This window comes from Ruditapes philippinarum, unplaced genomic scaffold, assembly GCF_026571515.1.
Source record: "Ruditapes philippinarum isolate M1 unplaced genomic scaffold, ASM2657151v2 ctg5177_1_1_1_1, whole genome shotgun sequence".
In the NCBI taxonomy this organism is placed as follows: Eukaryota; Metazoa; Mollusca; class Bivalvia; order Venerida; family Veneridae; genus Ruditapes; species Ruditapes philippinarum.
Genome location: NW_026856062.1, coordinates 1123 through 73211, shown reverse-complemented (window position 1 = coordinate 73211; position 72089 = coordinate 1123). Strand labels below are relative to the sequence as shown.

General features: G+C 32.2%; 3 protein-coding genes across 4 annotated transcripts; 1 reads left to right on the top strand and 2 right to left on the bottom strand.

The window, feature by feature from the left end:
• Window positions 1-240: 240 nt before the first annotated feature.
• LOC132745301 (O(6)-methylguanine-induced apoptosis 2-like) lies at window positions 241-12990 on the top strand. The gene is made up of 9 exons (XM_060734189.1): window positions 241-396; window positions 2656-2777; window positions 3732-3830; window positions 5565-5750; window positions 6414-6528; window positions 7818-7921; window positions 8245-8309; window positions 8736-8926; window positions 12877-12990. Exons 1-9 carry the CDS (start codon window positions 309-311, stop codon window positions 12942-12944), a joined length of 1038 nt encoding a protein of 345 aa, XP_060590172.1. The 5' UTR covers window positions 241-308; the 3' UTR covers window positions 12945-12990.
• A 14306-nt stretch (window positions 12991-27296) lies between these two features.
• Window positions 27297-30297, bottom strand: LOC132745298 (neurensin-1-like). Its single transcript, XM_060734185.1, has 2 exons — window positions 30137-30297; window positions 27297-28306 (listed from the first exon to the last, which is right to left on the bottom strand). Exon 2 carries the CDS (start codon window positions 28253-28255, stop codon window positions 27521-27523), a length of 735 nt encoding a protein of 244 aa, XP_060590168.1. The 5' UTR covers window positions 28256-28306; window positions 30137-30297; the 3' UTR covers window positions 27297-27520.
• Window positions 30298-33134: 2837 nt separating this feature from the next.
• On the bottom strand, window positions 33135-53409 carry LOC132745299 (elongin-C). Of its 2 annotated transcripts, none has more exons than XM_060734186.1 (4): window positions 53261-53409; window positions 46501-46689; window positions 39825-39873; window positions 33135-35476 (listed from the first exon to the last, which is right to left on the bottom strand). In XM_060734186.1, the coding sequence occupies exons 2-4, from the start codon at window positions 46667-46669 to the stop codon at window positions 35335-35337; spliced, it is 360 nt and encodes a 119-aa protein (XP_060590169.1). In that variant the 5' UTR covers window positions 46670-46689; window positions 53261-53409; the 3' UTR covers window positions 33135-35334. The 2 variants fall into 2 exon arrangements, with proteins under 2 accessions (XP_060590169.1, XP_060590170.1); XM_060734187.1 differs by having other exon boundaries at window positions 53280-53393.
• Window positions 53410-72089: the final 18680 nt, after the last annotated feature.

Genomic DNA, 72089 nt, shown 5'->3' with positions numbered 1-72089 from the left:
TTGAGTCGCTTTTACTTTAAATGATTTCCATAATGAAATAACATATAACCTATGGAGAATGGGAATGACCAGCAATCTGTCCTAAGCAACAGAACTACTTTTAATTATATATGTAGTAATTTTTGATAATTGTAATACAGATATATAAGATCATTTCATTAATTTTGAATAACGTAAATAAAAATATCATCATCTATTAAACTTTATTTAAGTTATTAACGTTCTGTTAATTCTTATTGGGATGTAAATTTAGAACTCTTTGTTATCGTGATCACTTCCTACCGGAAGTGTCAATCGGTTGTTTAGATATGGCTGCCACTGACAGTATTCGGGTTGTCGACGAAGATTATGTGAGAAGAATTCATAGCAGAAACCCGTCGGGGCATCTTCATAAAGGTGGTTACATCTCATACATGATTATGTTCATTCCTTTTCATCACTGTCAATTTTCCATTGGCTTTCAAATAGTGTTTAACGATAATTTCCCGGTTTTTCAAGTTGTGAAAACTGGGCAATTTGTAGTTTTGGTCTCCAAAACTTTATAAGCCGCTCTTTTAAACATATTTTCTTTTGTGTGATGCGGCATTGAAGTTTTGGATCAGACTCGTTATGAAACCTAACCAGAGTAAGACACGTTTGTGAAACCTTGTTTAAATTTGCAAATTTATTCTAGTCCAATATATCAGACTTTACGGCTTGTTATAGTTTAGTCGGTCAAGCCCAGAAGCAAAAATATCTCAGAGTGACGTCATATTTATAGGTGTCGTATGGTCATTTTCAGATGTAGGAATGGTCTGCTTATGCCTGTAAGGACATAAAACATACGCCTTGATAAATAAATAAACAAGATAAACAATTTCTGGCGCAAACCAAGAGAAATATTTATATCAAAGTGCGCATGTGTGAGGTGGATTTTCCGGGAAGTTTGTAAAAATGGAGGCCCGGCATGCATATAGTTAGAACATATTTGTTTTCAATACTCAAGACTTCAGTTTTATTTAAATTTTTATTTTACAGTTAAATAAAATAGTAGAATGTATGTCTTTATAATTATGTAAAAGAAAGTATTTTGTAAAATAAATTAAAAGGACATGGCATTGTTATCATAACTGTCCAAGCATATTTAAATGAACCTGAGGTCAGTCTCATACTCAGGTGATCAAATATTTTGGCAAGATATCACAACGAAAGTACATAGAAATTGCAGACTTGGTTTTATTGAGTTTATACCTAAGCAATAACGAAAAAGTGCAACATCCCTAATGCCTCTGCAGCGGCATGGACAAACCCCCCCCCCCCATTAAATTTACACAGGACAAAAGCCCCTCCATCAAAAATACAGGCATGACAAAAAACCTCCAAACAAATTGATAGGGCAAAAGCCCCCCAAGTTTTATAGACCAGACTGACTACGTTCTTTTTTTAAAACACCCAGGTGCTCAAATTCATCAAGGTTCACACTAACTTTTAGATAAAATTACCAGAATTTGTTTTTAATGTTTATTTATAATGTTCATATTGAAGTCATAACAAAGTATATGATAACAGATGAAATAACATGCATGCGATACTAAATTCATAGCTTTTCATTTACAAAACATGGGCCAGAAGAGGAGTAATGTTTAACACTTTATTTTGTAAAGGGATCAATATCCTTAGCACTACATCCCCTACATGTGATGTCCATACAATATTCTTTAATATTAATAATATGTTTTCTATTATATTATGTAAATTTGTAAATTTGATGGACCGGGGGTAAATTTCATGGGGGGGGGGGGGGGGGCTTTTGTCCACCATGTCATTTTTTGATGAGGTTGGGAGGCTTTTGTCAGTATGCTGGAACCAATGATCCCAAGGGACCAGAACCTGCTGTTGTGATGGAGAGAGAGTGCAATATGTTGAAGCTATAAAGTTTTAATTAAAAGATAAAATTCTATTACAGTTAGAAGTGTTCTAAATTATAGCTTGACTTCAAATGGCATTTGCATAAGACTGTTTAAAATCCTTCATTTACAATTTCACTTTTGACAGGGTGCGAAATCTTTTATAAAAGGGACATTTGTGAACTATTTATGTGACATAATACTTAACAAAAAGCTCTTAAGTCAAGGTTCTCAAGGTCTTACTATTGATTTTTAATGACTTTAGATATTTCAACAATATGTTCAATTATGTTCTTTTTTCTTTAATTCAACAATCCATCGGAATAATTGAAACCTATGGCGACAAAATAACATATTAACACATTTAAATTCTAGACCCTAAATAAAAGAACAGACCAATGCCCTCAAGTATATGTCTAGAGTGATATCAGACTGTTTATATTTACTATATGTCTAGAGTGATATCAGACTGTTTATATTTACTATATGTCTAGAGTGATATCAGACTGTTTATATTTACTATATGTCTAGAGTGATATCAGACTGTTTATATTTAGTATATGTCTAGAGTGATATCAGACTATTTATATTTACTATATGTCTAGAGTGATATCAGACTGTTTATATTTAGTATATGTCTAGAGTGATATCAGACTGTTTATATTTACTATATGTCGAGAGTGATATCAGACTGTTTATATTTAGTATATGTCTAGAGTGATATCAGACTGTTTATATTTACTATAGTAAAGTTGTTTTCTTTTTCCAGGCCATGGAATAGTGGCAGCCACATCTTCAATTCCTAGTAAATATCAAACAATAGTCACTGACAATGCAGACAGGAAAGGCTTCAATGCTCAAGCTAAACGTTTTCAACCAGAGGGTCATTTTGTAAGCTTTTTTCTTTATTTCATAAGACAGTTATATTTATGTTTATTTTGTTCATTAATGATAAAATTGTTTGATTTAACTAAGAAGGTCAGTTAAGTGATTTTTTTAAATCATAAAAAGAAATGCTAGGTACAATGACCTTTAATTATTCAATTCATCTGATTGTGTTTATTATCATAAGTTTTAATGCAGTTATATTTTAATAGCTAAGAAGTTTTATCCTATAGTTTTTCTTTCATTATGAGAGACTGATTAGTTTCTATCTGTCAGTGTTTATGGCAATATTACAAGAGAAAACATGGAATGAAATGTGTTATTTAAAAAGACTGTCTGACATATTTTATTGTTTATGAAAAAAAAATCATAAATTATATAACTGTAGGTGAACAAAAGAAAAAAATGGTTATGCAAGCCAAAAAAAAAAATGGTTATGTAAGTGACTGTTCTGCTTCATTGATTTTGATGTTATACAACATGTCAATGATAATAAGATAATCACTGTGTCCCCTAGGGGGCACTTATATAAGTTGTGATAAGTGAGAAGATAAAGGAGCTGTATACATAAACTAACATACTGATAGGTTTATTGACCACATCTCTTTGTTAAAGGTTTTAATCTTATTTAACTACTGTGATGAAATTATCTCAGCTATGTGCTTGATTTATATAACTATTTTTTTTTTCAATTTACATAATTCTCAAATTACATAATGGAAAATTTCATTATATAACTGTTCTGTGTTAAAATAAGGAAAGTTTTTAAGGTGCATTACAAAGGACAAATGGTATAATACTGACTATGCTCATTAGTAAACAGTGACTAAATCTAAACCAGCAAACTTTAGTCAAATTCCTTTATTGAAATATTGTCAGTCTGCAATCTGTTTGTTTGTCAAAAGTTAAATTTTAATACTGTTTTAAATTTTAATATTATTGATATTTTTATGTTAACAGACTGATGCCCCTGGACCAGGAAGCTATATAGGACATATTAAAGTAGACAATGGCAGTGCATCTTTTTCAAAGAAAGGAACTGGTGGATTTGCCTCAAAGGTATTAAGAATAAATTAACTTTTTTGTGTGTGCCGGTATTTATTGACTTTTACTTCAGCTGTACTGTTCTGTTCTGTTCTATAATTATAGAGGGCTTACTTTCTCAACCTTGCATAGAAATCTTGTTTCACAAGATGAACAGAATGATGTTAATATAAATTTTTGATTCAAATACATTATCAGTTTTACTCTCTATCTTTGTTACGTACTTAAAGAATTCTTATCAGATAAGATGAACTCAATCTTTCCAGCCTCACATTTGAGAGAGCATATAGTCATTGCCTTGTCCATGATCTTCTATAAAACCATCTTTCTGGCACACTCTTGTCTAAGAGAAAAACTTGAAAAGTATAGAAAGTATTTGATATAAACTTTACACTACGATGGAGATCAGTGAGGGCAAGTGCATTGCCCAAGAAGCACACCTCTACCTTGATTTATTGATTGCCTTCTTTAAGTTGGGGGGGGGGGGTTACATCACATCAACAATAGAGAGGTCATATAGCGACTTTCCATTTTAATAGTGGAGAAAGATCTCAGATGCTTTAGAGCATAATTTACTACAGGCAGGAATGGGCATCCTGAGTAGAAATGATATCTCATTAAAACCCAATCTATTTATAAAGACTAGTGAGAGGGAGTGCAGCATTTAAGAGTCATATCTCTACATAGCTTAGTTTTTTTAATATGTTCATTTGAAGTACTTAATGCTTGCCTGGAGAAAAAACTGAAAAGTATTAAAGGAATTACATAGTGATAGAGATACAGTCTATAATGTTTCATTGAAACTTCACACAGTTATAGAGAATAGTGTAAGAAAGTGCAGTGTCAAAGAACCATAACTCTACAGAACTTTATGAATTATGTCCCTTGATTATACAAAATGATGCTTGTCGGGAGAATAACTTGAAAAGGACTGAACTTTTTTATTAACACATCAGTGGAGGAGGCCAGAAAGAAGCAGTGCATTGCCACAGAACAATAATGCTACCTTACTTGGTGTTTTAATTATCTCCCTTAATAAAATGTAATAATGCTTGTTACATTTCAGCTTATACAGCCCTTTATTGATTGACTGATGTCTTTCATATTTGGTAGGAAAATACCTTTGGTGATCTTCAAACTTTGGGTCTAGTAAGGTTAACATACTAAAAGAAATCTGTTTGCACAGTCTTGCTCATGCAGTCTTTATTTATTGACTTATGTCTATTATATTTGGTTGGTACAAGTAAACACCTTGGTTTGTCTTCTAACTTAGAATTACTGGGATCAAAGTCACTTGTGATTAAACTAGATATTTACAATTATGCTTACTGCCTTATATTATTTAATGACATGCATTGAAAAGCATTGACAAATTAGCAGGTTCTGGAGCATCCATCACCTAAGCAATGTTTCTTGTTTAACCATTTTTTTATTACTTTTCAGATATACATAAATTTTAAAAGTAATTACTTTTGTGTTGTTGTTTTTTCTTCTTTTTTTGAGCATTCATAATCCCCCTATACTGATAAAGCATAATGGGGTTTGGGGGATTAAGACCTTCATAGAGAGGGACATTTTCCATTGTCATGCCTCTCTTTACTATTAAGATTATCCTCTGAAAAAAATGTAAGTAATGTTTGAATGAAATTACAAATCTATTTCATTTACATCAGCCAGACAGTATTATACATGCATTTGAGATTTATATTTTTTAATCATGAATATAATGTCTATGTACTATGATTTCAGACAAAAAGGCACACAAGATATTTGATGTCCAATGCACCAGGTCCTGGAATTTATGCATTACCTAGTTTATTGACAACACAAAAAGATTTTAACAAGTCTGGAACTTCTGGTAACTTTCACAAACCTATAGCTGTACCCATAGAAAATGACCCAAAACATGAAAAACCAGCGCCAAATGCTTACAATGTAAGTTATGATTTTGTGATATATGCTCAGATTACATTTGCATTGTTGTTGCCATTTAATTAGGGAATTGTTATTTTGTATATGCACAGGTATGTCATTATACTGTGCATGCTGCTTATTTATAAAAGGCAGCATAATCACATCATTTTAAAGCTTGCAGCTCACCTTAAATGGATGGGATGTAGATAGTTTTATCAGCATTGTTCGAAACACTATAAACTCTAGTCTAATAAATAGTTGAAAATTTTGTGAAAAATAATAGAATATAGAAATGCACAATATTTAGAATGAAACAACTTTATCTCTAGTTTAGTCCCTAAGTCACAATAGGGACTGGATGCAGAATAAAGCAGCTAAATATGAAAATCATTATGGATATCTTCGCTAGAAAATAGCACTAATGATCTCCCTTATTTTGCTTTTTCATGGTCAGCTAGAAATAAAATCAAGTGTTGTTGATCAGCTATTTAACATGTATTTGTTATTTTGACATGAAAAACTAAGAAGCTCATGCATATGGCCTCTTACGCGTCAAAACTCCAAACCAGTGTTATTAAAATAGCCAATAAACGCCACTGAGACCAATATTATTTTGTAAATTTTATATAAAGTACTAATAAAACAATGTAGTATTTTTAAGGAAATTTTATGTTTATAATACAGGTACTAAGAAGTAAGTTAGGCAAGGCAAACAATGTTACAGCTGATGCAGCGTTTAAGTCACAATCAAAGAGAGAAATGATAAATATAAAACATACAGCCAAGATGCCGGCACCAGGTAATGTATTGTTTCATTTAAGTATATAAGTGTAATGAATGTATTTACTTTTTTTGCAAGTAATATTTAAGCATATGTATATATATACAATGCATTTGGTTCAATTAAAAGAGAGTTGTAACAACCTTCTGGATCGTTCTGGAAATATTACAAAGATGGGCACCTTAGCCCATAATTATTAAACATTTAATTAGGAAATTATAAGAAGTTTTCAAACAATCCTCGTTTAAATATATATAATAGAAAAAAATGCCAGAACAAGAATTATACAAAACGAATAAATAACAAATAAATAACATTAACTGAGTTCTCAGTTTAAAAAGTTGCCAACCCATTTCTATCATTAGTATGTATATATAATTTGTAAACTTAAGTAATAAAGTTTGAGCTTAAAATACTTTTTTATGCCCCAACAAAGTGGGGAGCATATAGCGTTGCACTTGTCCGTCTGTCCGTTCGTACGTCTGTCTGGGCGAACATCCAATGGTCTATGAGCTTCATTCCGTCCATAATTTTAGTTAAAAAAGGAAGAAAATCCCATAAACCGACTGGTTTATGTGGTAATTTTACTGGTTTATGGGGAAAAGTGCCACATAAAGATCAAAGAAAAAGCACATAAACCCCAAATGTTGGTACGTCTGTCCCAGCAAACATTTTGGGTTAAGGGGCTATGTAACAGTAAAGAGAACAAAAGAGAACAATAGGTTCATTCCGTGATCAAAGGGTTTATGGGCTAGTAGCCCTTAAGAAAACAAAGAAAATAACAAAGAAAATAGCCCCTAAACCCAAAATGTTGGAACGTCCGTACGTCCCGAAATCTTGTGAATGCAACTCCTCTTAAACCGGATGGCAGATTTTGCTTAAACTTCCAGGGATGAACAACCTTAATGTGTAGATGGTAGTAAAGGAAGGAATTTTTGCTGCAACCAAATTTAACAGAATTATGGCCCTTTGTTGATTTTTTCACTATATACTATGTAGAAATTTTGTGAACCCAACTCCTCTTAAACCGGATGGCAGATTTTGCTTAAACTTCCAGGGATGAACAACCTTAATGTGTAGATGGTAGTAAAGGAAGGAATTTTTGCTGCGACCAAATTTAACAGAATTATGGCCCTTTGTTGATTTTTTCACTATATACCATATAAATGTTGTCAGTGGGGCCATCCGTGTCCTTTGGACACAGTTCTAGTTTTTGGTTTGTTTTACTTGCATTTAAAAAGGTTATAACATCAAACTTATCATAGAGAGTGAATCAGAATATTTGTAATGTTTTACATACTTTTCAGGTCAGTATGATGTAAACGACTCGTTACTACATGAGAACGTGAAAATTCCTTTCTCTAGTTTTAAATCAACATCTAAAAGACAAATGGCCCCTGATCCACCTAAGGTAAGATTTCCAGCATTGTCAAGGGAGATAATTAAAACATACATATTTACATGAACTTTTATTATTTCTCTTGACATCATTCTACTCTATTTTAAAACTATATTTTAAAACTATATTTTAAAAGTATTATGAATTGCATAGACTGTGAAACATCATAAGATTAAGTTTGTAAGTGTTAAGTATCCTATAAATGTCATAAAATTGGTATTTTTGTTTAAGAATTGTAACTAAAGATTGCATCATTGTAAGAAATATTGAGTTACTGAGAAATGATTAGTTTCATTCTTGTACAAAAAGATGAGTAATATAAGTTTGTGTAACAGTTTCCAGGACCCGGTGCCTACAAACCTGGGGAGGCTGTAGATCCTGCTCATAAACAACTTTTTCCGTAAGTACCTTTTTCATTGATAATTTGTTTTAGATTGAACGTTTAATGTACCCTCTATTGTAAGATGTCAAATATATTTTAGTGTTCTCAAACATTTAAGGCAGTACAAGATTTAGTGTTTCTGGCAATAAATTTCAGAGAGAGAGCAACAATTAGTGGAAAAATATGGTGCAAAGTACTGACTCTTATCAACCTGTTGTTAGACATCTGTGAAGTACCTGATCTATCTTTGATCTATGCTAAAATTTAACTAATTTAGATTTTTACAAGTAACTATTGTTTTTTTTATAACTATATATGATAACTTTTATGTTGAAGAAACTATTTTTGCGGCCAGTTCCTTCATTCATTGTATATTCAGCTGTAAGTGAAGTTGTTTTACACTCAGTGTTATATTAAACATCATCTGTTTGTTTATCATTTAAGGAGGAAACACTATTTATGTATATCAGCGCCTGCTATGCCATTGCCTGTGACCCCTCCGCCACCAGGCCCGGGGAGCTATGATGTTGTTGATTATGAAGGTCCACCAAGACATTATATGTCCGGAGCAGCTTTTGTTTCAACAACAAGTAGATGGACTTCAAATGCTAAACATCTAGACCAACCAGGACCAGGTAAAATAATAAATTATCAAAGTTGTTATATATGATTTATATAAAATATGAAGCCTTAAGGTTTATTATACGCTGAAGTCAAATTTCAAGTTAGATATAGTCATGGAAATTTCATATAGATTGGTATATTAGAAAGCTCACAATGCTGACTAGACCCTCCATTATCTACAAACCCTTGTTATCTCCAGGTACTCCATTATCTCAAGGCCCTCCATTATCTCCAGGCCCTCCATTATCTCCAGGCCCTATGTTATTTCTTGGCCCTCCATTATCAGACAAGTTTGAGCAAAACACTGAATGATTCAGTTTTATAATTTAAGGTTACCAGAACAACATGTTTCTGATGAGCATTGGCTTGTATTGGCTTTTTTAGTCTGTCTTGCTGCACTGATAATGTTGTTGTTTTTTTTCTGAAAGTATTTGTCAAATAAACAGCAAATTGCAGTGTAGTATTCTTGTGTGCTTCTTATTATCTAAAATGTTCCTCATACTATTACAATTTCAACATTTTAATCACCACATTTTCATTGCATCACTTATAGATCTATCAAATTTGTTCAAAATAAATTTGCTGTTGGCATCTATAGAGACAGCTGGATTTAAATGTAATACCTTTAAATATTTTTTTCTCATACTTGTATGTGAACCGATTTACTAAAGTTTTAAAGAACAATTGGTTGCCTCTTTCAGATTTTCTAAAAAGGACTTTGGTTGACCCTAATGGGGAGCTGTCAGATCTAAAAATAGTAAAATTACCTTTAAACAACTTATTCTGAAGAACTCACAGATGGTTTATTACAAAGCTCTGTCAGTAGTATTTTAGATGGTTTTCTAATGATTTAAGATATTTGATGAAAACACCATCTATTTGGCAATTTTTGTAAGATGAATGCACTGGTATATTCATATAAACTATTTGGCAACTTTTGTAGGATAAAATTAATGCACCTGCATGATTTTTAACTTTTTGGCAATTTTTAAAGGGGAATTTTGTAATCAAAACAATAAATGTACTTTCATTTTTTATTTTTTGGGGGTCCTTTGTAGGTAAAGTTTTTTTTACTATGTAAATTTTTTGGCCTTTTTTTGTTGAAAAATACCAGGATATTTTGAAACTTTTTGGCCCCCTTTAAAAAGGATAAAAGTATTTTTTAATGATGTTAATTTTTTGGGTCACTCTAAAAAGGAAAATTGTTACTGTAGGGTTATCTAAAACAATAGTCCCAAATTTGACCACTCTTGATAATTTACCATCAAATTCATTTAAACTATTTGGTCACTATTTTAAGATATTTATGTAACTGTAGGATCATGTGGACTATTTGGCCACTCTTGAAGGATGTACATACCTATAGGATCATGTTAACTAGTTGACCACTTGTAGGATAATGTACCATTAAATTCATGTAAACTATTTTGCTACTCTTGGTGGATAAAAGTACCAGTATATTAATGTGAACTTGTTTTGCCACTTATGTTGGATATATGCACCAATATATATGTTATGTAAACTATTTGCCTACTCTTGATGGACATATGACTTTATATTTCAAGGCATACAATATCAATGTATGGTCATAGCTGATTTAAAATTTAGAATTTTTCTTGCCCAAGGTGAATCTCAGTAACATTAAAGATTTGTTTCACTGCCAAATTGTGTATATGTCATTTTTAGCTCGACTATACGAAGTATATGGAGAGCTGTCCTACTCGTCCCGGCGTCCGCGTCCAGATTTCAGATTAAAGTTTTGGTGCAGTAAAATATTTTTCACTATAACTTTGTCATTTCTTATGGTATCAACTTCAAATTGTTCCTTATCATCAACCACATCTTATGTGACAAGGTTCATAACTCTAGCACCAATATTTTCAGATTTATCTCCCATTGAACTTAGAATTTTCCTCAAAAAATACTATTTTTCCTGTTACTTCTTTATTTTCTTAAGGGATTACTTATTTATATGTACTATCATCATCCCATCTTGTGTGTCAAGGTTCATAACAACTTTCAGATCTCCCTTGAACTTAGACCTTCAAAATATTTTTTTTTACTTTTACTTATTTATTTCTAAAGGGATAACCTCATACTTCAAATATATGTACATCCACACATCTTATGTGACAAGATTCATAACTCTAACACCAATATTGCATGAATTATTCCCCATAAACTTAGATTTTTTTACTAGAAAAATGTTATTTTTTACTATAACTTTTTTAGTTTTAAAGGTATCTACCTTAAACTTCAAATACTTATTCCTTATCATCAATTACATTTTATGTGACAATGTTCATAACTCTTAAGCAATATTTACAGATTTATCTCTCTTTGAACTTAGGATTTTCTTTAAGAAATATTATAACTTCTTTACTTTTTAAGGCATTTACTTCAAACTTCAAATATATATTTCTTATCATTACACACAAAATGTCATGTTGTGTGACAAGGTTCATAACTCTAGCGTGACTATTTCTAGAACTATTCCCCTTGATCTTGGAATTTATGTTAACAAATGTTATTTTTTTACTATAACTTAATACATAATTATACATAATTGATTTTTCTTTCATAGTTTTGTCCTCCTTACTGCGTCCAGTATTTTATTAGTCGAGCTTCGCTGTCTCCTGTGACAGCTCTTGTTATAAATATTCTTATGATAAGTAATTATCTATTATATATATGTCCTGAATATCAGATATCTCAGCCATTGAAGTTTAATCAGAGTTATGTGATATCAACACTCTTCTTTTGAAATCTGAAGGAAATTATTGGATTTCTGTAGAAACTATTGGAAACATTTAGAATCAATGGCAACAAAGACAGTATATGTCTATTTAACATTGATTTAAAAGCAGTGAGTTTGTGCCTGTTAGTGGCTAGAGATTGACAGAGAATCATATAAGTTTATTGATTATTTCTACCATGTCTTTGCTTAGAAAACAAGTAACCTTGCTCTATTTTTATTGAGAAATTATGCAGAAAAACAGTAGTTAGAGGTTTATAAGTTCATTGTGTTAAGCAGCCTATTTTCCAGAAAAATATAAACAGTATTTATAATCTTATATAAACCTTACAATGTGGTTTATTGGTTAATAATGGTCATGTGAGAATCCTGATAAAATTTCAAATTATATTCAGTATTAAAAACCTGATACTTTCAGATTTATTCTCAGTAAGTTCAATGAAGGTTACAAATTACATTTGGCAAGGTAGATTTAACTGACAACTTAATTACATTAGAACTTATAGTTTGCATTGCCATTTGAAATTATAAAGACAAGAATATTGGGTGTTTCTTCTTAGACAATATTTTGTACAAGGACTTGAAAAAAAACCACATCCTTCTTGATACTTTACCAACATGTTAACTGTATATTTTTTATATAAAAACTGCAACTAATTGACTCACTAATTAATTAAAGTTGTGGGTGATGTGAGGACTAAGATAATGCCACACTTGCAGTGTTTTGTGTGAAGGGTGAAGCAAATAAAGACAACAATAACAACAGTTATTAGATTACTACCCACACAGCTGGTTTGATATTCTCTTTTTTGACGTCATGGCTGGCATTTTACTTTTCCAATATGACTTGTTTGTCAAAGCCTTCTGTACAAGAACATGTGTGACTTTGAGGGGATAATAGAATAATATGTCAGTGTATTGACAGGTTATCAGTGGGAAGATATAACATTTTGGGTATTGATTAGAAACTTCATGGTTACATTCATGATAAATTACAGAGATAAGCATATTTTGTCCCTCTCTCCCTGTCAGTATTGTTTCATCATTCAAAAATATTAGAAAATCATATGATAAGATATTTCAGTGAATCTATTTCTGACTTTCTGTTTAGGGGACAGTTGTTTTATTTCAGTATTACAGAGAGAAAAAAACACAAACAAGTTCAATTTTCATGTTTTTATTTGTATTTTATTTTTCATATTTCAGCTCACTACAGACCAGTTAACATGGGAAAACAATCATTTATATATAATGCAGGTTCCAAGTGGATCTAATCAGAAACAATTTGAAGTGTTCATGCAATAAATGTTTAATAGTGAACTTTCCATCTGTCAACATAATCTATATTATTATTTTCTATGAAAATTAAAGGCACACAAAGCCTAAAAAAATGGTAATATTTATTTTTCAAAAGTTTTATATTCTTGGTGTCATGTTTCAGTTTCAAAAAAAGTAACTTATAGGCCATATAACTGAGTCATGTTTTGCTTCCTTTGCATTTATGCAAACTTGTATAGTTATATAGTGTTGTTGTATTCTGTATGGAAGTTAAAATACCACTTTGCGCCCTTATCAGAAGGTATTCCAATAAGTGCTTTTTACTTTAGGTAAGGACATTTTAAAAATGTTCTAAATCCCTAACTACAATTCACATGGTTTATCAAATTTAACAAAAACAAAAAATATTTTGGGGCTTACTGTGCCTTTTAAGTCCTTTTATATTTTAATTTTAGTTTTCCCGTTAATTTTTTTGTTTTCTCCTTTTTAAAATCTGTTATTTCCTTGTATGGATAAGGAACATTTTTTCTGATTTGACAGAAATTTGATTAAGGAAAAAAATAAAAAGCGTTTATCTCCCAATTTTAAAATGTAAGAATTTTAATTTTAAATGGTTGGATTTCCCGGGGAAATATTTCAGTAAAAAATTTTATTGACCTGTTTTTTGAAAAAAAAACAATATGTTTAAAAAAAACGAAAATAAGGGATTGAATATATAGATATGAATTGAATATGCATCAGTATTAGGGTTAGGGTGACTGTTATTTAATTATTCTCATATACAAATGCACATTTTTTTCTCATTATTTGATGTATTTTTTTGTAAAACTAACGCAGCTAGTATTTTAAGAATATTTATGATAACATACTTTAGTATCTACCAAAAAAGAACAATGTGTTACATTCTTTTTATCCATACTCTTATGACTATCTCACACATTTTCAAAGTTGTCAAGATGTAAACAATCACACTGTATCCAATTTTACAGGTCACATTATATTCTGTTAATGATTACCATATAACACAATGTTATTGTGAAATATTGTAGCTATAAGTTTGAATTTCATCATGCTGATTCCACATCCAAATTGATAAAATAGATAAGACATAAATACTAATGCTGTTCCTTCATTTTGATATCAGTACTGAACAAAAATTGGTATTGTGTTAAAGCAGAAGCTGAAGACCTGCTCTGAGGTCAAGCCTAAAAACATAAAATTTGAATTTTGTACATAGATCATGTGGAGCACTTACAATAGAAAAATGTAAAAGGATAATTAAGAAATATACTAAGATTTAAATTGAAAATCTATTATGATTGCAATCCTTAGTCTAATTCTTTTTATCTGTATAAATTAAAATCAATTACATGTACATATAAACCGTCCTTAATTGAGGCAGTATATTCATATAGTATTCTATTTTTATTTTTTTACCAAGTACATATTTGCTCGTTATTAAAAGCTGTGATGAAATTGTTAAGCATTTTTTATACATATTCTATTTATGTTTTGTATTGTTGTAATATGAAATTCTTATTTGTGTTTTTAATAAAATGAAAAAGCAACAACTTAAAATCTGGTTTTATTTTATTATCATTTGAAGATATCAAATATCTTGATTTAGTAAATGTTTTTTTCAAGACTTTTCTGTTCATCATCACTTTACCGAATACTAGTAAGTTTATATTTTACTTGTGTTCATTCCATAATAACTTGTGTGCTGTTTAAACATGGTAAAATGTTTACAAAATCGGATTAATTCTTTATATGCCTTATATACTTTATATATACTTATACGCCTTTTAGTTTAATTCCATTTGTTTGAAGTTTACTTATACAGTGTCAAAGACCTGTAATCATTGTTGCTATTTACCCTCCTCTCGCAGGTTGGACTTATCTACTGACCCATTGACCAGTTGCAACCAAGATTCAGCCGGCACGGGTTCACACTGTGCTCTGTCTGACTGTTCGATTATTGTGTATTATTATTTTTGAAATTTTCCCTAAACCTGGTGTATTGTTTTTGTTTAATTTGAAATTGGTGAAACAAGTCCATTAAAGATATTCAGTGTGTTAGGGTGACTACATTATAATGTGTGACCAATCATGACAGACTGTTATTTAACGTTTCTAACTACAGCTCAAACTTGGATAGATTTCAACTGTAGCATCAAAAACTTTTAACTCTTCAATCTATAACAGCACCAAATACTGTTTATCCTTATAAAACTTTGACACTTTCATCTGTAGCATTAATTTTGTTTAACGATTCCAACTAGAGTAGCAGATTGGATTGATCCTGTTGGAACCAGCTCATTGATCCTGTTGAAACAGTAATATTCGTGTGTGAATAGTTTTCGTAGTAAGGCAGACGGTAGCTTTTTGCAACCCAAGTCTTGGTCGCATGTACAGTTAAATGTGGATGGTCACAAAAGAGCTTATATTTAAAAAAAAGTTGAAATAGTCTTCTGTTTATAACATGTAATTTAATTGATCGATTTTTCTAGCAGTCAGCAATAACCACTAAATCTATGGTAATTGGGGAACGGCAAGAATAATATTAAATTATTTTGTAAAAAAGAAACATATCTGTCCGATTTAGTTTAATTTCTTCAATAATTGTTTTTTCAGAACATAATGTTTGACGTCAAGGTTATTGCTGTACATGTATATACAAACTATGCAGAGTTTTCATTGGACTGGTAGAGGATTGGATGGGAACAAGTTTAATATCCCCGGCCTCTGTTATTCCAAAACGTCATATAAAATAATTGCTTGCCTAAAATTATATCTAGGTAAAGATTTATTTTCGAATTACGGATTTCATTCTAAACCAAGGAAATTTATTGTAGGAATTATACCCGTTATTCCATTTCTCACTCAACCACATCTTCTTGAGTCACCTGAATTTTTTAACCGCACAAAGCAATCGGTCAATGTAAACGCACAGCATTGTCTTAATTGTAGCTCGTGTAGGCGCTCTCTTGTTGGAATATAGAGAAAATAAGTAAAAGTTCTGCTATATCTATATTATCCCTAATTATCGTATTCATAGGATGCTTATTTTCTTTTCTGGAATATTGACAAATTTAAAAGGATATTTGGTTTTTTTATTTAATTAAATTTTTAGTAATGTGATGTGTTTTTTGTCGGGAAGTATGGCGAGGGAAAGACCGAGAATTTTAAAAATTAAAAAGAAAAATCGTGGAAGGCTAAATTCCTTTTTTTGTTTTACAATAAGTAAAACGTTTTTACCCCTTATATTTAATCTATGATAGATCTATTGCGTTTTTTATGCACATCAAGCTCTTTTTTTTAAAATTTATGTAAAAATGATTACCGTATCAACACAAGTTGTTTGGAAAATAAACCCAATTATTGTCTGTGCACCATTTCAATTTTTCGATCTGCTCTTCTTTAATTGCACTGATACAAATTGCTGACGTTCAGATCGATTTACTTTCTTAGTTAATTTGCTAATGTCTATTTTATATCTAAACTTTTTTTACAATCAATATTGGTGTTCTTATAATGTTATCCTTCTGTCACCTATGTTCTCAACATTACACAAATGTTTATAACTGATCTTGCTTCCAAGATCTACTTTAAACTACTATAATGCACTAAGTAAAACAGGGCACCTTACCTTTAATTATAACTTGATTGAAAACAATACTGCTTTTAAAGGCATCGACCGCATCTTTAACTCGGCTATCTATATCCCATCTCTTTGATCAATGCATCATTGATGAACCTCGCTTATCGTTCTAAATTATTTTGCTTTTCTGAACATTGGTCTTTTTTAAATGAAGGCCATCATGTCTACTTTTAAACAAGACAAACTATACCGATATTCGGAACAGTACGGAATTCCATAAACGACAGCCTACTGTTTACTGTCAACTGCCTACTGTCAACTGCTTACTGTCAACTGCCTACTGTCAACTGCTTACTTTAAACTGCTTAATGCTTACAGCGACTGTTTAATGCTTACTGTTAATTGATAAATGCCTACTGCTACACCTGTCTAATACCCGATTAATTGCCTGAAAGTAAATGTTGACTTTTTATGTCCTTCTTCCAATGTGTTTATATGTAACAATGAGGCCGTTTGAAACAGTATTGGTCAAGGAATTATACTCAGTATCATCCATGAAGACTTTGACTGAAACCTTGGAACTTGTTACATTTATACATGTACATGTATAATTCTCGTTTTACTAAGCAGAAAAATAAAGTATATGTCTTTTGCAGGCATCTGGAACTTTTCCAAATCATAGACCTGTGAACTTCATAGAAATGTTAAACTAACCAAATATTACAATTTTTTTCCGTCATTAAAATCTTGTTCGGTAATTTTGAGCTACCAAAATAACTGCTTGCTTAATTATTTATACATGTATATCCCTGTTCAAGCTTAGATACATCTACCATATAACATGTGTATTATAATATTTGTTCATTAAATGATATTGACCCTACCATATAACTATAGAGCTTAATGGTATTTTTTTAACGGAGGCCTTGTAATGTCATGAACGTCTTTGTTTTTACATTTAAAATCACAATGGCCAGTTTTTAAGTTCGCATTTAAAAAAATAATGCTATGTTTGTTAAAAAATATCTAGGTAATGGTTCTCAAAAACATAGATATATAGATTTTCTCGAATTACCAGTAGTTTATTCTGATAAACGTTAAACACACTGGGAGAGTATACACACTTCATGGTCCAAATCATGGAACCGTTTATTTCTATCTAAAAAAGTTAATACTTGTTCTGGTGATTGTAGATCGTGCATTTATACCTTAATTCTACAAAGCCTTAGATTTGACTCAAGAAAATGTTACTTTAGTAGATGTTAAAAAGCATGATGAAGTAACATATCAATTTTTTTGTGTTATAATTGGAAAAGTCGATGCATAATAAAATCATTGAAAGATCATTGAAAGAGTTACTTGGGCATTATTATAATAATACAAAGTGTTGTTAGTAATTTGTTTATCGATATGATGAACTGCGGTATCCTAAATTTGAGTCACTGTAATGCCTTCCGCATGTAATTTCTTAGTTTTTGCAGTATTGCCTGTGTTACATTCTGATTTTTATCATTTATGATAAAGGCATTAAAACCACATGGTAGAAAACAGATTAATCAATATATTGCTGTACGGCCGTCTTTATATTTCATTGCCTTAAGAAAAGAGTGTTTAGGTTAACTTGTAAAGCTGTTTTGAAGAAATATTTTCAGTTAGTTTGCCACAGCTTCAGATGTATTTTTTATGGAGCTAATGATATAACGTAATCTTCATCTTCCTAATACATACTTTTCGCGATCCCATCCATTTAAATTTGATAGACTAAGACACTGTTTAACCCATTACCCGATATATCGCCTTTTAACGCCTTTTCACCCCCTTTTTTGTTGTCTCAAATGGTGAAAAATACCTTATTAAGGCCAACACTTGTTTTAGTTTGAGAAATGCTGTTTAAAAAAGTGACCACATTTTCGGCGCGGCCCCCAACGTAAAGATACATCAGGGGGTTGCCAGAAGGAGGCGCAAGAAAATTTTGGACTTTTGAGAGGCTCAAAATGACCCCAGATCGATCATAAGGTAACGTGTAACCAACGCTGAAAATCATTTGACTATCTCAATCCATTTAGAAGTTGTAGCATTTTGAAATCAATTTTGAAGGATAAAATCAACAACACAAAATAGTGATTTTTGGCAATCTTGAGATGTCCCGTCGTTGCCATGGTAACAGGAAATTTAAGCCTGGGCATGTTGTTACAAAGGCAATGGTCCAGTCAACATTTGTGCCAAGTTTGATTAGTATTGAAGCAGTTTTTATAGTTTTATAGCAATTTGAACTTGTAAATGGAGACTTTTCAATGAAAACAGCCATTTTTCACAAAATGCTCATGAAGTAATGGGTTAAATGTGGACAATGTTGAATATTGTTTTTTCAAATTGGTCATGTTACAACATTCAACAAACAATCTTTGCTTTATGGTTAACATATATATAACCATTTTCAATTCATTTTGTCATAATTTTGTTTTCCGGGGAGCTAAACATAAACAAAATTACAAGAAAATTATGATATTTTATTTTTAAAAAACTTTTTTATTTACAATTAAAACGAAAACAAAATACACTCAATAATGAGACCAGTAAGCTAATATTTTCTTGTATACACTGTTATTTAAAATACAAATTATGACACGCCTGTAAAAAATCAAAATCTATATAAAATATTTGTAAAGTTTCGGGGAAAGCAATTAATATAAAAGCAGAATTATAATTAAAAGTTCTGTTATGAATTATATACATGTAGTTGTTATGAAATTATATTAATGTAAATATACTCTGCAATGTGTAAAGTGATATACACGTTGTAAGAAAAGGTAACTTAAAAATGCTTCATATCATATCATAGAAGCTCTACACTATCACGATGTCTTAGAACTGTTTTACCATTGTCTTGTAAATTGAAACTTGTCAAACCTCTAGAACCCTGATAGAAATAGTAATGACTTTCATTGGATGATTCTAGCAAATACGAAGGCAGATTTTGCTCATTTGGTTTTACTTGCGGTAATTGCAAAAAGAAATTAGGAAAAATAGCCAACCTCAAAGTTTCACTTTTAAGTGTGAATGTTAACAAGATATTATAAAAAATTATATAAAAGATGGATTTTAAAAACAACACGTCAAAAAAAAATTGTAACATTAACATGATCATTTTGTCTATCAGAAATTTTAAGTAAATTTTTAAAAAGTTAAGAATCTAATATTTCTCATAGTTTTTCAATAGCACACTTGAAACTTAAACAAGAGAATAACTATAGCTTTTCATAAAAGTAAAATAAGCTGGTCCAAACTGTACGTTTTTCACTTCATGTTTGCACTCTTTATGTCATTGAAATATTGAACGTTTTTGAAACAATTTGAATACAGCCAAGTTTGTCTTTGTTTATGCTTTCAGAAGGAAGCCGAGTTAAACTCGCCTTTTAAGATCCAATACATTTATGTAGTCTTTTCCTCTTCCGCTCTTTCAATATTTTCATACAGGTGAATTGGTTCTGTTACTTGTCTGTGAAGTCAATGAAAGTATAGGCTGTTCCTCCATTGAAATGTTTCTGTCAGATTTATCATCCTCTGTACTAGAATAAAATTGATACTACAATTGTATTATTAACATTCAAAGCACATATCTTTGCAAACATAAACTATCAAGAGTGCAATCAACTTAACAAAAAATGCATTACATAACATCTTATAAGGAATTACACATTTATAAGCTATAACTAACAGCCAATGAAAACTGAACCTAAATGATCTCGTAAATGAACTCACACATTTTTGATTATAGAGAGAATGTTTAGCCTAATTTCAAACCAGTGGGGATTTCACCAGTATATTACAGATATTCTTCTTAGAAATGAATTACATTGTCAAAATGAAAGTTTTTAATAAACTATGAAATTCTAAAACAAATAAGGGAGTGTTGACATTAATGGTCTAGATCTCCGCCTCTCAACCGAGGAATAGTGGTGGGCTCAAGCCCATCCATGTTGATTGTTGAACACAGATTCTTTGTGAATAAGTTATTATTAAGTTGATTTACCCTAAAATGAGTATATTTGAACAATTTATCAATCACCTGTGCAAGAGGCACGTGGAAACCATTTCATAACATAATCAATGCAGTGTGCAATGGTGGGACATACACAAGTCATTGCAATGAATTCGAAGTTACAAATTAATAGGCTTAATTATTAATAATCCTTTTTAATTTACTTACCATTGTTTTTCCCAGCAGCTTTTTTTTCAACAAAATGGCGGATGCACATGTGTGTACATTCGGAATACTTCTATTTGATCCATACATATACTTAGACTGTCAATAAGCAGTAAGCAGTAGGTAGTGAGCAGCAGGCTGTCTAGTTAGCAGTAGGCAGTGAGCAGTAGGCTGTCGTTTATGGAATTCCGTAGAACAGTGCATTTTGTTCAGCCAAGTTTTGGACAGTAGGATGTTACGTTCAATTATAACCAGTTTTGTTATCTTCTCTATCTATAGCGAAATGATGATATTTTGTTAATTTATTTTTTTAAATAAATCAATTATTTCATTTTGAATATGAATTCAAACTTAACGGAAAACTGTTTTCCCGTTTATGTGTATAAGAACTGTCCACTCACATCCTCCGCTTTATTCTATTTCCGGTAATGGCTATGTGAGCACGTACTACTTGGTTGGTTATGTTGTTCAGAATTGAATGATTCAAATAAGAATAAACTATAATGATCTTTATAGTATGAGTTCTTACTAAGCTATAACATATTTCCTTAAGTTGAATCAGATGATTTATCAAGTTAATATAATGTTTCCGAAAGAAACCATAAGCGGATAAGGAAAATATTTTATCCTAGATACATTAAAAGTACTTGTAACTGATTTGGCTATGACAATTAACGTGCTTTCTATTAATTAGTTTAAAGATGATATATTTATGCTTGAATGAGGAGAAAGTTTGAAGGTTTTTTAAATTGAACTGAATTAGAACTATCAAGTACTGACCTTGAGGTTATGAAAAATCAGGGTTATAATTGGTAAGTGTAAATTCCGTGTCGGTTTCTGGGAGATTCATTGTTGAGCTTGAAAAATGTCTTCCTGGTATTTTTTGAGAAGAAGCGGTCTTGAAACCAAGCAGGACTCGAACCCAAGATCCCTGGGTTGAGAGGCAGATGCCTTAATCTATGTCATCATGTTTTGAAATACTTTGAAATGTCCTTGTTTCATTTGAAATACATGTAGTTCTTATATACAGCTATAGATCTACACGTCTATTAAAAAGTGTTAATTTTGCTAATATAGGTTTCAAAAATTAATTGATTGTTATTGAAGGAAGGATTGGTGCATGCTCATAACAACATAATATATTCACATGATATTATATGCCTAACTGCAAACGGAAGTAACATTTTGTAATAGGCAATTCCTCTTTTACACATTGCAGAAAATAATGGCCAAAGAAATGCAACCTATTTTTGTCCTCGGTGAGATTCTTTGTTAGTTCTATAGTATTACAATAAAAATTCTTTATGCGCACAAAAAAATTTGCAATTCTGTGATCAACAACAAATGTTTCAAATGTAATTTTACTTTTAAATAATACTTACACTGAACAGGTAGGACCATCACAACAGAAAACTCTTAATTTTACACTCTTTCCCTTTGCTTTTAAACTACATGTAGATGTTGATGGTTAAACATTTTGTTTGTTTGTTTGTTTGTTTGTTTGTTTGTTTGTTTGTTTGTATCAATTGTATATATCAATCTGAAACTGTCAGACAGATTCGATATTTGATAAGCTTATTTAAATTCTTATTTTTACTGATTGAACGAGATTAGTATGCGATACATGTATGAAATGTCTTGCGGAACAGTTTCATTTATTTATTTTTCTTTAATATTACAAATAGTCATAATATATCTTAAAACAAACATAGTTTTATTTCATTCAAAAGCTTAAGCATGGTAGGATAACAAAACACGCAGATATGTGTAATTTGAATTAATCCGCGGAAGTCTAAATATGTATTCTTTTACTAGATAAAATGTTTAATTTTATTTACCTTGTTTAAACTAATTTACTGTAATTGTTAATCATAAATGCAAAAAGCAAAATAATTTACATAGATAGATTTATTGCAGGTAAAGTACTTCTTGTCAATTTATAATAAAAGTAATATCAAACGAAAGGGAACAACTCTTATCTTTGATAATGATGTCATTCACCTTTCACTCAACTTTTACATTAGAGAATAATGGCCAAAGACGTAAAGTACTCTTATTTGAAAATGTCCTTGAGAAAGTCACGTAGGTTTTTTTCCTGGTTGTATTATTTTTCCTACATTTGATCACTTAAACAATCATAAAACTTTGCTATGACTTTATGTAAAAAATACATGTATACACATTCAACCTATATTTTTCACTAAAATGAATTTTTCAGCAACACTCCCTTCCACGGAGAAATTGGCTGCAAGATAGGTAAATGATTATGTTCAAAAGAAGGCGTTTATTTTACATGAAATACCACTTAAACCCGGCATACCATAATTGTAAGACGCAAAACACGCGTGCAGTAAACTGTTTAAACTATTATATACAGTTTAACATCGTTTTATTTATGAGGCAAGTAACGCAAAATGCCTTTAAATTATTGGATACATTTGTTATATTGGACAATTATTGAAACTAAATGCAATATTTAATCATTTGAAATCTATTTTCAGACTCTATTGTTATTTAGTTGTTTTAAATGTTTTCAAAATACAAATAATTCCTAAGTCATCAAACGGTCCAAAATAAAATTTCGCAGTAAGCCATCATGTATCAAGTGTTGGCCTGTTTGGAGGTATCTAAATGCTATACTTATCAAATGTGATAATAGTTTGTTTTAAGTTTATTTCATCCAGTATGCAATATTGTAATTTTCTCCAACATTTAGTAAGATCTGTTATACATAAATCATTGCTATGAATGCTGTTTTATATTGGCAACATATTGGACTAAAGGGACTAACACATATTTTCCCGTTATTTATCACCAATTAAGGACTCCACCCGTAAAAAAACAGAAAGCTTATGACTGAAAATGCTATGTATGTATTCATTTGCTACTAATTTCTCATTTAAACATGCACACATATTGTAATGTATCGTTCTGCATGATGCAGCTATCTACATGTGTCTCTGTAAAGTTTCATAAAGATCAAATGACAATGAAACGAAATACGACCAAATGGATTAAAAGCATTTCATAATTTTATATTGAAGTAGGAGTTTGTACGTAGTTTTGCTGTCAATTAAATATCAATTTACGGAAAAAACTAATTTTCCGACTAATTTGCTGTCACTTTTAGTTCTCAGTATAAGCATTTTAGCAATTTTGTTCCTAACTTTCCGCTTTAAAGATTCCTAATTTGAATTAATTAAGATTGCAGGGTGTCAGAGTGGGAGTTTGTGACTTCTCTAATCTCTGTCTATGATCACTGAAACACACTGTTATCGGGATATAGAAGATTACACACAGGGAAGTGTTCTAGAATGTAGCTCTAGGGAAGCAATTTGTAATACTGACAAGTTAAAAATTATCTCACTTTCTCGGAAATCTATATAAATGTAGAATGTATGTATTCTGATATTGACTTATGGTTCTCTTAAAACAACTGATAATTTATCTACAAGAGACCGTAAAATAAGGTTTTCTACTATGCATAAATGTTGACTTACACGAGAAATTTAAAATTTCTATATAATTTTATGTTCTTCATTTCCCGAGGAGTAAACAATTTTCACTTATGTAACTTGATTCTAAGCAAGTGTGTTATTCCACCATTATAGAGCATCGTGGTATATCAAAGACAATAGACAATATCTACTCAAAAAGGATCCCAGTTATGGATCAATCATGGTCCTCGTTCGTTCGTTCGTTCGTGCGTTCGTTCGTTCGTTCGTTCGTTTATTCATTTTTCATTTTATATTTATGATTATTACTTGTATTGCTTTTTTTATTCGTTAACAATAACGAATAAAAAAAGCAATACAAGTAATAATCATAAATATAAAATGAAAAATGAATGAAGGAACGAACGAACGAACACACGAACGATCGAGGACCATGATTGTCCTAAAACATTCACCAGAATAAGAGTTGTAAACGTAAATGTGTGAGTTTTTTCCCTAAACGTTTAAATGTGGTATTTCATATTTATATATTATATTTATGAAAATTCTGAAGTGATGTTTATCCGAAGATGACGAATACCAACTTTAGTTATGAACAAAAGTCTCTTAAATGAGCCGCGCCATGACAAAATCAACATAATGGGTTTGCGACCAGAATGGATCCAGACCAGCCTGCGCATCCGCGCAGACTGATCAGGATCCATGCTGTTCGCTTAGGGCCCAGTTACACAGACGGTCGGTTCCCAATCGGTCATTTCATTTTAAATTTACTTGCTGCTATGATCGGTTGTCATGCGTGACTTTTTTCTGGTTTTCTGTGTAAACGGCCATCGGTGACAGAAAGCAAACTCAAACGGGGTTGGGTCGGTGATAAAAATTCTGAAATACTATCGGTTTTTAGCTCGACTATTCGATAAGAATAAGTAGAGCTATTGTAGTCACCCGAGCGTCGGCGTCCGCGTCGGCGTCGGCGTAACCACTTATGTTAAAGTTTTTGTAATGGTTTAAATATTTTCAAAGTCCATTGACATATGGCTTTGAAACTTTGCACACTTGTTCACCATCATTACCCCAACCTGTAAACAGGAGGAGGTAACTGTATCAAGCATTTTGATAGAATTATGCCCCTTTTTCGACTTAGAATTTACGTTAAAGTTTTTGTAATAGTTCAAATATTTTCAAAGTCCATTGACATATGGCTTTGAAACTTTGCACACTTGTTCACCATCATTACCCCAACCTGTAAACAGGAGGAGGTAACTGTATCAAGCATTTTGACAGAATTATGCCCCTTTTTCGACTTAGAATTTACGTTAAAGTTTTTGTAATAGTTCAAATATTTTCAAAGTCCATTGACCTATGGCTTTTAAACTTTGCACACTTGTTCACCATCATTACCCCAACCTGTAAACAGGAGGAGGTAACTGTATCAATCATTCTGACAGAATTATGCCCCTTTTTTCGACTTAGAAATTATGTTAAAGTTTTTGTAATACCTCAAATATTTTCAAAGTCCATGGACATATGGCTTTGAAACTTTGCACACTTGTTCACCATCATGACCCCAACCTGTAAACAGGAGGAGGTAACTGTATCAAGCATTTTGACAGAATTATGCCCCTTTTACGACTTAGAATTTTCGTTAAAGTTTTTGTAATACCTCAAATATTTTCAAAGTCCATTGACATATGGCTTTTAAACTTTGCACACTTGTTCCCCATCATTACCCCAACCTGTAAACAGGAGGAGGTAACTGTATCAAGCATTTTTTTTACAATCAAGCACTAAGAATAGTCGAGCGTTGCTGTCCTACCGACAGCTCTTGTTATCGTTTGTAAATCGGAGCTAAATCGGGCGTAACGCTGATTAATCGGTGTTTGATAGCTAGTCATCAGTGGTTAAACACTTTCCGTCAGATATGGCCGGTGATTCATATTTGGTTATCTTTGTCCGATCGGCGATATCGGTGAATAAGAGCTTGCATATCTCATGATATAGGTTGCTGTCGGTTATTTGAAAAATATTTTCACCGATCGAGAAATTTAAACATGTTTAAAAATCCCAATCGGTAATTTTTCACCGATGAAACTTATCTATCCCCAATAGCAGTTGATAGGTGGAAAACAGGTGACCAATAGGTGATATCGGTGTTAAATACGTTGTCGTCGGTTCACTCCATAGTTTGGCTAAAAAAACTACCGATCAATCACCGATGGCTCTGTGTAACTGGGTTACAAACCCTATAACAAGTAGAAAAAGTGATAGCGAACAGCATGGATCCTGATCAGACTGCGCGGATGCGCAGGCTGGTCTGGATCCATGCTGGTCGCAAACCAATTATGTTGTTTTTGTCATGACGCGGCTCAAATGTATTAAGGCTCTGGTTGGCACGAGTATACCCACACACAAATTTTAAAATGATACATACCAAATTTATTGATAGGTTATCATAAATACACTAGAAGAAGTCGTTTAAATGTACTTCGATTTTCTAGTCATTGCTTAATTGAGCAAAGATGATAAAGTAATCATATCTAAGGTGTTAGTGAGCAAATCAGGTGACAATTCATTTATAAATACCTTCGGGAGGAAAGAGGTTTTAAAAATGCATGTGTTTATAATGTAACTTTATGGTTGCGATGAAATTCGTTTATAAAGCACATTTGAAACAAAAACACCAGAAAATGCTACAGAGCAAGTTCGTCGACGCTTCATCCATTGGTTATAAAAAAGGAATCTAATATATCTCTAATGGGTTCTAAAACGAGCCTATATTAATGTCATTTTAAAGCAAATTTGAACTTTTATAAGACCATGTTTGATGAGGTTCTTTGCCTATCAGCTCATCTTGGACCTTCTTTGCTGGTTACAGTGGCTTATAGATTGGGTATGAATAGGCGAAGTTCTGCACCAGATCGTTATTTATGCTTTTAAAAAATGTTTTGATATATATATGTATGGGCAAGAAATATGATCAAATATGTATATTAATATTTATTTTTAAAAATCGGTTGACAATAGACTCCTTATATATATATCGCTGTGGCCAAAATATTATATGGTTTCCAAAATTCGTTTCATATCATGTTATTTGAAAATAAGAGAAACGCTAAAATGTTTATTTTCATGTATTTATGCACAACCAAATTCATTCGTACATATGTATTTATTTTGGCTATTGTGTATGATAACAACTAAATAAATTGCCATTTTTCAAACGCAAACAGTGCCATTGGACAATGTTTTAATTTACTAGACATGTAAATTTATCTAAAAATATTCATTTCACAAACTGATGATATTTTATTCTTATTCTTCATAATCCACAACGCCCTCGTTGGTGACCACAGCTTCTGGCACTGTACGTAGCGGCTGAACGCTTTTCACTTTAGATGATTTCGGAATTGACATTTCAACCGGGCTTAAAGGAGATGCCTCATCTTCCAGCCTAACTTTGAAATTGTCGTCTGCGGGATCCTCATCACAATATGACGTCAAAAAACTTGGAAACAGCAAAGCCATAGCAAGAGTCATACCGCCTATACAGAACAGAATTAATCCGATCAATTTACAAACATCTAGAGTTGTATTAAACGTCATTGCACTACGATCAACATATCCTTCACTGCTTTCCTCGTCAACTTTAGAGAAAATCGATTTCTGGGGAACCAAATATCCAACAAGAATCCCTAAAATCCCAAATACCAGAAGATTTACACCAAGCCACATGAAAATTTTCCACCAAATTTGAGGACATCTTCTGCGGCGTTTATTAGAACGCAACAGGAACCGGAAGTCATCTTCTTCCTCATAAATCGATGGATCTTTGTAAGTGGCTTCATAAAAATCATGCAGATATGACTTTACACCAAAATAATCTGGGAATGTCTTCTTCCTAGATTCTGAAACTTTACTCGTTTTCCGGCTGCTTGGTTGCGAAGGAGTATCATGAAATTCTTCCGCGACGTCTGCTGCTGATGTATCTACAGTATCTACAGGTTCTTCAGCTTCCAGCAACCCCTTTTTCTCTTCCTTAGCTGCCATTGATTGTATCGCCAGAGACGATAACTAGAATTGTCTTTAGTTCTATGCCATCTAAAATGTAATAAAAAAGGATGTTAACAGACTGGTTTTAATAACAAACTTTCCAGAAGAAGTAAGATATCAACAGAACTGCTTACTCCTAACATATCACGTATCATAAATTAATTGTAGTTATTTAAAAATGAGTTATTCATAAAACAGTCATATACAGGTCACTTTCCTTTAATGCAACCTTAATTAATTTATCTTCTGCCCCTTAAGCAATAGAAGAAGAAGAGAGAAAAAACTGCTACACTATATTGTATTGTATGATATATTGGTTGAATTTTCAGTCACATCGATACTATAAGGTTATATGAGGCTTGACTGCTTTCATCATCATCATCATCATCATCATCATCATCATCTTCATCATCACAATCAACAACAATAACATATCAATATAAAAGGTATCCTATTTCAAACTAAACTTTTCCATTGTGACGCGAGTGAGTTAGAATGTATAAATTCAAGGGGAATCATGCACATTTTAAAATGATTGTAATTAATAGTCTAGGTTGACTATTGTACAAAATTGACGCAGATCTTTATACAAAAATGAAATGAAATCTATCCGACACAATTGCGATATAGGAGAATTTACGTCAGTTACTATGACAATAGAAACAGCAGAGAATCTGATAATGTCAAACTTTATCGGATTTGTAAACAACATTTTTATTAAAACTATACGTAAACATTGAAGTTCACTAAGTGTATTCAGAGCTTCATTGCTGCTTCCATTTTCATGTCAAAGGGAAGTCTTATTAAAATTTATGTGTAGGCAAACTATTTAGTAAAATTTCCATGTTCAGTTTGATAATGCCTTGCATACATTTTTAAAAATTTTTCTTTGAAAGCTCTTTTAACACAATCATATTGTTAAATTTTTAAAATAATAAGTAATATTATAATAATTATAAGAATAATAATATGTTAATGTTTTAAGAACCCCATAATTGTTTTAAGAATATCTTTTTAATAAATCGTTTTCAATAACAATAGAATATTGTTTATGTATGTATGTGTCTATTTTTTCTCTCTAACTCAATCTTTCAAGTGTCAGTAAGAAATAAAAATGATATAATTAAAAATTAATACCTATACCAGAGCATCAGTCATCGCCATATTGTTTAGCCAAGTTTACAATATCCCCCTAGTCAAAATATTTCGAATGTCTAAAGCTAGATTTTGATATATTTCTTATTCTATGTCAGAATCTTGGTTGTACTAGAGGTGAGATATGATTTATATCACCCATAATGAAATATCTCATTATCACAACCAGTAGTATAATTAGTTGGTCTGAATGTCTCCTAACAAGTTCATAATCTTAAATCGATATAGTTAATACGCCTAGTGTTGCCGTATTCAAATTCTCTACCAATCTCCCAAATGTGAGTATTTGCAGGATTTACGATAATTACGTACATAACACTTCCGTTATTCTTCACACTGAATTCTGTATATCAAAGAGCAGATGTCTAAAATATATTTGTTACCCTATTACCGAAATAATAAAATGTCTTCCTAAACTATGCCCCCCTATTAATCATTTTGTAACATGCTATAAAATCTGCTACAATTTTAATTGTTTTCGAGATCTACAATGAGGTTTCTAAATTTTAGAAAGAACGTACTAGTTGCATTTAACATTTTTTGCGAAGCAGCCATTGTATAATCGGAAATGAAGTTCTATTATGGAAGCAGCAAATGTCCGTCTCTACAAAGTAATAACTATGTATAAACAGCAGCCCTGGGGAGTACTTCGATAATCAAACCTTGTTAAATATGTGAAACACGACCAAAAAACAACATTTGTTTACATATGAAGTCACATACCTTTAAGAATATGTAAATAATTCCATTATGGCTGATATAAAAATATAAAAGATATTGTTACATCGAAATTTTATTCAACCTCTCAAAGAGTTTTAACTACCCATATGTGTGGATGTCCAAATTATTGGAAAAAAGCTTTTCCGCAAAATCGATGGTACCACCATCGCGCATGTGCGTAGAAATCCAATCGAATTATTCTAATATTCGTATAAGACAAGTGTTGCTAATAAACGCTGACGCACGTTGGAATCGTGATCAATTAAGTTAATGCGGTATTTGAAAATAATTCATCAAAATAATATAATGATTGGTCTGTAACAGTACTCAAATATTGGTTCTAAATTAGAATTAGAAATTCTAATTACCTTCACTGGTAAATAAACGCCTTACATATTATTTGACATCTAATAAACATAACAGAAAAAGAGCAATAAAGAAATAATGATAATACATGTATCTATAATATACTTATAAATGAAATATTCAGAAATATTGATGAAATAAAATGCGTATTTTTATTTTCCATATTTTCACTGTAAAAATGTATATTTCACTGCAGTGAAACATATTTTCCGTACTTTCACTGGTGTCTTGTCGGACTACTTTCTTATCATAAATTCAGTCAATCAACAGAATTAAAAGGGAGTTCTTCCTATTCAGAAGGTTAAAAAAAAAAGAAAGAAAAAGTATATAATAAACAGAAAATTCAAGTTTTTTCTATTAATCCATTAATTTCCATGTTGTGGAACGAAAATAATTTTTAAACAGGTGTCCTACAAAAAACCAACTTAAGAACGCTAATGACCTTGATTGATTGTTATGGCATAGCTCCCGAGGGTAACTCACTTTTTATAAATTGTGGTATTGCTGGTATTGTTTATTTAAATGTCAACAAAAAAGTAAGAATCTTATAAAGTCAATTGTAACCATGGCGTTCCAAGACCGGGAAAAATGCGAACTTTGACTTGGATGTTCAAATTTCCTGGTTGCACCTCTCTAACACCCATCCTTCCCTTTCTGAGGCAGACAAATTGTAAAATTTCCGCTTAAAACCCCGGCACTACAATTTGGTCATTTTTTACTTCCACCTATTGTAGGCGAAAATTCGAGGTACGATCTACGCAATGCTACAAATATTCAGACTATTCGAACACGAACATCTCTTTATCATAATGCTTTTCTACCAACTGATCTGATTAAATGGAACGCCCTTTCAAGTGAAGTACAAAATTTACCTTCACTCTCCTCTTTCAAATCTCATCTGAGACGAAGCAGCTCTAGTTGTCCGATTTATTTCTATGACGGCGATAGAAAATGGCAGATCTATCATGATCGACTTCGTACTGAATGTAGTTCTCTAAATCAGCATCTATTTTAGAAGAAAAAAAAATTCTCCATCTCCTCTTGAATGTCAACGCTATGTTGACAGCATGGCCTGTTTTCTTAACACTATATTTACTATTTGCTCAGCAACACTTCAAACGTTATTAAATGGAGACCCAAACATTAGTGATGATGCAAACAGAAGACTGTTTGAAGCCGTTCATACATACATCCGAGAAAGCAGGAGATTTTCTTAAGCATATTCACATCAGCTCAAATCACTAAATGATTCCTATTCAAATCGTCGAACTATCCGAATGATCCACATTTCACTTATTTCTTCTTTTCTATTTTGCTGAAAGTTTCTGCCTTTATATCTTTCTATCTTATTTTGTGTTATTTCTCTTTAATTTCATATAACAAAATGATGCAGTCTTGTATTCTCAGTCTTTTTTGTGTATATTTTTTGCTTTATATTAGAACTAAATGTTAAAAACAATTTTGACTTATATTACTTAAAACATGTAAAATCAGATATATTTTAAGCAAGTCACGTATACCGTATTTTATGCACTGTAAATCTAAGCTCAGCTTTCGGACCCAATGCTTTTTCAACAATTCATATGTGTATTGTGTACATTATTACTGCTATTATCTGTATATATGTGTATACTGTGAATTTGTTCTAAACTAAGTGGCACATATAAATAGAATTTAAGTGATTCTATTCTCGTTTCCGATTTGTTCATGGCTACATGTAATATTTCGAAAGCGGATCGATGTATATATATTTTTATTCAATGGCAATGTTGTACACGTGTTCTATTATATATAGAATGGTAGACTGTGTTTTATTCACTCGAGTAATTGCATATTGCAATGCCAAGAATGGGTGTAAGATGCTTACCCACCCATTGTAATATTTAACGCACACCCATTGTAATATTTAACGCACACCCTTTGTAACATTTAACGCAATCTAATGATGTATTTTAAATTGCGACATATTCGAGTAATTTTATGTCGAATGTTGTTGATGATATGTATGACTTGAAACACACAAGCAGTTATGTGAAGTTATATATTCATATAAGAATGAATAAAAAAAGGTTAACAATAAGCTAGTTTGCGTCGTTGCAACGATCTAGTAAATCAAGCTTTACAAAGCATCTCGTGAAAACATACAGGTTTCCATTACAGTGGTGATGATAATCTATGTGAATTAATTTATTGACTAATACAAGTGTTATATATTTAATGGCCAGACAAACCATATATTACATTTTAAATTTATCCGTTGTGTTACTATGTTGATTTTTTGTTGCCTCCATTGAAAAAGGAATAATTAAAACACAGTTGTCTGAAAGACTTTAGTAGGAAGCATGGGAGTATAATCGATGTAGGTTTCCCATATGTTCCGTATAAAATATTCACACAACCCCGGTATAGATCTGAACAACCCATGCAGTTTCTTAATCGGGCGGACGAGCTGTCAGAGAGATAATGTAAGACAGGAACTCAATACTACGACTGTAAATTATATATATCCACACGATAATATCCTAGCTGACAATGTCATTTACATCATTCCACCTCAAGGCAAGCAGGGTGTACAGCTTCCAATACAGGAAACATATCGCAAATGCACAGTGGTCAAAGATGATATAATATGAGAAAAATTTCCATGTTTTATTGTTAAATAATAAACAAAGACATAATACATAAGACACGATGGAATATGAGTTTTCCAAATGAGCTAAGTTGTTCAATATTTTCTACAGAGTTAAAACATTACAGTAGAAAACAATGTATACATCTTTTGATATTATTGCAAATTGTCAAAACCATTTTATGCATGAGATTACAAGTCAAAAATGGTCGTCACTCAAACATAAAATGATATGCCAAGATCCACCTGCTAGCTTCATAAATTGTGTGATTTACCATCAATACATACATTTTGATCTTTACAGCTTATGTAGGAAGTTAAGTAGTGACAATCATTCCTACCAAAAGGTGAGAAAAATTTACATTTTTGCTTCTCCAAATAGCGAGACATAAAAGCTAAACTTTGTCATTATTTTCAAACAAAAATACATATTTATCAGAACTATTGGACATTGTATTTTAGTGTCCATACTTAAAACTTTTATTTTTAACCTGACAGCTCATTTTACATGTGAGTAACGGCAGAATTGCTATGTTTATGTAACGGTAGTTAAACAAGACTAAAATTGAAGGAATAAGAAAAGTAAACAAGACAACTGTATTCTATTATATCAGTACAAAACACATCATAGAAATAATTCTTACTCGAGTAGGAATTTTGATTACAAATTGGTAATAAGTTAAAGTTAAGGTTGCTAATTACTAGTACTTTATATAGTATAAATATTACCTATGTTTACATTACCCAAATTATAGGAATATATTGTAATCAAAACAACAAAGTGACAAAATCATACAGCAAGCAAAATGCCTCAACAAGAGATTACAAATTTCTATTTCATTTAAATTGCATGACAAAATCAGACATCAACAGCAAAACAGTATACATATTTCTAGGCATGAAAAAACAAAAGCAGGCACAAACTTAGGTTTTTTAAAATAATGTAACACTTATAGGTAGAATATTAAACCCTCATTCATTTTCTCCAAGTCATGTTTTAGATAATACATGTATTATTTACTTTAATTTCATCTACATTATGCATTAAAGCATTTACACAGATATTCAAATAATGCCATATATAATGTACATTAAGTGCCAAGTGATATAAATTATCCCACAAAGAAACAATGACTAACACATAATAAAAGTACTCTATAATTGTGTTGTTTTCATAAAATGATCATTAGAAAATTGAGCAGCTGATGTGAAGGCAAGCCTGACGTTATACTGACAGCTGAAGTCCATCAGTATTGCTGCACTAATGTACCAGTTGACCTGACTACTGACAGCTGAAGTCCATCAGTATTGCTGCACTAATGTACCAGTTGACCTGACTACTGACAGCTAAAGTCCATCAGTATTGCTGCACTAATGTACCAGTTGACCTGACTACTGACAGCTCAAGTCCATCAGTATTGCTGCACTAATGTTCCAGTTGACCTGACTACTGACAGCTAAAGTCCATCAGTATTGCTGCACTAATGTACCAGTTGACCTGGCTACTGACTGCTAAAGTCCATCAAAATCGCTGCTATTACTCAAAAGATTAAAGAGCAAAAAGGTTAAATTCCCACAAAGCCAGAGAGTGCAAATTATATGAAACTAAAAAGAATAAATGAAAATCTAATCTAACACTTAAACAACACGAAAGTGCACCTTTAAAATCTAAGCATTTGAAAAACAATTTTGTAAAACAGTTTCAATGAATTGTTAAAATAACCCATCCTTTACAACAGGCAGCAAAATGATTTCAAGTTGCACATTGTTTTTTTTAAATGTTTGAAAAAAAGAAGAAAAAGATTTGATTTTTTTTTTACTCTGTTAATGCTTATGCAATATTATTGTAATTTTAAGATTACAAGTGATAACAAAAAATCTAGACATAAATTATCTTTAATAAGTACAAACTGATATGGAATATTCATTACTTTAAAAAAAAGTAATCCATGAGAGACAATAATGATTATTACATAGTAATATTATTACATAGTAATAACTTATTTATTTAATTTCCTATTATCAAGACAACCATTATCACGTCTTCAAACTGTTCCTTACTACTAATTCAATTCAGTTAAAGAGATTTCACTAGATAATTTATATTATTTTCATTCACTTTTTATGTGGTAAAACAATCCTCCATTCAAAAGAGAGAAAAAAACAATAACAATGGAAGATTTACATCAAAAACGTTAAAGTTAGCTTAACAGTCTAAAAAGTTGGCAGCCATAAGCAATTCTAGAGCAATTTCTGGTGCAATTGGGAACTCTGGAATCTCTGTTGAACTGTTTGTATATCGTACTTTGTAAGTGAAGTACATGCATACCTTCTGTAAAACGTGCGATCTGAAATACACAAATTGGATGAAGATATTTATAAAATTTTCTATTGAGCAATATGTCATTTTCTTTTTCTGGTGCTGTACCATAGACAAAGAAGCTTCGCAATGTACTAAGTCATTCATAATGATACTTGAGCCTGTTAGAATATAAAATGCATGCACCAATGAATTGAAGCTCATGAACTAATGTTTGAACCATAGATGCTCTACATGTTCTTTCTGACTAAACTGCTCACTGTTTATCAGCATTATTATCTAACAAGTGCTGTCACATGTCATTATGCTCAACTATTTTCTGTTTGGTAGAAAATATTTTGCATGGCTCTCATTGCTTAAGTTCAGAAAGACGATCAGTAAAAAATCATTCTAGAGATATGGGTCTCAATTATGATAAAAAGATGCCTAAATTTTCAAGTGTAAAACCTTAACCAGAAATGATTATAAAGGGTTATTACTCATGAAAAGGCCATGATAATTATGGGTCTTGGTTGATGAGCTAAAATTGTTATTTGAAAACATAAGCGGCTTTTAAAGCCAAGTTTCAATTGAATAACCTTAGTTGTTACCCTGGCAAAACTGCGACACAAGCTCACTAATGTTAGTGCAGCTAAACTCATATCAGATGTTCCCACTATATTCAAACTGACATGTCAGAAGAAAGTCTTCACTTTAAATCAGCTGCATAAATGGCATTTGCAATTTATTACATCTCTACAACTGAATAAATAAATAAAATCTAATTATAATTTCAATTAATATAACTACTAATTTAATAACTTTGACTTAATTCAATGAATTAGCGGTAGGGTAAGGAATTAAGGAATGTACAGATTGATTCAAAATCAATGAGACCTTCAAACTCTTTTTGACCTTGGTATGCAATTTGATACATAATGCAGGAAACACAACAGATCAGGTTGCTCATTAGCAAAAGTTCTGCAGGGTCTAGACGATCAACAATTAAATCACTCTTTGCTATACACCAGATCAATATTGTATATAACTATTAACCAAAGATAAAATGTCTTATATACAGACAATATCTGATTCCAGAAAAGTAGCACATACATTCCAGTACAAAACATTTTAACATGACCAACATGATTAGGTGCTGGATTGCAAAAACACCCACGACCATATGCACTCGCTGAAGAACAAACATTGTGTATGAACAATCTGAAAACCTCCATGTTCCTTTTGACAGCATATATCCCATTTCAAGATAAGCAGGTAAATAAGCACTAGTGCTTTTTTAAATACTGATCCCTAGCTATACAGATCATGTCATGTATATCTGACAACAAAATGCGTTGTTGATTTGTCAAGGGAGAGATGTGAAAGAAATAGAAAGCTTGAATCATTTCACATAGGAAACTTGTACCACATAAAACATACTTCCTTGCAAAATTTCCATTACATGAACTTTCAAACAATCTAAGGGAAACAACTCCCAATTTTATTTTTCATGGAGAGTCCTTAGTTAACCCTAAATCCTAGGACTTATGAGAAAAAGTTTTTGCAATAAAGACCGTTTCAAGTAACTGTCCTATCTTTTGTCTTAACTTAAGACTTATGACCAATTAACTCTCCTGAAAAGTTACAAAATACAATGGCACGCGCATAATCCTGGATTGGAGTTACTATGTAATTGATTATAGCAAGTATAAAAGCAATGTATTGCCCTCTTATCATGTTGAGTGAAAATATATACCATATTGCACGAAAAACGATAAAATGACCGTTTCATTTAATTTCATAGTATTGTTTGTTTGTTTGTTTCATTTTACGCCTTTTTCCAACAGTATTTCAGTCATATAGGCGGGTAGTTTCCTAACCATCGTTCCTGGAGAGTTACACCAGTACTAGACTCCCTTCCTCCGCGCTAAACTACCAAAGCATCTCCCGGAGATAAAACCCATGCCAAAGAGGTAAATGGATTAGAAGTCATCGACTCTAACCTCTCGACCACGGAGGCGGTAATTTAAACAAGAGCTGTCGGTAGGACAGCAACGCTCGACTATTCTTAGTGCTTGATAGTAAAAAAAATGCTTGATACAGTTGCCTCCTCCTGTTTACAGGTTGGGGTCATGATGGTGAACAAGTGTGCAAAGTTTCAAAGCCATATGCCAATGGACTTTGAAAATATTTGAACTATTACAAAAACTTTAACGTAAATTCTAAGTCGAAAAAGGGGCATAATTCTGTCAAAATGCTTGATAGAGTTACCTCCTCCTGTTTACAGGTTTGGGTCATGATGTTGAACAAGTGTGCAAAGTTTCAAAGCCATATGTCAATGGACTTTGAAAATATTTGAACTATTACAAAAACTTTAACGTAAATTCTAAGTCGAAAAAGGGGCATAATTCTGTCAAAATGCTTGATAGAGTTACCTCCTCCTGTTTACAGGTTGGGGTCATGATGTTGAACAAGTGTGCAAAGTTTCAAAGCCATATGTCAATGGACTTTGAAAATATTTGAACTATTACAAAAACTTTAACGTAAATTCTAAGTCGAAAAAGGGGCATAATTCTGTCAAAATGCTTGATAGAGTTACCTCCTCCTGTCTACAGGTTGGGGTCATGATGGTGAACAAGTGTGCAAAGTTTCAAAGCCATATGTCAATGGACTTTGAAAATATTTCAACTATTACAAAAACTTTAACGTAAATTCTAAGTCGAAAAAGGGGCATAATTCTGTCAAAATGCTTGATAGAGTTACCTCCTCCTGTTAACAGGTTGGGGTCATGATGTTGAACAAGTGTGCAAAGTTTCAAAGCCATATGTCAATGGACTTTGAAAATATTTGAACTATTACAAAAACTTTAACGTAAATTCTAAGTCGAAAAAGGGGCATAATTCTGTCAAAATGCTTGATAGAGTTACCTCCTCCTGTCTACAGGTTGGGGTCATGATGGTGAACAAGTGTGCAAAGTTTCAAAGCCATATGTCAATGGACTTTGAAAATATTTGAACTATTACAAAAAACTTTAACGTAAATTCTAAGTCGAAAAAGGGGCATAATTCTGTCAAAATGCTTGATAGAGTTACCTCCTCCTGTCTACAGGTTGGGGTCATGATGGTGAACAAGTGTGCAAAGTTTCAAAGCCATATGTCAATGGACTTTGAAAATATTTGAACTATTACAAAAACTTTAACATAAGTGGTTACGCCGACGCCGACGCTCGGGTGACTGCAATAGCTCTACTTATTCTTATCGAATAGTCGAGCTAAAAAATGGTGACGAACCCCCTTGCTTGCTACGCAACTGCAATTGTACAGTGTGCAGTAATATTATTATTTATAGATGCGTCTTGTTTTGCACGCCATATTTGGCGCTACATTGTGATGTCATGTAAATAACTCTTCAAACGTCTGTACAGCTTTAATGTCTGAATTAAAGATAATGGTCTTCGGATTTATTTTCTTAGTTAGACCATTATCTATCATTCTAGATAGTTTTCAAAACAAAATTCAACGAAAAGTTGTTTGATTTTGGAGTGGTTTTGACTTAGGACAATCTTAAGATACCTTTAAAACACTTCTAGACTTAGGAGCGTTTTTGGACATAAGTATAGGAGTCAATAGTTAGGACCTTTTTTAAGACTTTCTTTTAAACGCAAAATTGTCACAATTTTTATCTTAAGACAAACATAAGACTTAGGACTCTCCATGAAACGCAGCCCAGCTTTTTAAATCTTTATTACAAATATAAAGAAAATGCCTATAAATGAACGTTTCCTGTTGTTGTCAATTTAATGGTAATGGACACTGGTTCGTCAATAAATGTTAAATAAAATTAAGCTTTTAAATCATCATGCTACATAATAATGTATGTTATTTTACATAAATCATAAAGATATTAGTATGGTGTAATTAGTAAGAACACTATCACAGTATACAGTCAATACATCAGGACACTAAAGAAGAATGTAAATTTCACTGTATTGTCTTTAATAAACCATTTCAATCAAAATAAGATTATTTATTGAAAGCTTATACTTATCGTAATGCGTTATAAAGAATGATAATATAGACATTAAAAACTGTATGGTCCATTCATTACGTACATTTGTGAAATACGGTGCACTGCATAAACCACAGTAAGAGTTTATTAGAGAAATTATTTTTTGTCCAACAGGATTGCAGTATTTCAAATGAGTTGTAAAACATTTACTTTGGTAAATCGGCAAACTGTTAATCAGTCTAGTTAATCGACTGTTTTTAAAGATAATTTAACACTAAGCAGGTACGCATTTACAAAATTTAATTAGTCTGACCAGTTTAACTTTGTAAATATGTACTTATAAACATTAACCTATACATAATGATTTAAATGTACATGTATATACTTACGGTATTTCTCTAAAATTTATTTCATTTGTTTCATTTTCAGCAAACTGACCTGCAACAACCAAAATAATTAATTTTAATTATAGTTATACAGGTCTGGAATTCAATATCAAGATAGAAAAGAATTCATTTTATGATCTAACTTTATGCTTTCATATAAACAAGAAAGTATTTATTTTTCTAAAATGTCCTTTTGTTAAATGCAAAAAATTAATAGAATAAAATCTAGGTTGGTATAAAAACACACTTTAATTCCTTGTTTCTTATGTAAAACTAGAGCTCCGTGAGTCGGATGTGTCACCTTGTGAACAATGTAGTTTAGGAGAAATGGCCAGGACAAAAATTAAATAGGAAATACCAAAGGGCAATAACTAAAAAAACAAGATATGTTTGTAAAACATGTATGCCCCCTATCAGCAGCCAATTATTCATGTGATAAGGTAATTATGCATGACTTCTGACCCAGTGATCAAACAATTAATAAGGGTTATCAAGTATCTACTGGTCATGACCTTGACCTTTGACCCCTTGACCCAAAACTCAATAGTGGTCATCTGCTGGTCAAGACCAATCATCATACAAAGTTTGAAGTTCCTAGGCCTAAGCGTTTTTAGTTAATTGATCAGAAACCGTTTTTACTTACAAGGTCAATGTGACCTTGACCTTTGACCCCTTGACCCCAAAATCAATAGGGGTCATTTGCTGGTCATGACTAATCATCATGCCAAGTTTGAAGTTCCTAGGCCTAAGGGTTCTTTTATTATTGATCCGAAACCGTTTTAACATACAAGGTCAATGTGACCTTGACCTTTGACCCCAAAATCAATAGGGGTCATCTGCTGATCATGACCAATCACTATGCCAAGTTTGAAGTTCCTAGGCCGAAGCGTTCTTTAGTTATTGATCAGAAACCGTTTTTACTTACAAGGTCAATGTGACCTTGACCTTTGACCCCTTGATCCCAAAATCGAAAGGGGTCATCTGCTGGTCATTAAAAATCACCATACCAAGTTTGAAGTTCCTAGGCCTAAGCGTTTTTAAGTTATTGATCAGAAACCGTTTTTACTTACAAGGTCGATGTGACCTTGACCTTTGACCCCTTGACCCAAAACTCAATAGGGGTCATCTGCTGGTCACCACCAATCATCATACAAAGTTTGAAGTTCCTAGGCCTAAGCGTTTTTAGTTAATTGATCGGAAACCGTTTTTACCTACAAGGTCAATGTTACATGACCTTTGACCCCTTGACCCTAAAAACAATAGGTCATCTGCTGGTCATGACCAATCACCATACCAAGTTTGAAGTTCCTAGGCCTAAGGGTTCTTAAGTTATTGATCGGAAAGCATTTTTACCTACAAGGTCAATGTGACCTTGCCCTTTGACCCCTTTACCCCAAAATCAGTAGGGGTCATCTGCTGGTCATGACCAATCACCATACCAAGTTTGAAGTTCCTAGGCCTAAGGGTTCTTTAGTTATTGATCGGAAACTGCTTTTACCTAAGAGGTCAATGTGACCTTGACCTTTGACCCCTTGACCCCAAAATCAATAGGGGTCATCTACTGATCATGACCAATCACCATACCAAGTTTGAAGTTCCTGGGCCTAAGGGTTCTTTAGTTATTGATCGGAAACTGTTTTTACCCCTAGAGGTCAATGTGACCTTGACCTTTGACCCCTTGACCCCAAAATCAATAGGGGTCATCTACTGATCATGACCAATCACCATATCAAGTTTGAAGTCCCTAGGCCTAAGGGTTCTTTCGTTATTGATCGGAAACCGTTTTTATCTACAAGGTCAATGTGACCTTGACCCCTTAACTCCAAAATCAATAGGGGTCATCTACTGATCATGACCAATCACCATATCAAGTTTGAAGTTCCTAGGCCTAAGGGTTCTTTCGTTATTGATCGGAAACCGTTTTTACCTACAAGGTCAATGTGACCTTGACCTTTGACCCCTTGACCCCAAAATCAATAGGGGTCATCTACTGATCATGACAAATCACCATACCAAGTTTGAAGTTCCTAGGCCTTAAGGTTCTTTAGTTATTGATCGGAAACCGTTTTTGCTTACAAGGTCAATGTGACCTTGACCTTTGACCCCTTGACCCCAAAATCAATAGGGGTCATCTACTGATCATGACAAATCACCATACCAAGTTTGAAGTTCCTAGGCCTTAAGGTTCTTTAGTTATTGATCGGAAACCGTTTTTGCTTACAAGGTCAATGTGACCTTGACCTTTGACCCCTTGACCCCAAAATCAATAGGGGTCATCTACTTGTCATGACCAATCACCATACCAAGTTTAAAGTTCCTAGGCCCAAGGGTTCTTTAGTTATCACTCGGAAACCATTTGGTCTACGGACCGACGGACCGACAAGTGCAAAGCAATATACCCCCTTTTCTTCGAAATGGGGGCATAATAATAAGTGCAGATCAGCAGTTTCTGTGCACTGCACTTCTTATCAATAAGATCTATCATTCTATGATGTTCCAAGTCAATAGCTTTCATACTTCAGGGCTGGGAATCAAAACTGCGTCGTATCCTACAAAATGTAAACAAACGCCGCCATCTTGGAGCGAAAAACGTATGTTTTTGTTTATAACTCTTTTTGTTGGAAATGACTGAAAACAAGATATATGTATTAACACGCTACACTATTTTCCGCTTCGTTCGGTATATGTTGCTTGCACAACTATTTTGTAAAACAAAAGTTATAGCGAACTTGCAACTCGAAGCTAGGCAGAATTTTTATGAAAATGTGTGGATACGACGCAGTTCATATTGCTTTATCTATCGTTTTTTCCTTCAAATCAATTATATATTTGTTTCAGAGTTCACCATAAACTTCGAAATATAATTTTGCATCATTTACTAAAATTTTATTAAAAAGAGATGTTTATTTTCTAAGAAAATAATGATTTTTACGAAATGATACGACGCAGTTGAAAATAAAATATGATACGACGCAGTTGTATTTTTGGCAGTCTTTTCAACAGGGATACTTTTGGCAATATTTTTCTATTTTATGGAATAATCACTTGAGCTAGATAAAAACCCAGATCATTTGCGGTGTAAAGCAATGTTCTGTTGATTATTTAGAATACAATTTGTCATGTCCAATATAACATTTAATTTGAAAGTTTACATTGCGGAAGCTACTTTTCAGTTAAACATGAACATGTTACCTTATTGATCATAATATCTGAAATAATTTCTTATATTTTCCTGTATGTTCAATATTATCCCTAATTTTTTTCGCAAAAAAAAATAATGTAGAAATCTATTAACTTAAATTCATTTTGGCTAGCTACGCTCTAAGTTAACTGTGTTTCTGCAAGTTCTGGGTAATGACTGCTTTTTTGTGGTTTCTTTTCAAACTTTCACTCTACACATTAGCTTTACTAGGGGCGAGGGCCTTTGTGCATTATTTCAGGCAAAATGTTGTACCTGCAGAGAACCGTCGACATTTTGAAACTAGCTTGATAGGTTTTCCACACAAAAGAATAAAAAGTCCCTGGTGGTTTTCGAATTCATAGCAGTTCAGTTCAAGTGATTTGAATTCAGTAAACATAAACAGCTCGGCCTCGGTCGGACACACCTGTCTGATTTGCTTTTTCAACAGAATTTCTTAACGTCAGCTGTACAAATAAGCAGCTTTTTTATTAACTTCTGGCGTGAAGTTTTAAGATTATAAATATTTGAAATAATTATAAAGAGAATAAAATTTAAATTTCTTATTTCGGTATTAATAGCAGAGAAATTTTCAATGTAAACAGGGGGTAATCCTCTGTGAAGTCATTTTCTGATACGATACGATAATCTGACCTTAATTTTATGTTCAATATTGTGAAAACTTCTTCAATACTGTTGAAAGATCATGTCTGCCTATATCTGTATCAAATTTATCGGTGCACAGCGTAAAATACCTTTGCAAAACGGACACCTTTATTACAAAATAATTTGAAGTTGTATCATATGTAACTCAATTTTGAAAAGTTTTTTGATGGAGAAGAATGATACTTAAGTGCAAATATAGAAAAAATACATTCCGTAGACCTTTCCTCATCGGCGATCAAGAAACGCAGTGGTAAAGTTCCGCGGCGCTGAACATAAAATGACTAAACGGAACGCATAACCTACTTGCAAAAATATATTTTAGCTTAACCATTATAATATAATTTAAAAAATTTAATGTTCAGTTTCAAATAATAAAGCTTATCTGTCCTCGTCGATTATTAAGAAAATGAATACAATAAAATTGGCACGTAAAAGACATAAGTAATAACGGAATTGACGGAAATTATTGCTCATTACAAGTAACAACGGTAGGCATGCAATTTGCGCATTCCCGATAGCGAGAGACCTTTTCAAAATTTATAATTTTTTCTCTTTTTTTTTAAGAAAAAAGTCATTCCTGATTAATACAGGGTCCAGTGGAGGTTACAATGGAATATTGAATTTTGTATCAAAAATAGTAATAACTCCCATTTCAAACTCACGTGAACAAGTTTATAAGCATGCTAAGGCAACAGTAGAACACGTTGTCATATGGATGTGCGATCACGTGTTTCAATGTATATTGCATTTGATACAGCTTTTCTGAATTTGTAGATGCTTATGATTAGTACTAAAATGCGACCGAAAAATGCAGCCTTAATAGAATTGTATTACATTTCCATTTTTATGAAACCAATGAGTGACCTCTGCTTTTGACTTAAGTTGTAAACAAGAACATAATTTAAATAGTTTAACCCATATTCAGCCTGCAATGAAAATACAACTGCGTCGTATCATATTTTATTTTCAACTGCGTCGTATCATTTCGTAAAAATCATTATTTTCTTGGAAAATAAACATCTCTTTTAAATGAAAGTTAAGTAAATGATGCAAAATTATGTTTTGACGTTCATGGTGAACTCTGAAAACGAGTATATAATTGATTTGAAGGCAAAACGATAGATAAAGCAATATGAACTGCGTCGTATCCACACATTTTCATAAAAATTCTGCCCCGCTTCGAGTTGCAACTTCGCTATAACTTTTGTTTTACAAAATAGTTGTGCAAGCAACATATACCGAACGAAGCGGAAAATAGTGTAGCGTGTTAATACATATATCTTGTTTTCAGTCATTTCCAACAAAAAGAGTTATAAACAAAAACATACATTTTTCGCTCCAAGATGGCGGCGTTTGTTTACATTTTGTAGGATACGACGCAGTTTTGAATCCCAGCCCTAATACTTGAGGAGAATGACAAGGACAAAAATAAAGTAAGAAAATCAACAAAGGGCAATAACTCAAAAAATAAGAAATGCAGAGTATCAGTTCTTATGCACTGCACTTTTTCTTAATGAGATCTATCATCCTATGAAGTTTCAAGTCCATAACTTTTATACAGAAATGGCCCGGACAAAAATAAAGTATAAAAATTTACAAAGGGCAATAACTCAAAAATTAGGAAGTGCAGAGTACCGGTTCTTGTGCACTGCACTTCTTCTTAATGAGATCTATCATCCTATGAATTTTCAAGTCCATAGCTTTTTTAGTTGAAGAGAAATGGCCCGGACAAAATTAAAGTATGAAAATTAACAAAGGGCAATAACTCAAAAAAAAAAGAACTGCAGAGTAACGGTCCTTGTGCACTGCACTTCGGGTTATTGAAAGAAGCATTCATACCAAGTTTGAAGTCAATCAGACTTATAGTGACTGAGTTATGCTCCGGACAAGCTTTGGGGGGCGCCGACAACGACGCCGCCGACAAAAGTAACCCCTATATGTCACCTTTTCAAGGCAACACAAAAAATATCATAACATGACAAATATTCATTTACAATGTACCTTCTTCGTTTCTTAAAGGGTATAAAGCTATATATATATATCTATTATCGAATACTTTTTTTTTATTCAAAATGGTAAAATTATGTCATTTCCATAATCTTTTGGTTGTTATCTAAAAAGTTGTAACCTGGAATGTTTCTGTTACTTAAAACACATGAATACTGTATACAAACAGAATTAAATGTTCTGAATCAAAATATGCAGCAGTTAGCTTTAACTTCAAGATTGATTTCAATTGTGAAATATTGATTTTGTTTATGCCCGATTCGCTAAAAACGAAATTTACCAACATATACAACATATATATTATTTCTTTCATACATTTATTTTGGAACTATTTTTTTTTCAAAATTCAAACAAAATTATTGCAAACTGCAAGCAGCAGAGAGCAAGATAAATCTTAATACACATTAAATATAATTTATATGAACCTTTTTTTTTTGTTGGGTTATTAAGCTGCACCAACACCGACTGTACAGGTCATATGACGACTTTTCAGCTTTACTGATGGAAGAAGACCTTGGGTGCCTTTATGCATTATATCAGGTACAAAAAGGCACCCGAGTAGAACCACCAACATTATGTAAACTTGCTGGATAGCTTCCTCACATGAAAGAATCCAAAGTCCCTAGTGGGACTTAAACCTACAATCTAACAAATTTTGAGTATTCATTATCATTGATATTAACATTAATTCCTACATTAAAAATTGAGTACATAAATCGTAAGCATGCTTCCTGAAGTCTAATATAATAACTGAGTTATCAGTATTTTATCATGAAATCCGAATGTGAACTCATATGAAAATACAATAGTTAGTATAATAATACATACCTGGCCCACTCAACATAGCTTTAATAGTGCCAGATGTTAAAGCGTGATCTCTTTTAACAATAAATTCATGACCATCTGATGACACAAGTTTTACATACATAGCATCTGGCCCTTCACAGCCCCCATACACCTTCTCCTCATCCCCTTTATCTCCTTTCTCATCAGACATTATGTTGTTTTAACCCCAAACTGAAAATGAAAATTGTGGCATCTCAGTTAATCTATCAGTTGTTGGTTACTAATAAAAGAGAAAAAATTCTTTTAAGTTTGTTTGGTGAAGTTTATTTCCAGTCAAACATAATATACTGATGTACAGTTAAATTACATTATAAATTTGAGGTTTTAACACATACATTGTATATCTAGTTTTGTTCAATTATGAAAATTGAAGATGAGATAAAGCTTGATATCAACCATTTTTTAGGTAATGAAGTATTCGTTTTTTGAAACAATTACAAACATCAATCTGAATTTTTGTCTGAATATCTCATATAATTTCATGAGGTGAGACTTATTAGACCGATGAAACGTGATAAACTGCACATCACTTTTCTAACATTTAAATGGCAAATATGTGAGTAAGCGTTACACCCCTATTTTGTCAGTTCAATATGCTGTGTTTTGTTATAGTGTAGAAACGTATAAATAACAGTGCCAGGGCTTTTAGTGGGATTTATCATCTTCATTTTCTCTTTGGGACCTTTTAACATGGCTTTAAATAATACTGGCTTCTTGAACTTTAAAAGCCAAATTTTAACATTTAGTCCTTTCATCTGATGCAGCTTTTAAGTTTTGGGACGCGTAACAAAACCTTATCAGAAAAAACACTGTCAATAACATCAATTACACAACTTAATTCAGACCTTGACATTTTGGATCAGGCATTTGTTAGTCCGAATAACTCTGGATTGCGATTCACACATTAAAAAAATTAAAAAATTCTAAGTTATTGCATAAAACCTTCATTTCACTTTTGTCTTGTATACATTTCACATGTATACATTTACCCTGTTAACAAACGTTTATTTTCAACTAAACTTAAATTCTAAACTGTTGCTATAGGAAGTAATGTAGAACCCATTCTTTACAAGTATTTTTATTTTTCATTTTATATGTTTTTCTAAACAATACTGTTATTTCTTTTAGTATTAGAACAATTTGATGATCTGTGGTACGATCCATGAATTGTTTACCTACAGCCCTACCTACAACAGTCAAGAGTACAAGGGTCAACAGTACAAGGGAAAACAATGAGAAAATTTGCCCTCCTACAGGCACAGTTCTATCAAAACAGAGAGACAGACTCCAGGAGAATATAAATGACGGATTCACCTTTCATTTTTTGAGAAAAACAAGTTATTTGTAAAAATGTTAAAAGCACACAGATTGTTTTTATAAACAGATTAACCCTGAATCAAATGGTAAAACATTTTGAAAAGTTGGCAGTGAAGTGCTGATTTTTTTTTACCTCTCTAAGAATATCAGGTAGTGTATGTTCTTAAAGAAGTTACTTGGTTCATCAAAAGTTTTTATCAGGATATGCTTTACTTTATTCCATAGCATGCTCAAAGAAAGAATACCAGGGCATCAGAGTTCTGGCATGATTACAGGCATCAGAAAATATTTCAGTGTCACTTGTCCTGCAGGCTGCAGGAGTAATAGTTTCTAAATCCAATGTGCAGGCAGTATTTTTCTACTTGTCCCGCATCAAGTTCTCTGAAATTTTACCTGTAACTAAGAGCGGACAAGTTGAGTTTTTGACCTCTGGTGATTATTGGTGGACTTTTGCAATAGGGCTATCTTCAGTGTACTGTTCTATCACAGTATAAATACGAGTACGCTAAAGGCCTTGCTAGGCTTTGAAAATCGAAAAAATATTATTCCCTACAATTTGTTGGCGTGGCTGGTTATTACTGACTTGGTCAGGAAATTGGTTGCATGGATAATATACCTTACATAGTTTAAATAAAGTAAATGGGTGCTGGATAGTTATTTTGTTCTTGAAGATCAACTGGAGATTACAATTTAAAATTATTGACAAGAAAAATGCCCTAAATGCCTGTGATCAAAATCAGTCAACATAGCTAAAGAGACTTCAAAAAACAGGTTTTATAGTACTGCTAGACCTGTTCACTGAAGCCAATTCCATATCGAAAGTCAACCAGAACTGTGACTGACATATTTATGTCATGCTGTTATTCAATAAATTTGCCTGATCTGGACAAAAGCTATTTTAATACAGGTAGTCAGATATATTTGGGACACTTCAGTCTATATTTTTGAACACAGAACGTTAGATTGATGAAATAATGCCTCAAAGTTTTTCAGTGGGTTTACATTTCATAAAATTCGCCGCCATTGCTGCCCTAATTATCATGTGACTAGGGAGAATTTAGGTTCGGATACCTTTGCATGACATTTGGTGACCCATGACCCCAAATGCTATTTTTAAATGGAAACATGGCTTTGCAATAATGAATTACAGTGTATTTATTCAATAACAGACATTGTACCAAAAACATATTGGATTTATATTGTTTTGAGTGATGATTTATGAATTATTTGTTTGTTTTTATTTAATATCATTCACTTACTAAAAATAGTGTATGGTCCATTACTAAAAATAGATGCTAGAATTCCCAAAACTTGAAGTCCCGCGAGATTTCATTTGGAAGCAGACTCCATATTGGTAAACATTCTCTACATATTTCCCTAACAAATAGTTGGGTACACAATGTCATTGAAGTTTCATTTAAATTAAAAACAAAACATGAATTGATTTGATTTGTTTATCAAACATTATTTTAATTTGACCAAAATTTGATTAATAAGGGTGATTTTAATACGGGGAAGTCAAAGACCGGGCCCGCGAAGCGGGTCCGGGCTTTGGCTTGCCCGGCTATAGACTACACGTGTATATTTAAAAGAAAATCAAATAAAAAACAATTAAAAAATATATAGAATTCTATACCTATCAATGAAATTTTCAGTGTCAGTTCTAGTCGGGCGCCGCCATTTACAATGTAACTCAATGATAAAAGGCGGGGTATTCCGATAACGGAACAAATCTCAACTTTTCGGATCAATGATAAACGTTGAGTGTTCCGAGTGAAAACAGAAGCGGTGCATGTTATACCGAATGACAATTTTAAAACGGAAAGAATGAAAGGAATTTTTTAACGACTTCCCCGTTCATAGGCTTTGCCTAATTTCATAATATGAAAAAGGCAAAGCCTCAAAGCGAGCTTGATGTACTTTTAACGTGAAATAGTATGAAATAATAGCTCATTTTTATTTCAAATGCAGTGACGAGTGCGTGTGACGTCACACGTACTGTGTTAAAAATGGCTCCGCCCATGTCGTTAAATGAATAACGAGTTTTGAAAACGTTTATAAAACTTTGTTTATTTTATTTCTCTCTATAATTTTTCAAGCGAAATAAAGATTATTAAAAGTGAAATAAATGTAAAACTTAAAACGTTTGCGACATTAAAATAGCGTAATTGATTTGTTTGTTTTGCACGTGCTGTTTGGCGCTACATTGTGACGTCACGTAAACAATACTTTAAACGTCTGTACAGCGTTAACGACTGAATAAAAGATATTGGTGTTCGGATTCATTTTCTTAGTTAGACCATTTTCTTTCATTCTAGATAGTTTTCACAACAAAATTCGACAAAAAATTGTTTATTTTTTATCAGATTTTTCAAACAAAATGGCGCCTTCAATTTACAATTTTATACACAGCTTCCGTTATTCTGATTCCATGTCCAATTATGGTTCCCAAAGACGTGCGCGGGTGACCAGTCTACACATTCGTTTTCAGTCAGAATTCCTCAGTTTTTATGGTTATCTTTGAATTCGAAAGGTTGCGATGTGTCCAATTCGGTACTTCGGACGAAAGTTTTCAAAACCATCACTCAGCAGGTACTCGTGTTACTGTAAAGCTTGCTTTGCGAGCAGGCCCTTCGGGCCAGCCCGTCGAGCTCGCTATTACGGGGAAGTCAAAGACCGGGCCCGCGAAGCGGGTCCGGGCTTTAGCTTGCCCGGCTATAGATTACACGTGTATATTTAAAAGAAAAACAAGTAAAAAACATTTAAAAAATATATAGAATTCTATACCTATCAATGAATTTTTCAGTGTCAGTTCAAGTCGGGCGCCGCCATTTACAATGTAACTCAATGATAATAGGCGGTGTATTCAGATAACGGAACAAATCTCAACTTTTCGGATTAGTAATAATCGTCGAGTGTTCCGAGTGAAAACGGAAGCGGTGTATGTAATACCGAATGACACCTTTAAAACGGAAAGAATGAAAGGATTTTTTAACGACTTCCCCGTTCATAGGCTTTGCCTAATTTCATATTAGGTTTTTAAATACAGCACACAAACTGCCAAAATTCTGGTAGCCTTAGCAAATAGGGTTGACCCATATATCCTCCAGTACTTTATTTCGACGCATCTTAATTACGACGCCATTTTTGTTTTGACCTCGATTTCGTTTTGGGGTTTCCGTGTGACGTCATTCCCGCGCTTTTTTGTAAGTTAACATTTCGGTGATTTCTATCAGCGAAAATGTGGAAAGTAGGCGATTTTGACGTAATATTTTCGTACTTTTTAATAAAAACACTTAAAAATGGTGTTTTTTTCTTATTACTAATTTTGTATAATTTTGAAAGTATAGTTTTCTCAAAATTGATAAAATGACAGTCGGACCAGCCGACACCCTAACTCGCCGCTATTTTTAGAAAGCCATGAGATAGTATTATGACATGGTATGTGACCACCAAATATATAATTCACTGTGTAGGAAGGTGTACTCGTTAGCTCATTATTGTGTGACTTTATGGATGCATTTATATTAAAGTTTGTATTCTATTAAGTTCTTTTCTTGTTATGTTGCTTTATTATTAATATTATCTATGTTATTTTTTACAGATCCTGAAGTCAAGATCAGGAATTATTCACCAACTTCAATGACAACAGCTATTTATTTTTTTTTAAATGCAGAGAGACATAATTACTGCTTGTCAATATGCTGTATTGTATATCTGCTACTGGCATAAATTCAGCATTGCTGAATGGTAGTACTCCTGTGACAGATGGTACTGTTTCAGAGAGTGATTGAAGCATATGATTAAAACTTTATCTCCAATCACATATGATTTCTTCCAGAAAGGTCTGAATCTTGCCCAGTTGTTATATTTTATGATCATAAGCATAGATATCACATCAATTTCAATATTGTTCAATGGGCAAGACAAGAAATGATTATTTTACTTATTCACTTGCTCATACATGCAATGTTCTACAGCCCATGGATATCTATAGGTTGTTTCAGGCCTTTGAAAAACATTTCAATAGGTGCGGACATAAATTTTGAGAGACCTGTCTTGTCAGGGTCTTTCAAATAGAAAATATATTTGAAAGACCCTGGTCCTGTGGAAGGTCAATCACTAAATTACATAATGACATATGTAAGCTTGAATTCAGTGCCTATTTAAATATAAAGCACTGTTATCCAAGATTTTGCAGTCTGTTTTCAGAAAGCCTTTGAAAACCAGTCTAACTCTTCTCTTTCACTGATTAACAGCAAGAGAAATCTCAGTCAGAAGATGCAGCCAGCCAGGACCAGGATTTAAACCTTCTTTCCTGCCTGAAAATGAGCCACTCATTGAGTCTGACACTGCTCCTGTTATATCTGAAACTGTCTCTCCTGCTTCTTTTTTTCTTGTACAAAGAAACCTCACTGACATGTAAAAAGCCACCTACTAATGAAAGAAAATATTTTAGCACAATTGTGAGTGGTAGGGCAATAAAACAGATGTTATCTTTGTTGTTTTGGTCTACCTGTAATCATTGTAAAGCATGTTTGAATTTAGTCTTCTCAAAAAACTGAAATCCTGATTAACTGAAATAATTGTCATCTTTTATTTATTTACTTTTGTGCTTGAAATGTTTCGTGCTGTTTACAAAATTGCTGTACATCATTCTCGCAGTGAAAAGGAAGTGTACTTTCGTTTTAGTAAGATTAGATATAGAAACCAATCAAATGCGTCGTTTCTCTGTACTCTCATATCCGCCATATTGGAAATCTATGCTTGTCATATTTTGATTATTTTTGTGTTAACGATAGTTTTTAGTTAATGAAAAACGTTGTAAAAGATGAAGAAATGAATAAATTTTTCACTGCTTAGGTAATTTGTTAGTTGTCACCTTATTTTGTTACGGTAAATAGTGATTGTTTCTTAGGTGCGTCGGAACTACGTACACCAGGATATTTACTGTCGCACAACGTCAAAATAAAAGCAACATATAAAGTTATGGAAGCCAGAACTACAGTCAAAACTACTATGAAATTAAAATAAGTCAACACTACTATGAAATTCCCCTTCAAAATGATGGTTTTGTCTATATTGAAAGATTTATTTAGCAATAGCATTGAAATTATTAATAAATTCAAATTAAAGACAAAGAAATCCGAACATAAAAATTTCTTCCAAATTATTTCACAAAATAAATAAATAGAGCAAATACAAAAAAAAATTCTATCAGGAATAAAGACTACAATATCAAATCTTAATCAAGAGAAAAAAGAGAATAAACGACTGAGAAATAAAATAATATGCGTCATTCTCAAATTTGGCTACTGTACACTGATGTAAACAAAGCGAAAAATATAGACAACCATTATCTTTAAATATTGCGTCAATGTAACTATAAATGATAAGACGCCGAAATTACTCTACTGCTACTTACAAAGAAAAGGGGCGCTTACGAGGGACTTATTCTAATTCACCGTGAAGAACGGTGTTTTTTTTCGGCGAGCAGGCGCTTGTCCCTATCAACAGTTCCCCGGATGTTGGTGACCCCGTGAGAAAGTTACCACTACACCGCTTTTGACACGGAGGAGTAATCAGTCTGGAGTTCCTTCCCCTTTCGCTACTAATACTTGTTAGATGCCGGGAACCAGAATAAGGAGTAATTCGGTATGTGAAGCATGTGAATAGAATAGAATAGAATTTTTGGTTGTAGAGATAACTCTGACACATAGATAACTCCGACTCTTGATAAATATTTTTGTTTTTTACTTTTGTTTTTCAAAAACAAGCACATGGTCACCTAGTAATATAGGAGCATGACAGAATGTGATTGTTTTTTTAATTTGGTAAACCTTTTAATGAACTCGTGTCAAATAAAATTACTGTAGATCTACTTAAAAAAGACAAATAAAAAAAGCAAAAACAAAAAAACGTTCTTTTTACTAAATTACAATAAGGTAGATTGTCTTGACCACAGACCACTGGCTTGGAAAACAATTTTGAAGAAACAGTTGAAATATCAACAAAATTGAGTTATCGCTTACGGAGTGGACATTTGTTTACAAATTATGGTTTAATAAATGACATATTGTAAATAATATATTTTCTATTAACTTACGTTTAATCTTGGACGACAAAAAATATTTATTTTCTCCCAGGTTAAAAATATGATATAAAACAGGGTCTTTCTATTTGAAAAACAATCTATAAATAATAAACTGAACTATATGTGGCATTATTATAATAATAATCTTTTAACTGAACTTTGTTTTGATGGGTCAATATTTGTAATATAACAGCTGTAAGATAAAAATAAATAAGCATATATGGATGAAATAATAGTTGATAACATGCAAATATCACAATATAATACAACATATTGCATAATAGAAATACATTTTATATACACTTAACCTAATGATCAAAATTAAAACAACCATGAAAATGAGGGATCAGTCATGTTTCAATACCAAGACTGGCCCAAAGACCATCATGCTGCTTGAGCATATATCAGTAGCAGCTCAACCAAGTAGATATGAATATAAAATAGCATGTAATGAATATAAAATAGCATTTACATGAATATAAAATAGCATATATACATGCATCACAATAAAAGTTTGAGATGTTTATGTGTCAGTCGCTGATCTTGACATGGCCTTAAAACTGAAATAAGACGATGTGGGGTAAGAATTGTGAGAAGAAGAAAAAAAATAAAATTTAGACAATAAAAAGGCTTCAAAGTTGTTTATCTTCCAAATAAAATTTGGGTATATCTGATCAGCTGCCATCACTCAAATCAAGAAACACAAGTGGCATGACAGAAAACTACCTAGTCTCCACCCTAGGGATCCTGAACTCTATTAGAGGCAACATCGGATGCCGCCGGGATAGAATGTTAAGCCTTCTAAACTACTTAATCCATCAATGAGGGCATTAATAAAGTGAAATAAAAACTTTAAGCTGAAATGCCTTAATTACTCAGTGTACATAGCGATGAAACAAGATACTGCTGTGGGGCGTGAGGGATATACATGTGTATGACTGTTTTTATTTGCATGGTGTATTCCGGTATGCAAATGTTTTTTTTTTCGGGATTGTGGACGTTATTGTAAGTCTCGTCATAATTTTAGAATGTCATTTAAAACTCGGTAAAATCTTATGTTGAATAAGATATTTACGAGAGAATTATTGAAAATCTTTAAAGCAGTGTAATACTCGTATATTTATGGGAGGAAGTCCACAGATTTTAAATTTCCGAGACATTTAACTGGAAAGTTTGTTTCCGATATTCCTTTAGATTATTTTATAATTTGGACGTGTAAACGTTTCAGAAATATCCTTATGATTATTATACTAATTTTAGATATTTTGATATTCCCGGATTTCGGTTTGTAATCTTAAAATGCCCAATGAAAATCTTTCTAATATTTAGTTCTTCCTTGTAAATTTTACTGGAAGACAAACCGATCTCAGACGGGCACTTCATTCGAAAAAAATCACTTTGATGGCCACGTTGTGGTGCATTGGCTTATTTTCTTCGGTAGAACCCTTTCAAAGTCCATTTTCCTCAGTTCCGTACCTCAGGTGGATTCGGACCGTATAGTGCACGTTTATCCTTCCGTATTTCCGCCTTCATAGTGTATCCCTTCACGCGTACATTTTTAAACGTTTTAGATAAACTAAAGGTACAATCCTTATAAATCGTTCTCCTATTGATTTGATTTTGGATGTTTTGGTCCTCATGGGCTCCTTGCCGTTGGTTCTTGTTGCTGGGACGTGTGGGGTTGCGTTCATTGAATTCGCCTTTCCTTGTTGATCTTGCTTATCATATTTTATTAGAGTGATTTCCCTGTGTTTGAACGCAGTTTTTTTGCTGAATTGTGTCGGAGACTGCGTTCTGTAAACGTCGGATTGCCTTGATCGTCTCTGTTCTCACTTTTTGAAAGTATTGTTGACGTGCTTCAATGACAAAATGCATGATACTCACAATCAATTATATAAGGCTTTGTCTATTATTTTAGCAAGTACAAATACGTTGTTCTCTAGGAATGTTTGTCTATTAGAATGTCTAAATTTCGTAAAAAATGGCAAATCAAATTTTATTTTTCTACAGTTTTGTTGTTCAGTATACAACATGTTTGTGCAAAATACTTGGTTTGTGTGGGTATACAGTATACATCATGTATATGAAAAAAGAGGGATGCGGACGATAGATATTGATATTACTAAGTATAGAGTAAACAAAGAGCACGAAGACAGTCGGCACGTCAAGTCACTCGGAAAAGGTTAACAGTTAAAAAGAAGACATATATAAGATATTATATACTCATAAAATAGCAGTGGGAAATGTCAAGGGAACTTTGTAAAATGTAAAAGCATTCTGGCAATCTGTTATGGTGAGATATGCTCAATTTTACTGGCAGCCATATTGAACTGGTTAAGTGCGCGGAATAAAAAAATAATAAGTGGTGAAAGACTGGAAAGATTCTATCTGAACAATTCAAGTTTGACTATTTGGGGTGGGGTTGGGGACATGGCTGACTTTAGATGCATATTCTAGCTGTGGTCGAACAAGGGTCTTAAATGCCAATGCATTACATGTACAGACTCAAACAAACCGAGTCTGCAATTCTCTTGTAATTCTGTTGTGATTAATGCTTCCGAGGGATCACGTTACTTCCAGATTTTTAAAGGTGTTCTGAGTGTACCTTTATATTACAGCATAAGAAGCCAAGGGTTTGGTTTGTCATTTTTTTACTTATTCGTCCCATTAGAAACCATTTGATATATTCACGCCACGGTATGTAGCCGATGTTACCACCTCTAAAGTAGTCCCATGATAATATGAAATGTTTCCTTCTTGTTACGCGGATAACACGACATTTGATAGGTTGAACTCCATGTCCCTATCCACCTCCCTGTTTTCTAAGATATTGAATTTTTTGAAGGGTTTTCGTTTGTTGATCTGGATTTATGGTTAGGTATATAGCAGTATCATCAGCATATAGACGAACTTTTGATTGAACGTCATGTGGAATTAATTTATGTATACAAGAAAGAGAAAGGGTCCAAGGACCAACTCCTTAGGGATTCCACAAGTCACCGGTATGACTTCAAAGAAGGATCCGCAGGGACATAGACGGAACGGAGTTAGCTTTGGAAGGGTGACATATTGGTGAAATATTTTGACAAAAACAGAAAACAATGCAGCAGGCGAATTATGCGTGTGTTTGAAGATTATGCAAGCATCTTGCACATGTATATGACAAAAATTGTAATAGATGTCTTTTACAACTCTTAAATTTTATATATATATATTATAACTAATATCTAAATTATATTTCGACTTGTTTATTTGAGAAATATTTTTTGCCATAAAAGATAGTACTAAAACTCAAAATACCCAATTATAATTGCCTTTTTATTTTGTACAGGATTTTTTTCCAGAAAAAAATATCCATTTTATAGATGAATGTCCGTCATTGGTCATTGATTATTGAATACAACTTAATTTGAAACCTGTCTCAACTTTTATTGTTACTGATAAGCATTTGATTTTGATTATTTATATTCATTTTTAAAATTATTAATTTAAATTTAGTTGACTTTTAGATATATATAATTATTCCCTTTTGTACCAATATAATAAATTCTGATTCAGAGACGCTTACTTTTTGTACAAAGGAAATTAAACCTTTCTTGGATTTTTGATGAGAAAGAATTAATACTTTGATTAAAACATTTTGATACAGAAGGTTATCATGCTTTAATTTAAATTTTAAAAGGATATTATGATTTAGTAATACTTGGATCCAGAAGAATAATTTAACTTAATTAGATTTAAATCTAAATTTTGAGGAAATTGAATCACATGCATATTCAAAATACCTTAAACCGTTTGTTTAGAAAGTTTAATAATTCATTATTTTTATTTTTTTATTTAGAGAGTTGATATGTATATATGATATAAAAGCAAACCAGTCAAGCAAAAGGTCATCCATTTTAGACATAATAATATTAACATATTTTTTTTAAAAAAATTCTTATTTATTAATTCATTTAAAGCATTATTACAATTACAATCTTAAGATTAAATATACAATAAAAGCATCTTTATGCTCATATTATCAAATTCACTGAATCATCAGGTAATGTAATTAGACCAGGAAAAATCATACTGTTAACAACATAAACTCTGATTTACTTCATTATATTGATTGTGGGATAAACATCCTCATGTATCAATTAATTAAAGATTGAACAAAACAATTATCGGAGTCTTAAAAGTATCGATATCTAACTCTTGATAAATCGTGTTGACTTTATAAGCTGTAGACAAAAAACATGACAAATTACAAAGTACAAATAGCAATGTGTCTGAAAGACACAGATGTCCCCGCTATATATGTTAGGATACAAAATTTATGATAAGACAAAGTAAAGTATTGTCAAATCATTGATTGTCACAATTTCTAACACATGTGTTATGCTTTGTAACACCGCACTTTGGGGTCAAACGCACTTAAGGGTCCGACCCCAAAGTGCGATAAACTTCACAGCGCACTTTGGAGTCAAACGCACTTTGGGGTCAAAATCAAGAAAACTAACTCCAAAATGCGTTGATATGCAAAATTGTTCATTATAATCATTTCTCTCAAGTATGGAACATATTAAATAAGTGAAACTTTTCTACAGATAATGAAAACATAATTGTTGTTGTTGTTGTTGTTTAAAGCCGATTCAAAAGTTGAAATTTATTTGTCAATATTTTTCAAACAAGATGGTAAACTTTTGTAAGTTCTGTATTTATGTCTAGAATACAGTAGAGTTTAATAATATAAAGTTTTAAACACCTTTTGAAAACGTTTCATTTATACAATTAATACGTTAACAAAAGTAAATAATTAATACATGGAGAGGATTTTTTACACGAAGGACGGAGTTCTTATGATAACTTGTGAGGAGTTCTTATGATTACTGTCACGGAGGTCCTGGAAAACGATACGGATTTTTTCGGAACACTTTATTGTAAACTGGAGAAACAAAATAATAAAATGGTATTTTTCACTAAACTTTATTGAAAAGTCAGTGCTCTTCATCAAGCCTATTTTTCGATGTACAAAATCTGCGTAAGCAAAAAATTTTATTAAATGAAAAAAAACAAAAAAACACAAGAAACGAAGGTAAGAATAAAATATCTCTTGAACCGACAAAATCCGTAACTTTTTCCAAGAACTCTGGAACAGTTATCATAAGAACCACTAGCAAGTTATCATAGGATTTCCATCCTTAACGTAACAGTTAACATTTCATCTCCCTTGATAAGTACAGTGAGTTAGCCAATAGCGGATCAGTCAGTAATTTAACGAAATATTCTTTTAACAGTTTTGAGCTTAAAAATGCTTTTCCCTGCGGGCTTGGTACGCGTTTAATTTGTGATGCATGGAGGAGCACGTGACCTGTTTTCGGTATATGGAGGAGCATGTGATCTATTAACCGTACATGATTGGTTAATTGACCATTTCGAAAACCTAGCTAAATACCGTTTGCCGGTACGTTACGGATTTACCTCGAATTACATCTGATTAAGAACATAAAACTATTACGTGATATTTCCAATTTTCTATAATTATTTTACCGTTGAAGGTAGAAAATCTTGCATGATGTGTTTGAAAAAAAATATTATCAATGTTTCTTTAATATCTATCTCAAATTTTACAAACAATAAATTGTTTATAGTGAAAAACTACACAATTAAAACATTCGTAGTGGCATCTGCCATAATAAATAGAGATATTTTTTGTGTAAACTTGTGTGTTATCTATATTTTTGCACGGAATTATTCATACAATGGTATTTAATCATTTTCTTAAAAAGAAATATCGTAATTGTTTTATGTTCGACATTCTCTCCGGTCTCCGGTCTTCAACGGTCACCAGTCTCCATAGACCTTCTTCTATTGATCGATTATTTTCAACTATATTCCTGATACAAACGTTTATTTATTTTTCCCCAAACAATGTTGAAAATAGTTAAATGAAATATCTTTATATCATTAAAAATGTTTCCCGCAGGAAACTATTTTACTTGTTACCTAACAGGCATGTGTATTAGGATGTTAGCTACTTGACAGCAGAAGAAAAATGTAAACATCCGTGTAATTCACCCAGATGCTTAACCAAGCGTTTCCGTTTCTCGTAAAATTTAGCGCCGTTGACAACGCATATTTGAAATTGTTGCCTTATTTATCATAAAAACTCGAAAGATATTGGATCAAAGCTGGTAGATATTTGATGCCCAATATGTTAACTATATACCTACAACACCAACCGTTTAAAAAATACTTGAGGAATTATTTTGATAACGCTATTCAAATGAATTGCACCAAGTTGTCCAAAAGCGGATCATGCAATTTTATAGGAAGGGACCGCCTCAAAGTTATACCACAGGTGGCAGTATCAGTGTTTGGACACCCCACCCCTATCTGCCCCTGGACCCCTACTACAACCCTGAAAAAAAAATTAATTCAACACTCTAAGGCTTACTATAAGGTACAAAATACAAAACCACCGATGAAATTATAAAAAAAAAATTTTTTTCCACTATCAAAATTATAGTTATAGAAAGGTGAAAAGCCTACTATATATTCATTTGCCAAACAATGTGGAACACGGGAAATCGTCGTTTCGGCGACTGAGGCGCATTCCGAAGGCATTTTGCTGCATCATTCATTTACATCAATAAAAAGAACTTGAATTCCACAGCTTACTTAATTCAAGTCCAATGAAAATCAATATTCTATCGATTTTTTCTATTTCACGGTAATTTTTGACTTGTCGTTGCCATTTTGGATTCTGATACCTGTGTGTTATACGCGATCTGATTGGACGTCCAATTTGGCTCGTCCAATCAGATCGCGTATTTCAACCCAGGTATCAGACTGCAAAATGGCTACGACAATTCAAAAAATACCGTGAAACAGAAAAAATCGGAATGATAGTGATATTCGTTGGACTTGAATTAGATAAGCTGTGGAATTCTAGTTCTTTTTATTGATGTTAATGAATGATGCAGCGAAATCCCGCCGGAATGCGCCTCAGTCGCCGAAACGACGATTTCCCGTGTTCCACATTGTATGGCAAATGAACATATAGTAGGCTTTTCACCTTTCTATAACTATAATTTTGATAGTGGAAATTTTTTTTTTTTTAATTTCATCGGTGGTTTTGTATTTTGTACCTTATAGTAAGCCTTAGAGTGTTGAATTAATTTTTTTTTCAGGGTTGTAGTAGGGGTCCAGGGGCAGATAGGGGTGGGGTGTCCAAACACTGATACTGCCACCTGTGAGTTATACAACCTGTTATATAAAGTATTTTTTTTACAAAATTTTAGTTTGTAGACCAAATAAATAAATAAATGATATAAAGTTTAAATGATTTATGTTAATATCACAACTGAATTATGCAGTCCATGCCAAAAAAAGTATTTTATGCAGTATAAACAGCTGCAACAGTTAAATACTGTTACAGGCTTCATGTACGTAGGTATCCAGTTTTTTTCCAGACTAGATATAACATCATAAATCATTGTTATTGAATAAATCAGATACAAAGAACATATTTTTTTTATTCAGCTATTTATATGACATATATATTGAGACTGATCTTCACCCAGCGTCTGTGTCCTGATTTCAGTTTAAAATTTTTGTGCAGTAATTTTACAGTAAAATAATTTTTACATATACATTTTTTTCTTTAAGCATCAACTTCAAATCATAATGTTCCTTATAATCAATCACATCTTATGTGACAAGGTTGATAACTCTGGCAAAACTATTTCCGTAATTATCTCCCCTTGGATTAAGATTTTTCATTACAAATATTTTTTTTTACTGCAACTTCTTTATTTCTTAATGTATCCACTTCAAACTTCAAATATATGTTCCTTTACATCATCGCCAACATGATTTGTGAAAGACTTTTTACAGAATTATTCCTACAGGATATGTGACTCCAAATGTATGTAGTATATTTTAAGACTAGGCTTTAACTTAAAATTTTGTTAAAAATTTAATAAAACTAAATTATTTTATTACTTCTCCATTTTCTTCATTTCTCAAGGCATCTACGTTACTTATTATCGCCAACATCACATGTGATAAATTTGTTACTCTAAAATGAACATTTCTGTAATTTACGCTATGTTATTTTATTCTTTTTTACTTAAATTACATATTTTTTAAGCTGTTGCTAGTGATTGTGACATATTGTGACATAGAAGTTCAGATCCATTTGTCTGCACAATCAGAATTATTATTACATTGCCTTTTATGAATGATAGTCAGAATTATTTTACACTAGTACATGTATTTTGTTATGATTTTGTTCGTTTTTTATTGCAGATTTTTCTAAGGAGGAGTAAAGAAGTATATGTTGAAAATTTTGTTTGTTATTCTTAAAAAATAAATCCTAATCATAACATGAAAATTTCTAAATATTGCACTTTTAGCTTTTGTACGTTTCACAGCAGCAGCAACAACAAACAACAACAACAACAACACATAAAGGTTACAGTTTCTTTAATCAAGTTTTACATAGAATGTGTTTTCATGAGAAGCTTTGTCCCCTGTAATCATGACAAAATGAATATGCATTTAATGTCAACCATTTGTCTTGTGGTTGTTGCCTACACAAATCATTGGGAGCAGTTATCTAGTTCACCATTATTACAATCATAACATTACTATGTTAACCACAATCATTCAGTTGCCTCTTGAATTCTTTACTTAATGGTACCCGTTACACTCTGATATTCAGGGGTGACACATATTTGTGCAATATTTTCTTTGTTCAGGACGAATTTGACAGAAAAATCGTGTTTTGAGACAATCCCCAATTCGTATGTCACGTGATCCGCTAATGGCTGATTTGACCCTAGTCCAACTAAATAGACTTGTCAAAGAGACACAGAGATAATTTTGGACGGGCGCTGTCTTTTTCCAAGTCCAACCACGAACTGCATTTTTATGCACGGACGCTTCCCAATTAGAAGTTGTTGGGAGCGAAAACTAGAAAAGTTTCAAAGAAACGGTCTACATTACCTGAAAGAGAATCGTTTTTATGCAAGGTTCCAAATTATCATACTTCAAAGTCGAACAGAAGTCTAAATATTCCACTTTAATTTTTTAATCGTTGAAAATTATTGAAAGCGGCCATATTGGAAAGCGGTGTCATGGTAAAATTGTAAATTTCCATGGTGTAACACAGGTATCGGCGGCAATCGATTGTATTTGCCAAGCTTTATTATACAATTTGTTTATGTTATTTATATGAATTTTTGCAGGAATAACTCTTTTATTCACACACAAATATTTCAGCATTAAAAAGAGAATGTAAAAAGGAAATTCTGATAACCTTACTTAGAAATTAAATAGTTTATGATGTCCGATGTCAGATCATACTGCATTTAAGTCCGTTTAAATTGTCAAATTAGATATTATTAAGTTGGATTTTTTAACATCTGTGATCATTAGGTGAAATTTCTGAACTACCTTTTTATTTTATAACCCTGCCATGATTTCCCACATACGAAAATGCAATGTAATTGTAGGTACATCTTAATGAATTATAATTATACTATACATGATGAAGCAAAGACGAATTTCAATTTATATTACACTCCATATCAATTTCTAGTTTTTTTATCTTTAAAAGAAATTGAGGACGGTTGTGTAGGGGAAGAAGTTCAAAACAACCAAAAATAACTTTAAAATTCTGAAAAAAAAAATCTTAAAATTTCAAACTATAAAATGGAATTTCAGACAGTCCTCAGTAAAATACAATTGTCGCACAGATATGACGGGGTTTATGATAAAAACGCAGCAAGCGGAAAATTAGTGACCGTTATTTAGACGTTGAATAGCATAACAATGTAAGACAGATGGGAGAAATGTTAGAACGACTGTCGCAAAAGGACACCAAAACCTCTGATAAATTTAAAATTCCATGTTATCTAGTTCCCGCTTTTCATTGAACGGCACCTCGAATGTGTCACATTGAAAGTTCCATGATTACCGCCGTATTATGTACACATCTGTGGATGTTGATTAAAAATTTCAACATTATTATGTTTAAGTGATCAATTCTGTTTAAACCGGCGAAAGGGAGCACTTGCACCTACCAGAGCCGTCTTTGGCACTCATGTGTATTTATGTTTCGATTTTGCAGTTTCAGGCGTTTTTGGTGGGTTTTTTTTTTGGAGGGTGGATACCTGTATGTGGATAAGTTTTTTCTGTTTAATTTACATTTCTTTGCTTGCTTGCCGAACCTTGTATTGATAATCATTATCAGTTACGGTTTGTAACGGTTTGACAGTAAGAAAAAAAAGTCTGTAAAATGGGTCAAACCGTTCACGCCAAATTAATTAGGCTAATTTGACCCGTTATTGGCATGTTTACTAGATGTTTGAAAAGGGTAAATGCATCATGATGCATTCAAAATACAAATTCACAATAAGTATACCGTAAATGAGGAATAAAAATACTTCAAATCTACATACATTTATTTAAGAATTTAAAAATCATTCGTTCATAATCACTAAAAGTTTCACTAGTGATCCGCTATTGGCTAACTCACTGTAACCATTAAGCGTCTGCTTTTATCATTATTATGAAACAATTCTAATGTCAAAAGAACCGCTCAGGTATATTACTTTGAAAAATGTCACAATATAATAATTCTAAAATTTGTCTAGATGTGCATAACGTTGATTCTAAGTTGTCAATTATATATAGTGAGAGTCAATTATATATAGTGAAAAATATGGTTTGGAATATTTAATTATTTGGGCTTTCTTTAGGGATTCATTTTTATTCTTATTTTAATGGAAGTTACATGTACAAACATTAAATTGTTATTTCATCGTTAAATCAATATTTGATCTTTTGTTTATTGTTATTTTTATGATTGTGATCTATGATATCAAAGAATAATAAAAAATATATAAAAACACTCGCACACTTGGCATTTCGGCGCCCGTAAATTTTTTTCCAAAAAAAAAAATAGCGTTCTTACACCTTACATTCAAGGCAGGCCGCCAAAATTGTCATGAAATTTTTGAAACAGAAAAAAGATTGAAATATTTGATCTTTTGTTTTGTTATTTTTATGATTGTGATCTATGATATTAAAGAATAATAAAAAAAATTATGAAAACTCTCGCACACATGGCACTTCGGCGCCCGTAATTTTTTTCCAAAAAAAAAATAGCGTTCTTACACCTTATATTCAAGGCAGGCCGCCAAAATTGAAGCGGCTCAGTTTTTAGTAAGTATTCAGTTCTCATGAAATTTTTGAAACAGAAAAAAAGATTGAAATGACAAATTTGAGAATAGCGAGCAGAAATCCTATTGCACGGGATGATTCTAAAAGGAAATCGGGAAACATTGTTTATGTGTGTTGATTTCTCGTGCAAAACCAAAATGGCGCGTTCCAAAAGTTTGTATTGCAGAAGGATTTTTTTAGTAAGTTTTTTTGTGCGCCCACTTTGGGGCGGGGATTTAGATTTACCCTTGTCCGTCCGTCCGTTCGTTCTCTTCTGTGTCGCACGTAGCTCCAAAAGTATTTGACGTAGGACTTCATGAAACTATAGAAATGTGGATCAGCATGTGTAATTGTGTACCTGGCTATTTTTGTCTGGATAAATTTAGTATTTTAAGAGTTATTGCCCCTGACTAAGTAAAAATTTACAATTTTCAACTTGTGTTGCACGTAACTCAACAAGTATTTGACCTAGTGTCATGAAACTTTACAGGAATGTTGATCATCATGTGCACCTGGTGTTTCGCTTGTGAATTTATTTTGTTTTCTTAGAGTAATTGCCCTTGACTTAGTAAAATTTTACAATTTTCAACTTGTGTCGCACATAACTCGGCAAGTATTTGACCTAGTGTTATGAAACTTTACAGGAATATGTTATCAGCATGTGCAGTTGTGCACCTGGGGTTTAGCTTGTGAATTTATTTTGTTTTTTTAGAGTTATTGCCCTTGACTAAGTAAATATTTATTTGCAATTTTCAACTTGTTTCACGAGTAGCTCAAAAAGTATTTGACCTAGAGTCATGAAACTTAACAGGAATGTTGATCAGCATGTGTAGTTGTGTACCTGGGTATTTTCATGTGGATATGTTTAGTATTTTTTTTTTGTTATTGCCCTTGTCTTCGTAAAAATTTAAGATTTTCAATTTGTGTTGCAAGAAACTCAAAAAGTATTTGATCTAGTGTCATGAAACTTTACAGGAATGTTGCTCAACATGTGAAGTTGTGCACCAGGGGTTTCACTTGTTGATTTGTTCTGTTTTGTCAGATTTATTGCCCTTGACTTAGTGAAAACCATTCCATTATGTTGTGTTATTTGTTCCTCTCGACCAACTTTACAGGAATAATGATCAGTATCACTGTGAAGCTATGCACCTGGGGTTTTGCATGTATTTGTTTTTCAGTTTGTTAGAGTCATTGCCCTTGACTTAGTATAAATTTGCGATTTTCAACTTGTTCTTGCATAACATATTTGACCTGTAGGTCTGAAAGTTTACAGAAATGTTGGTCAGCCATGTACTTATGCACCTTGGAGTTTCCTTGTGGATTTATTCAGTATTTGCAAAGTTCTTGCCTTTGACTTAGTAAACGATTTTTAGCTTTCAACTTGTGGCACATGTAGCCTAAAAATAATTGACCTAAAGTCATAAGATTGACAAAACAGTGGGGTGTGGGGGCACCCGTGTCCTATGGACACATTTCTAGTTTCCACAGATATTATCTGTCTTCCATTAATGTAAAACCCCTCATAGGGACGTAGACATTATTATTGGTCCTACCATTTCACATGAAGGATTTACGAGTAACATTTTCTTGGTAAAGCCGGCCCTCTACCAACTCCGGGGTCATTTCGGCCCCTTATGAAAAACCTATTAGTATATTGATTATTAAGTTAATAATTTTTTTAGGAGTAAATAACTATGAAATAATTCAGACGTATGATCAGTTACAAACAGAAATTTAAAAAGTCCCCAGCTTATTGTTTGAACAGGCTGGTCACATTGCCCGCTCAGGCTCATTATAACAGATGCCAGCATCCCTTAAATTCCTAAAAAATCCTAATTTTTTTCAGGTTAAGTTTTCTTTTTATTTCATGCTTTTTAAGTGATTTTAAGGATTTGTTACTGATTTTGCCCTGTGACGTCGCACATTCTCCTTTAGGACGTCATCATGATGTCTCATCATCAATTTTGAAATAGTTAGGTTAATCTTTCTCTAATTTTGTTACATTTTTATTTATATTCATTTTTAAAATTATTAATTTAAATTTAGTTGACTTTTAGATATATATAATTATTCCCTTTTGTACCAATATAATAAATTCTGATTCAGAGACGCTTACTTTTTGTACAAAGGAAATTAAACCTTTCTTGGATTTTTGATGAGAAAGAATTAATAATACTTTGATTAAAACATTTTGATACAGAAGGTTATCATGCTTTAATTTAAATTTTAAAAGGATATTATGATTTAGTAATACTTGGATCCAGAAGAATAATTTAACTTAATTAGATTTAAATCTAAATTTTGAGGAAATTGAATCACATGCATATTCAAAATACCTTAAACCGTTTGTTTAGAAAGTTTAATAATTCATTATTTTTATTTTTTTATTTAGAGAGTTGATATGTATATATGATATAAAAGCAAACCAGTCAAGCAAAAGGTCATCCATTTTAGACATAATAATATTAACATATTTTTTTTTTAAAAAAATTCTTATTTATTAATTCATTTAAAGCATTATTACAATTACAATCTTAAGATTAAATATACAATAAAAGCATCTTTATGCTCATATTATCAAATTCACTGAATCATCAGGTAATGTAATTAGACCAGGAAAAATCATACTGTTAACAACATAAACTCTGATTTACTTCATTATATTGATTGTGGGATAAACATCCTCATGTATCAATTAATTAAAGATTGAACAAAACAATTATCGGAGTCTTAAAAGTATCGATATCTAACTCTTGATAAATCGTGTTGACTTTATAAGCTGTAGACAAAAAACATGACAAATTACAAAGTACAAATAGCAATGTGTCTGAAAGACACAGATGTCCCCGCTATATATGTTAGGATACCAAATTTATGATAAGACAAAGTAAAGTATTGTCAAATCATTGATTGTCACAATTTCTAACACATGTGTTATGCTTTGTAACACCGCACTTTGGGGTCAAACGCACTTAAGGGTCCGACCCCAAAGTGCGATAAACTTCACAGCGCACTTTGGAGTCAAACGCACTTTGGGGTCAAAATCAAGAAACTAACCCCAAAATGCGTTGATATGCAAAATTGTTCATTATAATCATTTCTCTCAAGTATGGAACATATTAAATAAGTGAAACTTTTCTACAGATAATGAAAACATAATTGTTGTTGTTGTTGTTGTTGTTGTTTAAAGCCGATTCAAAAGTTGAAATTTATTTGTCAATATTTTTCAAACAAGATGGTAAACTTTTGTAAGTTCTGTATTTATGTCTAGAATACAGTAGAGTTTAATAATATAAAGTTTTAAACACCTTTTGAAAACGTTTCATTTATACAATTAATACGTTAACAAAAGTAAATAATTAATACACGGAGAGGATTTTTTACACGAAGGACGGAGTTCTTATGATAACTTGTGAGGAGTTCTTATGATTACTGTCACGGAGGTCCTGGAAAACGATACGGATTTTTTCGGAACACTTTATTGTAAACTGGAGAAACAAAATAATAAAATGGTATTTTTCACTAAACTTTATTGAAAAGTCAGTGCCTAAACTTTATTGAAAAGTCAGTGCTCTTCATCAAGCCTATTTTTCGATGTACAAAATCTGCGTAAGCAAAAAATTTTATTAAATGAAAAAAAAAAAACACACACACACAAGAAACGAAGGTAAGAATAAAATATCTCTTGAACCGACAAAATCCGTAACTTTTTCCAAGAACTCTGGAACAGTTATCATAAGAACCACTAGCAAGTTATCATAGGATTTCCATCCTTAATGTAACAGTTAACATTTCATCTCCCTTGATAAGTACAGTGAGTTAGCCAATAGCGGATCATAGCCAATAACGGATCAGTCAGTAATTTAACGAAATATTCTTTTAACAGTTTTGAGCTTAAAAATGTTTTTCCCTGCGGGCCGGAGCCCGCAGGGTATTGGTACGCGTTTAATTTTTGATGCATGGAGGAGCACGTGACCTGTTTTCGGTATATGGAGGAGCATGTGATCTATTAACCGTACATGATTGGTTAATTGACCATTTCGAAAACCTAGCTAAATACCGTTTGCCGGTACGTTACGGATTTACCTCGAATTACATCTGATTAAGAACATAAAACTATTACGTGATATTTCCAATTTTCTATAATTATTTTACCGTTGAAGGTAGAAAATCTTGCATGATGTGTTTGAAAAAAAATACATTCGTAGTGGCATCTGCCATAATAAATAGAGATATTTTTGTGTAAACTTGTGTGTTATCTATATTTTGCACGGAATTATTCATACAATGGTATTTATTATTTAATCACTTTCTTAAAAAGAAATATCGTAATTGTTTTATGTCCGACATTCTCTCCGGTCTCCGGTCTTCAACGGTCACCAGTCTCCATAGACCTTCTTCTATTGATCGATTATTTTCAACTATATTCCTGATACAAACGTTTATTTATTTTTCCCCAAACAATGTTGAAAATAGTTAAATGAAATATCTTTATATCATTAAAAATGTTTCCCGCAGGAAACTATTTTACTTGTTACCTAACAGGCATGTGTATTAGTATGTTAGCTACTTGACATCCGTGTAATTCATATCAGATTCACTCCGATGCTTAACCAAGCGTTTCCGTTTCTCGTGAAATTTAGCGCCGTTGACAACGCATATTTGAAATTGTTGCCTTATTTATCATAAAAACTCGAAAGATATTGGATCAAAGCTGGTAGATATTTGATGCCCAATATGTTAACTATATACCTACAACACCAACCGTTTAAAAAATACTTGAGGAATTATTTTGATAACGCTATTCAAATGAATTGCACCAAGTTGTCCAAAAGCGGATCATGCAATTTTATAGGAAGGGACCGCCTCAAAGTTATACCACAGGTGGCAGTATCAGTGTTTGGACACCCCACCCCTATCTGCCCCTGGACCCCTACTACAACCCTGAAAAAAAATTAATTCAACAGTCTAAGGCTTACTATAAGGTACAAAATACAAAACCACCGATGAAATTATAAAAAAAATTTTTTTTCCACTATCAAAATTATAGATATAGAAAGGTGAAAAGCCTACTATATGTTCATTTGCCATACAATGTGGAACACGGGAAATCGTCGTTTCGGCGACTGAGGCGCATTCCGGCGGGATTTCGCTGCATCATTCATTAACATCAAGTTATACAACCTGTTATATAAAGTATTTTTTTTACAAAATTTTAGTTTGTAGACCAAATAAATAAATAAATGATATGAAGTTTAAATGATTTATGTTAATATCACAACTGAATTATGCAGTCCATGCCAAAAAAAGTATTCTATGCAGTATAAACAGCTGCAACAGTTAAATACTGTTACAGGCTTCATGTACGTAGGTATCCAGTTTTTTTCCAGACTAGATATAACATCATAAATCATTGTTATTGAATAAATCAGATACAAAGAACATATTTTTTTTTATTCAGCTATTTATATGACATATATATTGAGACTGATCTTCACCCAGCGTCTGTGTCCTGATTTCAGTTTAAAATTTTTGTGCAGTAATTTTACAGTAAAATAATTTTTACATATACATTTTTTTCTTTAAGCATCAACTTCAAATCATAATGTTCCTTATAATCAATCACATCTTATGTGACAAGGTTGATAACTCTGGCAAAACTATTTCCGTAATTATCTCCCCTTGGATTAAGATTTTTCATTACAAATATTTTTTTTACTGCAACTTCTTTATTTCTTAATGTATCCACTTCAAACTTCAAATATATGTTCCTTTACATCATCGCCAACATGATTTGTAAAAGACTTTTTACAGAATTATTCCTACAGGATATGTGACTCCAAATGTATGTAGTATATTTTAAGACTAGGCTTTAACTTAAAATTTTGTTAGAAATTTAATAAAACTAAATTCTTTTATTACTCTCCATTTTCTTCATTTCTCAAGGCATCTACGTTACTTATTATCGTCAACATCACATGTGATAAATTTGTTACTCTAAAATGAACATTTCTGTAATTTACGCTATGTTATTTTATTCTTTTTTACTTAAATTACATATTTTTTAAGCTGTTGCTAGTGATTGTGACATATTGTGACATAGAAGTTCAGATCCATTTGTCTGCACAATCAGAATTATTATTACATTGCCTTTTTATGAATGATAGTCAGAATTATTTTACACTAGTACATGTATTTTGTTATGATTTTGTTCGTTTTTTATTGCAGATTTTTCTAAGGAGGAGTAAAGAAGTATATGTTGAAAATTTTGTTTGTTATTCTTAAAAATAAATCCTAATCATAACATGAAAATTTCTAAATATTGCACTTTTAGCTTTTGAACGTTTCACAGCAGCAGCAGCAACAACAACAACAACAACAACAACAACAACAACACATAAAGGTTACAGTTTCTTTAATCAAGTTTTACATAGAAGGTGTTTTCATGAGAAGCTTTGTCCCCTGTAATCATGACAAAATGAATATGCATTTAATGTCAACCATTTGTCTTGTGGTTGTTGCCTACACAAATCATTGGGAGCAGTTATCTAGTTCACCATTATTACAATCATAACATTACTATGTTAACCACAATCATTCAGTTGCCTCTTGAATTCTTTACTTAATGGTACCCGTTACACTCTGATATTCAGGGGTGACACATATTTGTGCAATATTTTCTTTGTTCAGGACGAATTTGACAGAAAAATCGTGTTTTGAGACAATCCCCAATTCGTATGTCACGTGATCCGCTAATGGCTGATTTGACCCTAGTCCAACTAATTAGACTTGTCAAAGAGACACCGAGATAATTTTGGACGGGCGCTGTCTTTTTCCAAGTCCAACCACGAACTGCATTTTTATGCACGGACGCTTCCCAATTAGAAGTTGTTGGGAGCGAAAACTAGAAAAGTTTCAAAGAAACGGTCTACATTACCTGAAA

What these genes read in the sequence shown, in the direction of transcription:
- LOC132745299 (XM_060734186.1), bottom strand. Translation starts at nt 46,669, where the DNA reads ATGTCTGATGAGAAAGGAGATAAAGGGGATGAGGAGAAGGTGTATGGG. An exon ending in AGCTATGTTGAGTGGGCCAG is followed by an intron (nt 39,874 to 46,500) that starts GTATGTATTATT and finishes TGGTTGTTGCAG; the next exon opens with GTCAGTTTGCTGAAAATGAA. An exon ending in ATAAATTTTAGAGAAATACC is followed by an intron (nt 35,477 to 39,824) that starts GTAAGTATATAC and finishes TGTGTATTTCAG; the next exon opens with ATCGCACGTTTTACAGAAGG.
- LOC132745301 (XM_060734189.1), top strand. Translation starts at nt 309, where the DNA reads ATGGCTGCCACTGACAGTATTCGGGTTGTCGACGAAGATTATGTGAGA. An exon ending in TGGCCCCTGATCCACCTAAG is followed by an intron (nt 7,922 to 8,244) that starts GTAAGATTTCCA and finishes TTTGTGTAACAG; the next exon opens with TTTCCAGGACCCGGTGCCTA. An exon ending in TCTAGACCAACCAGGACCAG is followed by an intron (nt 8,927 to 12,876) that starts GTAAAATAATAA and finishes TTCATATTTCAG; the next exon opens with CTCACTACAGACCAGTTAAC.
- LOC132745298 (XM_060734185.1), bottom strand. Translation starts at nt 28,255, where the DNA reads ATGGCAGCTAAGGAAGAGAAAAAGGGGTTGCTGGAAGCTGAAGAACCT.